The sequence below is a fragment of the Salarias fasciatus genome, chromosome 16 (assembly GCF_902148845.1).
Source record: "Salarias fasciatus chromosome 16, fSalaFa1.1, whole genome shotgun sequence".
NCBI lineage: Eukaryota > Metazoa > Chordata > Actinopteri > Blenniiformes > Blenniidae > Salarias > Salarias fasciatus.
Genome location: NC_043760.1, coordinates 19,216,975 through 19,289,063, shown reverse-complemented (window position 1 = coordinate 19,289,063; position 72,089 = coordinate 19,216,975). Strand labels below are relative to the sequence as shown.

The 72,089-nt window shown below is 41.6% G+C and overlaps 3 protein-coding genes across 3 annotated transcripts; 1 reads left to right on the top strand and 2 right to left on the bottom strand.

Moving 5' to 3' along the window:
• Positions 1–10,765: 10,765 nt before the first annotated feature.
• Positions 10,766–13,512, bottom strand: vgll3 (vestigial-like family member 3). Its single transcript, XM_030111947.1, has 4 exons — positions 13,206–13,512; positions 12,087–12,438; positions 11,447–12,004; positions 10,766–11,337 (listed from the first exon to the last, which is right to left on the bottom strand). Exons 1-4 carry the CDS (start codon positions 13,311–13,313, stop codon positions 11,297–11,299), a joined length of 1,059 nt encoding a protein of 352 aa, XP_029967807.1. The 5' UTR covers positions 13,314–13,512; the 3' UTR covers positions 10,766–11,296.
• Positions 13,513–27,351: 13,839 nt separating this feature from the next.
• chmp2ba (charged multivesicular body protein 2Ba) lies at positions 27,352–37,803 on the top strand. The gene is made up of 6 exons (XM_030111998.1): positions 27,352–27,523; positions 30,024–30,115; positions 33,428–33,622; positions 34,482–34,584; positions 34,804–34,910; positions 36,025–37,803. The coding sequence occupies exons 1-6, from the start codon at positions 27,493–27,495 to the stop codon at positions 36,139–36,141; spliced, it is 645 nt and encodes a 214-aa protein (XP_029967858.1). The 5' UTR covers positions 27,352–27,492; the 3' UTR covers positions 36,142–37,803.
• A 2,945-nt stretch (positions 37,804–40,748) lies between these two features.
• pou1f1 (POU class 1 homeobox 1) lies at positions 40,749–50,224 on the bottom strand. Its single transcript, XM_030111999.1, has 7 exons — positions 50,085–50,224; positions 48,114–48,275; positions 47,302–47,400; positions 41,773–42,033; positions 41,457–41,621; positions 41,151–41,211; positions 40,749–41,061 (listed from the first exon to the last, which is right to left on the bottom strand). Exons 1-7 carry the CDS (start codon positions 50,218–50,220, stop codon positions 40,821–40,823), a joined length of 1,125 nt encoding a protein of 374 aa, XP_029967859.1. The 5' UTR covers positions 50,221–50,224; the 3' UTR covers positions 40,749–40,820.
• Between the last annotated feature and the right edge of the window lie 21,865 nt (positions 50,225–72,089).

The window sequence follows — 72,089 nt, the reverse complement described above, 5'->3', positions numbered from 1 at the left end:
GGGGCTGGGGGTGGGCAGGGGAAGCGCCCTCCCTTCACTCTGGAAGCCGGGGAAGTTAATGACAGCTGACAAACCTAATGGGGGGGCTTGACAGTAAGTGAGCACGAGGGTTGTTCCTGCAAGTGAGAGGGAGGCCGTCTGAGGGTGTGTGACGGTGTGTTCGCCTCTTCCTGTTGCTCCGACAAGCTCCTGACTGCTCCTGCCACCTCCGCCTCCGCCACAAAGGACTCATGGGAAGGTGGACATGACAGGAGGGTGGGACTCCCATATGTCCCGCGTCCGAATTTTGACCGCGGCTCCGAAAACACCTGTCAATCACCGTCAGAGCTTACAGTACAGCCGGAATGCGTTTGTGTGTTTGTGATAGCGGGGTAGAGAAAGCTGGCGGTGATCAGCATTCAGGGGTGTGTGGGAATAGAAGTGTGTGACGTGCCAGAGGGGAATTCGAACCTTGTGTTGAGAACTTTTAATAAAAGGAGCAAAAACAAAACAAAGTGCCACTTTATTGCATTGAGGATTTACAAATCCTGCCTGTTTCTTTCAAGGAAATTCAACCAACTTTTAATTTAAAAGCACTTAAGCCATTAATTAACAAAACCGAACAGCAGTTACAGCCGTGCTGGTATCATCTTGTGTGTTTTTTTTTTTTTTTTTTTTTTTTTTACTCCAGAAAAACCACGAGGAAATGATCACCAACTGCTTCTCAATTAAAGACACAAAGGAGCTTTTAAATCTGACAAAAATCTAATGTGATCACCACTCAGCATTTATTCATATATAGTTCCTAGTGTGTGTGTGTGTGTGTGTGTGTGTGTGTGTGTGTGTGTGTGTGTGTGTGTGTGTGTGGAGCTGATGCTGACAGGTTGGAGTTATTTGGGGCTGGCCCTCCTGTCAGCCATGCAGAGAACCTCCCAGCGTGGGGTTCATCATCATCACAGAGGAAGCTCCTAACTCCACTTCCCCGGTTTTCACCGACAGAGTCTCCGGGATTGAACAAGAGGTCCTGCTGAGGGGCTCTTTGGCCGCAGGGAGCCCGGTCGGATCGGTGGATAAAGACCCAGACAGTACAGGGACGGTGGAGGAACAGAGCGGGGCCGGCGGGGGGCCGGAGAATTACCTGCCAATTAGGCAAAGTTAATGTGAGGAATGATGGGTGTCAACCCGTCAGAACCCGGGGAGGTGAGGGATCAGCTGGATAAGCACCATGTTATCCCTCAGATTACACTGTCTACTGACATGATCACACACTCAGATACGCACACACACACATATACAGACCCACTCAGGCGTACAGTGAAAACAGGCAAGCTGTAAACCACTCCCCGGTACAGTATCTAAATGCCTTACTAAAAATAATAATAAATCATTGAATAAATAGATTATTTGATGGGTATAAATGGGCAAAAATAAAATACCATAGCAGAAATAAAAAAAATAGACAGAAACCTGAACCTGATCAGAGGCTTTTTCTAAGCAAATTTGAAGCAGGCGTCAATTTTGATTCCTCTTGATTACATTTCGTAAAGCCTGTTCTAAAGTAGAAAACATTCAAATCACCTCAATCAATACTGTGGAGCACATGACAGAGGGATCATCTGAGGCGATCCAGAGAAAAGGCAGATGCAGAACAACCGTCCCTTCAACTTAAATGTTCATAATGTGAAACTTCATGGAACCAAATTGTTGACAGTAAATGAAATAAATCAACTTTATTTCGACAAACTGTTGTTCTTTCCCCCCCTGAGCAGAGCTCCCCTCACCCCCAGGTGAAGCTCATCAGGCTTTAAACGATCGGCAGCTCAGACAGAGAGCAGGGCAGCAACACGTACCTCACTGTCACATCAAATTGTTGGTTTCCTGTAAACAAATATCTCAAAAACAAACATACACATATTACAGTGCAGTTCATCTTTCAACCAATTGTTTCAAAATGTTTTCTGTTGATTCGATTAAATGTGTTTACGCCCCAGCACGGTTATTTGCATCAAATGCGAATCTTTGGTAATGTGTTTGTTGAAAATTAGGCCCTCTGGTAGCTTGGATTAAGTTTTTGCAGCCTTCACAGAGATCAGATTGGTTTTTCCTTCGTCAAGATAATAAGAAATGCAAGAGATAAAATGTTTTAGTCATCAAAATGATTGATTATTCTCTACTTTTCACTAAACGCCGACCGAAATATCATCTGATAAGAAAAGATTAAAATCTGAGAGAAGATGCACTGAATACTTTCTGAAGTAGAACAAAGATTCATCAAACAAACCTTCAAACCATCAAAGGTTCGGCTTTTGTTCAGCCCTCCTGTCATGTCTGAAGAAGCTGTGCAGCCGCAGATTGTCATTCCCGAACCGCCTCGGGAAACGGTTCCTTTATTGTCCCGGCCCTCAGTGGAAACCTGCATTCAGAGACAGCTATGAAGTGAAAAAACGATGTGGGTCAATGGAGCAGGAATGCCCCTCCTCGGCTCTGGTATGCGTGGTATGGTCTCTGCGGGCAGCACGGGACAGTGGCAGCAGGTAGGGTCGCATAACACCGCCTGGGATGACTGACAAGCAGGTGGCAGGGCCAGGAATTCCTCTCAGCTTGTTTTTCAAATGATTTAAGGACAGAAATAATTAGAACCTGCGCCTTGATTAGGAAATCTCGCAGCTTTTTCCGTTCTTTTTAATGGTAATTTACACTCTCATCCCTAAATGTTTAATACATAGACTTTCTGGACTTTTTAACTTATATCTTGCATTCTTTTCAATTATGTCTCATCAATCATACATTCAGAGGTCAACATTTTCTAGAAGAAGAAGTTTTGGATGAATATTTAATCATTTTATTTGAATGTTTTTTATTCAGTGTGATCAATTAATATTTGACCTGCAGAAAATGGGAAACTTTACTGGATGTTATCTAACATGAAAGTGAATTATATCTTCCATAAACACATATATGAGCAAGCAGTAATTTTTTTATTTTAAAGGGTAAAAATAAGCTCAGCAGTACAAGCGAAGCAGGAGGACACGATAAGAAGCAAACATGAAACATTGAGGCTCTAAATTCAGCACATTCCCGGCAGACCAGAGCATCACTTCGCGCTCATGGGATTTAGTTTTGATTCATCAACAGGGTGGGAGGGAAACATACTTGTGGACGACGTTGTTTCGTGTAGACTTCTGGGAGAAACGCATCCTGTTTACTGGATGAACGACTTCTTTCTCGAGTCTTATTTTGGAAAAAAAAAAAAAACTGTCAGCTTCAGACTGACCTTCGACCACCGTCTGATGCAACACTGTGAAACCTGTCTGTTGTCAGCTCCTCTCGGATTCTGACAGAACGTGATCCATCATCCACACAGTCATGTAGTGTTACAGTAATACTGCAGTACAGCTATTTTTCTCCAATTGTGAAAGAGGAAGATAATCAAATCAATAAAAAACTTACTTTCACAAGGAAATAATGGGTTTTTTTTGTATTGAATTGCAGTAACTTTGTAGCTTTAATGGAATTGATCAATGGGACAAATTACAGATATTTAGACCCTAGATTAAGCCAAACTCGACATCTTTTGTTGCAGTGCAGCGTGTGATCATGAACCATGAACTGACCATAGACGAGCCGAGCCTCACTAAAGATGTCCTACGGAGTTTTTTTTAAAACATCCTGTAAAAGTTGGATTGCTCTTTGTTGTTGTCACAGTTTGGTTTGGCTTAACTTCTACTGTAAAAATTTGCCACTAAAAATAGTCTCACAGCCACATTCCAGAAATAGCAGCATTGGCTTATAAAAAGTCATCCCGGTTGAAATCCCGCTCCTCCCGACGCGGGCCGGGACGGCGTGGAGCGGCCGGCGGTGGAGAGTGAGCAGGGGAAACAGGTGTTGGTTCCTAAATGTGCTTTCAGCCAGCAGAGGAATGACAGCTATGTACTGGCCTCTGTGGTTACTGGCACATTACCAGGCCAGCGCTGACACACTCACACAAACTAGTTCCTGCTTCTGCTGCTCAGACCTTTATGAATGGTTCCTCTCTCTCTCTCTCTCTCTCTCTCTCTCTCTCTCTCTCTCTCTCTCTCTCTTGCTCTATTAGAGGAATGATTCTGATGAGTGATCTGGCTTCTCAAAAAAAAAAAAAAAAAACCAAGAAAACAAACAAACGGAGAAAAACTCTTTTTATATGGTTGACATTAACTACTACTGAGGTTCTTTTCTTTTTCTCTCACTGTTACAGTTAATAATTTACATTTGACGGGATACAGTGGGAATAGTCTGAGCTGGACTCAATCATTTCTGTTTAAAAATGAATTTCATTTGTGAAATTGCCACCATGATGTACATCGGTGGCTGTGTGTGCGTGTGTGTTTGTGTGGGCAGGCAGAAGAATGCGGCCTGCCTCTGTTAACGGTGGACGTTCCTTACTTTACATTTTAAACAGACGTAAACGTTGATCCAACGCCGCCGTGTAGCTGTGCATTGATCTTTCTTTCAGCAGCCTCCCCTCGGCTGCTGGAGTTCAAACAGACCTCGTGCACACGGCGCCGCGGATCCAGGAGCTGCACACGGACCCCCTCCCTCTTGCTGTAAGATCATGTTCATATAAACACCGGCTCCGCTGAAGCTGCTACAAAGAGCTTTCTTTTTCTGCTTGTTTCCTAATCATCCAGCCTTGAAGTGATAAAAGTGAATCCACGCTCAAGAAAGTAAACACAGATCTAAGAATCGTGTACAAATTCAGCTGATTTGCTCAATGTTTGTGCATGCAAAAACAGGCGCAAACATGATATTCCACACACATGTGGAAGCCGATCTGTAGTTTAAGATTGCATCTGTTTTTAACACGTTGAAAAATGTGGCATAAATCAAGCCTCGGCCTTGAGCAGCCTGCTGCTGTTAGCGTGCTGAGAGGCGTCTCCTCTGCTGGCTCCCCACAACATTTATTTACGACTTTATTATGAGATATTTATGGGGCTGTATCTCATCTTCGATCTTGCAATCTTTTCTGTTGCCCTTCTCTTTTTTTTTTCCCCCTAGCTCAGACTTTGTGACAGCTTGTTTTATTTTTCATAATTATTTTCTATAACGTACCAGTATGAGTGATAACATCCCCAACATCATGGTGCCAGTGTTTTCTGCTGGCAAGCCAATTTGCCTAATGAGAATCGTGAAAATGCAACCAAATGGACACAGAAGCAGTACAGTTTCCGGCAGATCAACGATGTGGAAATTGGATCTCATGCTTGGAAAACACTCATCTGATTTCTCCTGTGAGAGTACAGTTAAGTTCACTTTATGGAGGATTTAATAAATCATACTGAAAGTAACTAAAGCTTGATTCTTCCTTTCTTTTTTCTGGAATGACCTTTTCTGTTCTACATTCTCTGTCTTTCATGTTTAACCAGCTGTTGTTTAAAAACAAAAACTAAGGCAGTGATGAAGAAATCAGACAAAAATTGATTGCAACCAATACTCGCATTTTGACTGCAGAAATTCTGTCTGTCCTTAACAGCATTTGAAGATGATCCAGTTTGATGTAATGCAGTTCCATATAAGAATCTTATCTGAATTAAAGAAGGAAATGCACCATCCAGACTTAACTTGAATTAGCTTTTTGTTCTTCAAGTTGTATTGTTAGGTTTAGTAGTTTGCCTATTGTTCTGCCACCATGTGGTCAATTTTCACAGCATTGACCAACAAACCTCTGGATGTGCAATAGGATTAACAGTGAAGGATAGTGGCAGAATTATTCACTTAGTTAATATATTTGAAATAATTCACCACCAAAAAATCTAAATAAATCCTGTCAGTCTCACCAGCACATGAATATCTGATATTTTTCACCTCAAAATGCATTTTGCAGGCAGTTATTTCCAATAGCGTTAAGAATATATGGCATTAATGTTGTTATCTCTGGAAAATGAAGAGGAGAGCCACAGATGAACCACGGCTATACGTGAAGTGGCACATATTTAAGCTTATTCGTTCCAAATTGAAATAATCTAAACTTTTTCATTACGCTGCCTGACCATCCATTTATTTCCATACCTTCCATAATGGCTCATGTTGTTACATCTGCCTTTTTCAAAATGGATTCGGCCTGACTGTGTTCTCAGATTTATGAGTTTGTGCTGTGACCTTATTTCTTCTTCTTGTCATTATAGCTCAATCCAATCCAAACTGAATTAGATGAAGACGTAATGATCCCATCTAAACTTGATTAGAAATGTTATTGAGTTTTAATGGTTGTCCTGCTGGAATCTCCGTCATGTGTTCTTATGTTCACTGGCCAGATCACATCAATGGAATAATTGGAAGATAATAGAAAGATTACAACAAGTTGTGCTTCATTAATGCAACTATTTATTAGATACCAGTGAGACTTCAGCCCATCCTGACATCAGGGAGGGAGATCTGAGGTTCCGCTGAGCTCTCCTGCTCTTTGGGTGTTCCCGGTCATTTGATCGAGAGGAATCGGGTATCAAACGCCGAGGACTCGGCGAATCAAGTGTAATCAGCAGGACAAGTGTTGTGTGACAGTCCCAGCACGCTTCATTAGGCCGCCCTGTTGACACAAACACAGCGGAGAAAGCTGAGCCTTTCACTAATACCCCTAACACCCTTAATACTTGTACAAGGAGGGCAAATTAGCTCTAATTACCCCGGTGAGTCAAAGGCATTCAGCTGGCTTGAGCAAGCGAGAAAAAGATGTTTGAATGGAAAAGGGGAGTAAAGGGGAGGGATGTGATGAGAGGATGACTGCCTTATGTCTTTTTTTAACTCATCTGTTGTGTTTTTGGTGTCTCCTCTCCATCCTGATCTCTGCTTTCATATAGTTTTGTGTTCGGACAGATGGTGTTGTGTTGCTGATTGTGACACTCACCATTCGCTCAATTACTCTGGAATGTGTCGCTGGGCTGTGTTATGACTGATCAGCCGTCGCTTCGTCTCTCGTTCCATCTCTTTTACTCGACGCAAACTCTCCTCTGAACCAATTTCAATTCAATTTCAGTTGAATTTATTGTATTAACAACGTAGATTATTGTTTAACTGTATGATATGTGTCTAAACAAAAGAAAGAGTTCACAAAATAAGAAACATACCGAGGCTTACAGAGCTGCACTCACAGGAAGCGGCGATTCAAACAGGGCAGGTCAATACAAAATGTGGATTTCCAAAAAGATAAAAGAAAAATGAACATATTTCCTTCTATTTCTTAAAATAAAATGCAATTTTCTGTATCGTGGAAGAGGCACTCAAGGCAATGAAGACATGTGGATCCAGGACTCAGGCTGGCTCTCAGTTTATCCTTTTCTCATTTAATAACAGTGTATCTCTCTCTCTCTCTCTCTCCTGTGTGCGCATGTGTGTTTTTGTGTGTGCGTGTGTGATGTTAACTTTGAACTTAAGCACCTCAAGAATACCAAACAATGTTTAATAATATATCAGAGCTGCTAAACACCTGTAAATCACCTTAATTTCTTTTATGGTTTTTCATTTCATCACAGTCGCTTTAGCTACCGGTTGATTTCATTTACATGCGGATGCAAAACATTTGACATTTCCCAAGTCTCTTTCTGCTTCTGGTCAACTTGTAATCCTTTTTATTCAGTTTAAAACCCCATGTTCCTGTAGCTTCCTCCTTCCTGCAGTGGAAGTGCCCGTGGTGGTTCTGCAGGGCGGCCAGTGGGACGCCTGTTAGCATGTGAGAGCGCGACATGCTGACGCAGAGGATACTCCTGCTCATGTTAATGAGGGGCTGAATGCAAATTACTGGGTTTTATTTGTGCTGCAGAAATGAATCCAGACACTAAAACACAAAGCAATGAGCCAATTACGGTCCGGTTATGAAACAAGTTTTACAGAGATGCCTCATTTGAACGCAGTCAAGTAATTGAAGCTGGAAAGTGACACAGCATGCAGCTTTCTTGCAAAGTTTCATTTGTATCAACACCTGAAAGCCAGTCGCTTCCTGAGGCCAAAAGGGCTGAAGCCGTGAGAAAGCCTGCTTTATTGTGTAAGTTAAATCTCTGCATTTAACCCTTTCTATTTATAGTTAACCTTAACTACATATGCAGGGAGCAGCCAGCTGGTCATGTGCCTGACTCACACACCCACGGCAGTAACCTGTCAGTGGTGGGATTGAACCTCAGAACCTCCAAATGCACTGAATTCTAAGACCGAATCTGTGGTACTGTCGCCGCACTGTTTTCTTTTAATTGAAATGAGGGCATTAATGAGTTGTACATCCAACGCCAAAGTTGAAAACTTGTCTCACACATAGCCTACAGAAAATTGCCAGGAGAAGCCAAGAAATTATGATTCCTTCTTTAGGAATATTGGTCTTCTAAAACATCTATGCACATGAGGTCCAGCATCCACTGTTTTCACAGCAGGCAGTTAAAGAAATTGGTCCAGATTAGCTGAAAAATCTTGACTGTAGGGTCAACAACACATTTAAGAATAACTCTGGATTTCAAGTCGTGAATACAGAATTGACAGCTTAGCTGCTGGGTCATAGCAACGCCAAAAATGTGTGTATTCATGGAAAAACTGAACAAAACAGTTTAAAATAACCCATGGGTTACTTTCACGAATAAATAGTTGCCCTCAATTGTCAATAACTTGTGACATAACTACTTAAAAAAAGAGAAGCAAATACAGATTTTTAGTAGTGAGCATTTTCAAACTAACAGAAGAAAAAAATAACATTATGATTGAACAGATTAGTTGTTTTTGCAGCTTAAAAACATGGAAATAAATATTGTGTGTATCATGTGTGCATGATAGCAGATTTTGGTAAATTGTGCCCCAACAATATTGACAATGAATATCTGCCAAAGGTAAATCTGCACCTTTTTCTAACCTGTCCAGGAGTTGTCATGTTTTCTATGTTTTCTCATTGCATCAATCCAAAAAAACACAGAGGCTGTTTAAACAAATAGACTCTCAGATACTGGGAAAACAAATATTGCCATCTCTGAGAATGAACTTCTTCATTGGGGCTTTTTTTTTTTTTTTTTTACTTCTTCTCAGTGTGTCTTGATTTGTTGATACTTTGGATGGAAGCGCAGCTGCTGCGTTCCAGATTTAAAGTCCTGCTGTTTGGTGGAGATGGAGAATGAGATACGTGGGAGCGCAGGCTGGAATGTCAGTGGGCTGGTACAGCTGATCGTACCACCTGGTCAGACCACTCACCACACAATCATGTTTGCGCCACTTCAGAGGTCCTCACAAAGGCCTACAGACATTTTACTGAGGAGACACAACCTTAACCCAACCTTGAACCGCGTCGTCGCCCTATAAATCTTGTAATTGTATTATGTGTGCTTATTTTTTGTTCCTCTCGGAGAGGCAGATTCCTGCATTGGGATTGTCTGAATACATGTACGCCATGCCACACATAAAATAGTAAGAATATCGTTCATAATATGGATCCTGGCACTTGACTTGTCCTGAAATAATTACAGACATATTTACATTTTTTTTCTTCAGAACTAAATCCATGAGTGAATTCCTACGGGTGAGGAAGAGTCCAAACGTTCATTCAAATGCCAGACTGAATTAGTTTTATCTAAATAAAGCAAATACTCATTCAACTCTACTGTAGTGTGTGTTAACTGTCTTCTTGTGAGCGTGTTTGTGTGTGTGAGCAGTCTCCCACTGTCAGACGAACTTCCCGTCCAGACAGGAAATGCCTTCTTTAGTGTGTCTTTGTGAGTCTGGGAGTGTGTGTGTGTGTGTGTGTGTGTGTGTGTGTGTGTGTGTGTGTGTGTGTGTGTGTGTGTGTGTGTGTGTGTTTGCCTGGAAACAGACAACAGACAATCTACTTCCCTCAGTTCAGCTTCTGGAAACTCTATCGCATAAAAACATGTTTACACCTTCGGCTCTCAAAGTATTGTTGGTATTTCAACAACAGCTCTGGGTTGGATCTATGACTGAGACTGTTGATGTTAACTTTTGTTTTGTTTTTTTTTTTTATAAAAACATTTGCTGTTATGAAGTTAACTATTAACTTAAAATGCAATAATTCTCAAAGACCTCTGATTTGTGCTTCCATAACAGCTTCTGCTTTAACCTGACGTCCTGCTGTTTTGTTTTATCGCGTTCAAGCTTTTGTGATATTTATCATTTGAGAAAAAAGACTTTTCCTCATTTTAAGTGAATCAAGTACCATTTACTTCAGTGCTCATAGAGATATTTACCAATATACGGCCTGTTTGGTGCAGTAATCTGTATCAATGTGCTGCCTTTAGTAAATACATGATCTTAGATTTTAACCTTTTATCAGGTAAGTAACCTTTTCTCTTCCAAACAATAATGACAGCAATTCTCTCCCATAACAATCACAAAAAGACATTAAACATTCGCTGTGCAAAACCTTTAAATAGCTGCTCCCTGTGTAGACTTTTTAGAATCTGTGTCAATAACAACAAAGCTTCAGGTTTGCTGATATAAACACTGATGTGTTTTGTTCTTTTCCCTTCAAATGTCACCTCAAATTCCCACTTAGTCCACGAAATTAAATCACCACTTTGACACATTATGAAATCCCACTGGACCATATTAACTATACGTAAATGTAGAGTAACTGTTCTTTGAGGCTTGAAAAAGTGTCACTTAAACAGAAATTACTCTTTAAATATCCTTTAGGAAGTATTTTAGTTCGCCGTGAATGGTTAAGTGTGTTTCGTAGATTTTGGCGGAAAACAATCTCGTATGCATTGAAAGCAGTTTTTCACCCAGGAAGAGAGTTGATGACAATGATGCCTGAGAAATAACATAATTCGCAAATGTAATTTATTACTTACATACAGAAACAATATTTACACAACAACAAAAAAAAAAAATGGCTATTTAAGCAAGATTTAGCAAAAGGCATCCAGCAAACAACACCTTAGCACGGCAAAACTCTACACAAGACAATTTACATGCATCGACAGACATTTACTGTACAAAACAAAATGTGGATCAAAATCAAGCTCTTGAAACAGAACCACTTGGTCTCACATTGCAGAAAAGTGGGAGAAATATGACGTTTTGCGCTGACAATGAAGCGGCCTTTCATTCTTGAAGCCAGTAGTCCATTTCTATTGCTCTTCAAGGGTTTTGACAACCAAAGCGATCACTGTCCTTCAGGTCCAAGCCTTAAATTTCCATGATGTTTGTGTGGACAGTGCAGGACTCTCAATGCTACAAGTATGTTTTTATATTTACGTTTTATATTCTGGAGCTGGTGCTACAGCCATAGACCGATAAAGCAACAAAACATGTCCTTTTTGGTATGAACTGATAGTCTATCGTTTTGCCCGAGCATCAGTTAAAACCAAGCTGATGTCTTTGCTTTGGTCTGATCAAGAGCTGCAGAGACAGAAACAAAGTGAAATGAAAACGGGGAACTTTTGCCACTTATTGCACATGTGAAGTTTTCACCAAATGCTTTTCAAGGTTGCTCTTCGGTCATAGCTACCTGAATCATACGCCTCCAAAGATCCGTGAGCTGCGGAGGGGGCCCAGGTGACGGACGGGGCCGGCACGGGGCTGCTGCTGCCGCTGGCGTCCATCTCTGTCTTCACCGCCTCGCTGAGCGGGGAGCTCCCCGTGCTGGCGGCCGACTGGCTCTGGCTCCGAACGCCAGGAAGCAGCAGCGGGTTGAATCTGGGATCCAGCGCCGGACTGTGGGCCGGGTATGTGTGGAGCATGGGGTGGTGGTGCCGGGCGTGGATGTGGGGGTGGGAGTGAGAGTGAGGGTGGTAGACATCGTGGACGTTCGGGTAGCCGCTCGTGCTCTGGGAGTTCAGGCTGTAGGTCCAGCTGTCTGAGAGGGCGGCGGCGGTGGGGGGCAGGCTGGTTTGGGAGAGCACGTGGCCGGCCCACAGGGCTCCGTCTGAATGGTTGAAGGACACAGGGCTGGGGGAAAAGTCTGGGTGGACTGAAACTGAGACTGAGGGGAGGCAGGAGCCGCCCTGGGCTGGATACGTGCTGTTCCAAGCTGGGCTGGCCTGACCTTCCGAGAGAGAGCCACCATCTGAAAGAAAGATACCACAAAGTCTTAAACGAACATCCAATATTTTTCATCAAAATCAGCCATCAATAGCTGCTACACTCACCTTTCCAGAGGGAGGAGGCAGAGGCTGACGGCTGGGTCACCCTGATGGGCTTGGCCTCGCTGCTGAAGCTGCTGGACTGGCTGAGAGCCCGGGAGAAGTGCTCGTCCACCACGTCGCCAATCTCGCCTTGGAAGTACGTGAACAGCACACATCGGGAACTCAAGTATTCTGCCTCTGCCGGCTGGGTGCCATCCTTGAGCTCCGAATCAGACGAGGCCCCGCGGCCTGATTCGGTGCCCGGTACTGCGGGGCCCTGCCGGAGGCCCTGATCCCGGGGCAGCATCCCTCTTCCTGCTCCTGGCTGCTGCTGCTCCATACACTCCTGCATTTTGCTGTAAACGCTCAACTTCCTCTGTGGGATGACACAGATCAATTTATTTTTAGACAGATAAATCCAAGTAGGAATGATCAAAACATTAACACTTAAACAACAATACAATACAATCATCATTTAAAAAAAAAATCTTTCCTTATAAAAGACTTTCTACTTGCATTTGGACTTTCTAATTTAGAAGTCGTGAGAAAAGGTGTTTCTTTTTTCCCATGCTGTATTTGTGAGGCTGAACAGCGCCTGATCCACATTCCTGAGTGAGTGACCGGCTGTCATTACATCACTGTTTGACCGCAGGATTAATAGTTCCGTGTCATTACGCCTGACCTGAGACAAATGAGGAGCCTCAGACTGGAATTTCACTTTTCAAATAGGAAATTTAAGATAAGGACCGTATCCTGGATTTGAAAAAAAAAAAAATAAAAAAAAATCTGCCAATCTCTGACAAACTTGCCCTATAATAAAAGACTAAATAAGGATTAAATACAAATATAAAAGGATAAGAACTAGTTTAGTTAGTCCAGTCTTGCAAGTGATTATCTTTTACTGCTGTAATTGTTTTATACCTTCAACAATGTAAAACTTATGCTCATAAAAAAAAGTTCTTTGGATCCGTTTTGCTGTATAAATAAAAGTCACGCGCCATCCAATGTTGCACAAATCCTCATAAAAGTAATCCCTTCTTCACACGAGGAAAAACAAATCCCCGGGCTGGAATCTATCAGTGTCTCTCAGCAGCTGCGAAAGTTTTTCTTTTTTTTTTTTTTTCTTTCCCCGCAGAGTCTCACCTGTTGTTGTTGCTGGTGATGGTGGTTGTAATAGGTCGCCTTGTACGCCGCCGCGGGGAGGTAGTGCGCTCCATAGCCCTGATGGTACATCACATCCAGGCAACTCATAGCGACGGAGCACAGCGGCGGAGAGGGGCAGAAAGTCCGAGGAGGGGAGACGGGCGGAACTCAGCCGAGAGCGACTCTTCTCGGGGCTTCACACGGGCTGTGTCCTCCGAGCCATCGCCGGCTCCATATATGCCCAGGCGCGTACAATAGTCATGCCGTCCGGTTTGCATACGGACAATGCGCCTCCCGCTGCGCGCTCCGCCGGCACCACCCGGGGCCACCAAATGATTCAGAAACGGTATAAGACACAAACTGTATCCGGAATGAAAAAAAAAAAAAAACTCTCCCCTAACAAGTTTTCAGACTGCTTTTGATTGGGTAAGAATTCCGCTCTCCCTTTTCTCTCTTTCTGTTTTGGAGGGGAGTTATATTTAGAGGAGGCTGGGGCCGTTACGCACGCCCACCGGGGAAGGGCCTCTATGGCGCAGTGGAGTTTAGCAAGGCGCTATCACTGCCAAGGCTCCAAGGGCTGTATTCCTATTGTGGGAGATTATTCTGAAAAGTTTATTAGAGGCTTGTACACAACTTTATTGCAGTCATTGTATTCCACTCATAGTGTGACTGGAAGTAGAGCCTGACCTCTGGAGTGCCAAAGAACCAAACTGGGGTAGTGGTGTTTTAAAGGGATATGTGTCCCTAAAAGAAAAAAAAATTCTTGTATTTTGGTATTACAGATGACTATACACTATGATGGTTCACCAAATCCCTTCAACACATCAGTGATATTTTGACAGCAAATGAATACATAAGCATTTTTGGGCAATTGTGCAAATCCGTGGTGCTGCATTGTCCAACATAAACTGGCATTTTGTTATTTTTAGATAGATGGAATGCCCCCTACTATCAACTCCAGTAAGGTTCCATTACTTACCTAAAGGCGCTGGACAAAAGTATAAGTTTGTTACAATAGATAGAAACATCCCAGTACAGGTTGGATGTCACTTTCAAAGACAGGCCACAGGTTACCTAATGATATTATAGTTTTTGGGAAGTCCTCATAACTCATGTCACTTTAATATTTGAATGCTGTTTTAAAGCGAATGTGTAAATCACTGTGCTGTCCTAGCTGAACAACTGTTGAGCTTATAGAGAGGTGCATTATGATTAGTCAAAATGCATTTAATTCCTTTTTTAACATGGACATGAAGGCATTGAAAAGCCCTAAATAAATGACAATGGTTGCTTAAAAGAAGAATACCTGTCATTTAGCTCTGTCTTTGTTTAAAGTGTTGTGGTTGATAATTTCAATGCTTCCCTCCAGAGATTTGAATGGACTGAGCTGTTTGCTGCCACCTGTTGACGAGGCTCCTGACAATACATTCAGTTTTTTCTCATGCTGATTCTCTACATCAGAAATAAAAAGGACCAAGAATCACTGTAATGCATGAAGGTGACTTAATTTAAATATCATTTGTTTTGCTTGCAAACATTCAGATACCTTTTCAGTGGTATAGCTTAGCTCAGTTACAATAAATACAAAGAGTACTAATTTAAAATGTACATTTTGAAACATTTACTTCAAGAAGTCCCCCCACCAAAAAAAGCCCAGTTTCATTTCAGTTATGTGTATAAGTACATTTTTAATGTTAACCTACATTAACATCTAGGGGCAATTTAGATTTATAGTCACTGATTTTGAAGCATGGGAGGAAGCCCGGAGGGAACCCACACACACACACACACACACACACACACACACACACACACACACACACACCAGGAGAACATGCAAACTCCACACAGAAAGGGCCGTGCCGCCTTAACTGAGAGCACCAGGTGACTGTAATCACACTCTCAGGTGAACCACATCATGTCACGCCGACAACGGCTTTCCACACCTGTGATTCCTAAAGTCTTTGAGTGTTCGAGACAAATTAACTCTAGAATATTGAGCCCTATTCCATTGAAGTGGAAACAGTCTGAACAGAGCTGAACACTTTAGAGTTTCGTCAACTGACATTTAACTGTTCCACCTTATTGATTATGACCTAGTATAACTATTGGGGTTTACAGTGTAAATAATGACAGAGTGTTTCATTTTAGTAGTGCGCAGGTTGTATTACATTGATTATACTGACACTCCAGGACTGGCTCACCTCTGGGCCTGTAAAGTACATTAGAAAAAGAAAATGTAAGAAAAACTTGATTACATTGGTTCAGTTGGTGACACCTCAATGAATTAAGCACTGCAGGATTAGATACTCATGACATATTACTGTAAGTTCCAGTTCTTTACACAGCGTTCAGACCATCCTCTGGACTAAAACAGGATTTAACAAGCTAGTGATAAATGGCAGATTGCATATTATTTCCAGCTGTTACCTTCTCTTTATACAAACTATATAAATAAAACGACTATAATAGCATATGGCATTACAAAGTGAAAGTGTGCATACGATTAACAGGTCACATGCACATGCAGTCCATGGTCTTTACCCGTAATGGCCGTCACTCCCACACCCAATTTAGAATCGCCCATGAAGCTGGACTGTTAGGAGACTGAAGAAATCGGAGCCAGCAGGCTGAAACCAGGCACTTTTTTCTTCTAATTTGATTCATTAATTTCATTTATTGCAGACTTATACACCATAGCATGCTATTCAGAAACAGAAATAAAAAATATACACAGTGCATTTGTTTATGCAAGAATACAGAAACATTCTTCACACATATGTATAGAACCCTATAGCTGTGATGCATATATCAAACTACACATTTGCCAGGCTATCTATGATATAATCAGCTCAATTTTATAAACTAGAGAGAGGAAGAGGAAACTGAACAATGTTGAAATGATTAGATGTCCAAACATTTTGGTTAAAAAAAATCTAACTTTATTAATTGTACAAGGGATTTTCCAAGAGTCTTGTGGTCACATAGGCTTTCAGATTACTACCAATCATTCTATCAGTCCATATCCCAAACACAAACTGGCCGATACCTAAAACTTTCACACCAAATATTTTAAATGTACAACCAATGTGGAACATAAGTGAATACATTTAATATTCATAACAATGCAACTAATAAGATAACCATCCAAGAGAATCAATGAGATTGTTAGGAGGTTCTTCAAATCTGAATCACAGACTTATTTTTCTGTTTGCACCTCGTCTGTATCGTCTCATGTTTGCCTTTCTCCAGCGTGGATTTCCCCACCGTGCACTCCAGCCAAAGATAAATGTTTATGAAACACAACAGGAAGATTCATTATTGATTTCTCCCTGCTAGCAGTTGCTGTTGCCACATTGAATGCTTGAGTTGCCAGATCTGATGACACTTGGGGGACTGCGTCATGTGAGGAACTATCTCATCATTTTCACTCATGTCTGATTCACTTTGATGCCACAAAGGAAATCGTGAATTATTCAGGTTCAAGCAGAGGAAGGCAAACTGGGACAGGGCTGTTAAAGAAAATGACTTATACAGGATGCGGAGAAAAAAAAGAGTTCATTTCAAGGGGAGAAAAAAAATCAGCTTTTACGATTAAGATTTATGACGAGAAAAGGTTTGCTGACTAAAATTTAGTGTATAGCTAAATTAGCTAAGAGTGTTGGTGTATGTGTTTTAATTCCACTTGAACTGTGATAAGCAAGTTATCAAACACAGTGACTGAACTCACAAAATGAACAATTAAAAGTTACTGATAAAAGTATGCTTAGTTGCCTTTATCGCACCACAGCAGTTTTCTGCAGAGTCCATATCTATCAGTTGTTCATATTTATCAGTTTAGTCTGTTTCTTCAGCATTTTTGTACATTGGGATGTACATTTTGCAATTAATTTGCTATGAATTCTCTGTCATTCTTTTTTTGGATTATTATTTGTTGCTCTCTCTCCTTGGGAGCACCAAAGAGTCTTGGTAAATATTAAATTTTCTTCACTTTTTTTAGAGGAACTCTTGATCTGTAACGAGTGAAGTTTTTCATTGATTTCTTGAAACGGATTGTTTTTTTTAGAATTTCATTTATGACCCTATAACAGTCGCAGACTATCTAAACTAATAGAAATTGAAAATATCGAAGCAGCTATTAGCAGAAGATGAGTTGTGCTTGTTGTATCTATGGGGGATCATATGAGCTGGAATATTATTTTATCATGTCAAAACAAAAGAAGGCCTGACATTCAGCCCTGTGTGTGTGCGTGTTTGGGAAAACCTTTGATTTGATTGATGTGATCTGTTTTTACTATCACTCACCATAGAAACCTTGTCAGCCATATGACAAAGATAAAGAGGTATAACAGTGACGGTTAAAAATAAGCACCTTTATTTCCGGCTGAACATCCTGACCTGACACATCATTCAAACGATTGATGGTGAAATCGAGCAGAGCTGGCAAAGTTTGTCTGCAACTCCATCTAGTGTTCTCGTTTCATCCCCGGCTGTAGTTTCCTGTTGCAGAAGTGGGGCAGTAGAGCACTGAGAGAGCTGCCCCGAGCCAGCGCAGGAAGCGTCGGGCTCAGCTCTGTACACACACACACACACTCCCACACACACACAGATCATAGAGCACATCACAGCAGACTGAGACACACGAGTTCTCTGACACAGACGCTGGACCTGAGGGGCTTTCCACTAAACATCTGGAGCAGCCCCCGCTCCTTAATGAGGCACAGAGATGATTATTAGCGAATGTTTTAAGGGGGGAAAGTGGAAAGAGGAGAAGAGAAGGGACAGAAATTCAAGTGGTATCAGGGAATTGTTTGCTTTTCTTATCAAAGCACCTACAGTGCTTTAGATCTAAAGAAATTTCACACTCCTAATAAACTTCTACTGTCTCAGATCACAGATGCATCTTGGGGAATGAGAGAGGAGTTAGGCAGAAAACATCTCAGGGAACTTAAATGGAAAGGAGGTCATCGGTGTTGTGTGAAAACAAAAAAAAAAAAAAAACTTTTCTTTAAAAAAATATCTTAGATGAATTCTGTCAAACCCTTTCGCAATAAAAAACGTGCTGCATCTCAACAAATGATCCTCTCTAATTAAATCTCAGGCTGTTTCCGCGCGGCGCCGCGCTCCTGATGATGCAGGTGTGAGATAACGCTGAGTGCTGCCGATGATGATATCTCGCATTAGGCAGACTGCAGCATCATGAGTTTTGCAGTGTGGGATCTGGAGCTCCCCTGCCCCGGAGAGACACTACAGAAATGTACACCTGCCTGGGCCGCCTCGCTGCCTGACCTGTCGACGGAGACGGGGCGAGGACTGCACAGAGCTCGAATAAATGAGGGAAACAAGTGAACCCTTTATGTTATAGTCTGGAGCCTCAATAAATCGTAAGATGTATTTTTTTACTTCTTGTTAATTTATACAGTGTAACATTTAGACGAATGATTAAAAATCAGCCATATAGTCTCAATCCAGTACAAAAAAAAAAAAAGATTATACATGCACTCATGGGTTTTAGTTGGTGATTTGGATGACTTACAGTTCTGGGAGTGTGAATGTGGAAAACCTGCTGGCTTCAAGCCATCGATGGATTACTGAACATGTGTTGTGTTCTGTTTGAAAAATTACCCCACCTGGTGTAATTCCTTTTCAAACAGATGATTTTCATTTTGAGACTTCGGAAACTAACATCCTGTTTGAATGCCGTACTGCTGTGAAACATTAATTGAATCACTGCGATGGACAGTTTCAATTAGAGACACAACAGTTTCACTGCTTAAGGACAGTCGTCCCCGCTGGTCTCACATCAGGTTAAGTCTGGACCTTGAGTATGTATCAATAATAATCTCTATTAACATTTCAGAGGGTCAGTGGGACAGATTTATCTTAGTAGTTGTAGCCTCTGAATGTCAAATGAAGAGCGTTGATCAGCTTAATTCTTTTTCCTCCACACCCTTTGAGTTCATATAACTTCATCTCAATCCAAGAGCCTCACAATGACAGTAAACTTCTCAGTGTAGTTTTGTTGGAGATGATTATGTTTTATATCTATATCTATATCTATATCAATATGCAGCTTCATGAGTTTATCCATGATCACATGACTGAAAATCTGAAATGGATGTAACAAAGAAATGAGAAAAAACAAATGGGTGAATAAAATATTGAAATGACAAAGGAAAAACAAAACTTGGAATGCATAAAATATTAATATTAAATATTTATATCACAAATAACAGATGAATGAAACACTGTAATGACAACATAAAACACAAAAATAACATGAAATAAAATGGAAATGAATAAATTCCGATTGTTAAAAATAATGGCTGTTAAAAAAATGGAGGAATATTTTGAAAGAGTATTCCATTTTAATAAAGAAATATCTTCGGTAATGTTTGAACTGCACTCTATGAGAGAACACTGGAAACAGTGTGTTCGAGGTGGGGGAGGAGTGGGTACTGAGGATAATTAATGCATCTTTAGGCACAGAGTGATGCAATGTAAAGCTGATTTTTATTCATTTTCTTTCATATTCACAAAATAGAAAATTAGATGCTTCCCACTGTATCTAATTTATCTCTAATCAGCCGGAAGTGGATTCTTTACATATTATTTAGCCTGAGTGAGACACAAAGCACCAAGATGAAGTCATTTGCACTGGAGCGCTCCGTCAATGAGTAAAGGATACTCATTTGTAAGTTAATGAAAAGTAAACTTACATAAGAATTCAGATTAAACTCCTCCTGGCTTCTGTGTCACTTGTTTCCCTATTTATTATCCCATTGATTTCATTTATTGCGGTTTTCATTGTTCTTTCCACATTTCTCTTAATGGAAATCAGACTTTTAATTGCAAAAAAGAAAAGTGCTTCCTTCCCAGCGTGTGTGCTCCTTGTGTGCACCCACACAGCTGAAGTGACCGGTGCATGTTGGGTTCAGAGTCAGCATGCTGACCTTGCTTAAAAAGCAGATAATTACTCAGTCCGTTCTCCCAGTTTTAACTCCCATCCTGCACGTGTAAAGATAATGGGAAGTGCCCGGGCTGCCTGGCAGAAGTTAATGAGATGATGGAGGCTCAAAGGCGGGGTCATACTGATGGAGGGGGGACTCCACTTGACAGATGTGGCTCCACTTTCGAAGGTCAATCCGGGCAGGAAAATACCTTTCAAGCAAAATGGACATGGATTTAGGAGTCAAATAGGAAAATCCACAATAAATTGGAAAAACTAATAAAACATAGTTTATGCAAGGGCGTTTGAGTGTACACACTGAATATGTGTGAAATTTAGCACAAAGGTTTGTTTCAATAGCATTTTGCAGTTTTTTTTTCTTGATGTTTTTAAATTATGACGTCTTATTTTAAGGAGTGACAGAATTGATTTTCAGCCGTGACAGGGTAAATTACTGTCCATTAGAGGCTATGTGCGTGACATACTCAACACAAACAGGAAGAAAAGGAAAAAAAATTCTTCTTTTTGCCTAAAACCTTAAGAGAAATGACTTTTTGGAGTCTGCCTAGATATTTTTTTCTGATAACCCCTCATATTTTTTGTTTTTTGAACAGTTACTTTCCAGAGCGTTCTTTCATTGCTTTATTGTTAGATTTTCAGATCTTCTCTGTGACCTCCTTCACACAACTTCTCAATTGTCCTCCGTCTTTTGCAAAGAACTCGTCCTCCATTGCCCTTCCAGCTGTAATGACTCTAATTCCCCCATGCTAATGGTGTGTGAGCCTCAGCCCCCTGCTGGGACCACCAGCCTGCTTCAAGTGGTCACACTCGCCCCGTGGCGAGACAGCCTGTGGGCCGGAGAGACGGGGAAGAGTTAAAGAAAATGGGAGAAAGGGCAAAAGAGGGTTCTGGTTTAATGCGTGCTGTACCCACCCGGAGACGGATTGGCATCCCCAGGCAAGAGGGACCTGTGGATGTGTGTGTGTGTGTGTGTGTGTGTGTGTGTGTGTGTGTGTGTGTGTGTGTGTGTGTGTGTGTGTGTGTGTGTGTGTGTCTCACTGAGTGTGACTTCCTCAATTGGCGCCAGCAGCAGATTTAAACAATAACATCTCGCTGTTTGACCTTACTCAAAACCCAACAAATCTGTACATGTGTGTCTGTAACTCCCCACCTGCATCTCACAACAGTTCCTCTGCACTGTGTGTGTGTGTGTGTGTGTGTGTGTGTGTGTGTGTGTGTGTGTGTGAGAGAGAAACAGACAGAGAGAGAGAGACTTGGGATGCTGGGGGTGAAAATGATGATGAGCAAACACTACAGGGGAAAATAATCTCTCATTACCCATAATTCCCTGATGCAGCACTGCGCCGGCGAGCGCAACTAGATTTGTCCCACGGGCAAAAAAATGAGTGGAGTCACTCACTCGATTTATTAGACCATCCCGGCTCCCGTGCCCTCTTCCTCCCCCGCTGCTCCCACCCTGTTCTGCTGCTTCCCAGCATCCCTCTGTCTCTTCCCACCTGCTGTCTTCCAGATGTCCTCAGTCCTCATCGCGACGCCTACACTTTGTTTGCAAGCTATTCTAAATATCTCATTAATATTTAATGCTAAAAGTTTTCTATAAGTAGAGTGTGCATGTAGAGGTGGATCGAGCTGATCCGCTTCTAGATAACATGATCAATGCCCCTTTTGCCCATCGATGTGAATCAGGATGAAGGATATTGCCTTGGCCTAAAGCAAACAATATGCTCCCACAGCTTGCTGGCTGTAAAGTTACTAGCAAAATGTACAAACACTCGAGTGAAAACAATAAATTGGACATGTTTTTTTTTTTTGTTTTTTTGAAGAGCCATGAGCAAAACTGTTTCACACGTCTGCATCCTGATATTTGTAGGTAGACTAAAACTCACTGCACTCACAACAGCACTAAGTTGTGTTGGGACAAAACTTTAAATGACAAAACAAACAAAAAAAAAATTTCTAACCTTGCTTGAAATTTCAGATTAATGTCAATTTTTTTTTTTTTTTTTTTTTCTCATTTTACTGGGATTTCAGTGAAAGTCTATGGGGCAATTGTTGAACCAGTTTTACACGTTTAGACCATATATATTCGGGGTTTGCCATTGCATTGACAAAGTGGAAAATTATAATGAATCAAGTTTGATCACACAGGCTAAAGAGGGGGGACTCTGTGGGTCCCGCCCCCTGGCTGGGTCCCCCGTCCTCTTCTTTGTCTCTCCCTGTGTTTCAATCCCACCTGTGTTTCAATTATCTCATCTACCTACAGCGTCTTGCCTCTGCCTCTCACCAACCCTGTTTAGTGTTGTCTCTTTCTTTGCCCTGTGCTGGTTCGTCTTTGCTTCCTCGTGCGCGTCCAGTCATTTCATGCAGTCTGCTGTAAAACTGTTTGAGCTTCTACCTCTACAGCAAAGCCATCACCGCTCCGCCCTCTCGTTGTCTGCATTTGGGTCGATCCTCCAGTCTGGACAGACTTGATGTCATCCAGATAGTAGTTCCTAAAACCTGCCACCCAAAAATTGTTAGATTTGTTTTTGCCATTTTCTCCGAATTTAACCTGCAATCCACCGTTCCTGATTTAGCCTGTGGGCAGCAGACAATGTTTTGAGAGTGCCTGAAGCTAGTGGACATACGCATGACTTCTTTGTCTATTTGCATATTGTTTTAAGTCCAATTCTTCACAAAAACAACTCTCTGCTGCTCCAACAGCCCTTTGACAAATCTCGTTCGATATCTGCACTGGGCCAGGTCGGATTCCCAACCTGCTGCAAAGTATCCCACCAGCAAGGCGAGAGAATTAAGACAACAGAAGTGATTTGAAATACGACCCCAGTACACTGCAGGTTACATATTCTGTATTCACTTATGTTCAAAAGCAGATATCTCCTGTGCTTTAAGTCAATGTGGCGCAACGCCAGCTTTAATTGCATCGATAGTTTTCAGTGACAGTTTTTTTTAAACAAGGTCTTCTGTTTGTGTGAGCTGTCCGGCACGAATAGTATCCTAAATAGCAACAGTGGTGTTAACGTCTCACAACATGCAGCAGTCCCTGTGATCCATCTCCTTTGTTTGGCGAATTGATTAATCCCTCTGTCTTTTGCCTTGTATCCTCCTGGCACTCCATGGGTCCTCTCCTGTCTCAGTCTTCCTGTCTCTCCCTCCCTCCATCTGGGCACCAGTAAGGTGTGCATCAATCAGAGTGAGGAAAATCTGCTGAAGTCCCACACCTCCCATCACAGCCCCTTGTCTCCGCGTTTGCATACAAACATATTTCAGCCTGTAGATAGATGCCAGCGGTGAAAAAATATATGCGACACATATTCACATCATGTATCCCATTATTATTATTATTATTCCTGATTTATGCTGCCAGAATAAGGGAACAGGATGCAGACATCGGGGAGGCCTCAGGGAGATTTGTAAAAATTCAACTGCAAATGATAAAGCATAAATAAAATCGTGGAATCTGTGGGTCTGCTGATATACGGGGAAGACAAACATCCTCTACTGTAAAAATGAGACACTACTGTGGCAGGATCGTCTGTCTCAACTTGATGAGTATTGGACCGTTACAGCTGATTTGTAAGGAGACATTCTGATATTTTTTACTGAATTAAACAAACAATAAAACTGATTTGCAATCATATTTATTCAATCAAGTGTCCAACAGACGGATTACAAGAATGAAGTAGGAGGTGGAAACATATCCAGTCCATAGGCGGCTGACAGGACACCCGCAGCTTCATGTTCAGATGTCCGGGAATGGCTTCATCTGTGACGAGAGAGAGAAAACATGGTCGTTACTGGATTGCAACAACTACACAGTCATCCAGTGAGGGGATTTGTGCGATTTGTGTGATGATACCTTAAAGCTGAAAGGCTTGATGTACTTTATGGCTGCGACTCCCACTGATTGTGCAGAGATCTAATTTCACACATGAATGTCTTTCTCTGCTGGATCTGTGTGTGTGTGTGTGTGTGTGTGTGTGTGTGTGTGTGTGTGTGTGTGTGTGTGTGTGTGTGTGTGTGAGTGTGTGTGTGTGTGTGTGTGTGTGTGTGTGTGTGTGTGTGTGTGTGTGTGTGTGTGTGTGTGTGTTTGTGTGTGGTGAGACAGAGTGTGTGTGACCATACACTCTGTAGTTAGTGCTTTCACATCACACGTCTGCTTGCCTGAGGCAAGTTCACCGAGCGAAGGAAAAGAATGGGGTGACCAGATAGGCTTGTGATGAGAAAGTCACAGGAAAAGAGGTGAAAAGAAGAAGTAAAAAATATAGAGAAAATAAGCATTTAATCCCCTTATCTGACTTTATAGAAAAATAAAATGCTTCTTTTTTTAACCTCTAGAAAGGACAGTTCTGAAAATGTGGCCATGCTTTGTGGATATTAATGAGATAAGAAATTAAAACAAACAGTGATGTACAGTAAAACTATTAAATCCCTCCAATTCTGCTTTTCCTGAGTATTGATAATAGATGTGTACTACTGTTTCATCAAAGGCCAATAGATATGTCAAAAATGAAAATCCAAATACGACCATGTATTGATTTACATGCTGACATTCTGTCTCAACGAGGCCGGAGACAGAGAGCGCCTCGGTACCAACAGGCCCTCTGGGTGCTTGGGGCCTGATTTATCACCACTGGGGCTCTCTGATGATGAGGCCGTTTAGAGGGGGTCCCTGTAGTCCTCTGTTGATTAGTGCCAAACATCTTCTCTAATAACCTTAACAAGAACAACGCCTCAGGACGACATGCCGATGCACACGGGCACGCACGCACGCACACACACACACACACACACACGGACTCCTTGGAGATACAAAGGAAAGAGCTAAGAGCAACCCATCCTCCTTTCCTTTTCCTCAAAGTCACCCCTCTCTCCCCCGCTCCAGCCTCAACTTGGCACCTTGTACCATTTGTGGGACGAGATCCCTCCTCTCCCAACATTACATCTTTTCTTTCGCCTCCTCCTACCACCCCCCGCTGCAACCATTCCCACAAAATTGAGTTGGTTATGGTTCAGGAGTCCCACTGCTGCACATAAAGTTGCTCTCAGCATCAATATGAGAAAAGACAATAGGAATATATGAATACAAACTAGAGGGTATGGGATTCCTCTCTTCTGGGGATGTAGAGACAAGGAACAAAATTGAGATGGGAATTTATGATGCTGTGTGAAGCTGTGGGGTGATTTCATAGACACTTAGCACCTCTGTGAAGTGTTTCCTTATGGCACTTCACATATTTGTGTATTGAGACCAGTCGACATGATATAAATATGTCCAGAAGCATAGGACATGTGCAAAATGGAAAGAATAAATTTAAAATCCAAAAACAAACAAACAAACATGGTATCAGTTCTTTAGTTAGGTACAAAAAACAAACTTTAACTGTTCCATGAATCAATCATCATGTATGAACTCACCATCAAGATTTAAAAAGTTACCTTTGCGATGCCTTCAAGTGCTGACATCAAAATATTGTTTCGCCTGTGTCTTTGAATAATTTATTTTAGGTCTGCTGGTCTTGAGAGTATTTCTCACGGCTGCTGTGGCAACTTTTAGCTTTAAACCTTCTTTTTATTCAAATAGATTATACTTAAAGACAGTAGAGCAATAACTGAATGCCTGGCTTGACTGGTTCATCCTTGATGATCGATTTAAGGGCAAAAAATTGACTTCTTAAACCTGTAGACGTATGCCAAAGCTGTTTCTGTCCACTTGATTTGCACATTTGTAAGACTGACTGTCAAATATGGAAATGTTTTCAAAGGGGGATTCTGATACCCCTCTGAGTACTTTGAAATAACCTACTGCACTGGGTACATGAGATTGAAAAATAGACACCTACTCTAAAATTATCAGTTATATAGAATACCAAAAATATTTTTGCAATGATGGAGATGGGAACTTAGAGGATTCAGTTTCCCAGTTTGCCTCCTGACGAGTTTTTCCCACAAAAACATAAATGACAACATTGTCTCATATGTACCTATATTTAAAATTACTCTTGTAAAACCACTCATTTTAATAGACCCCACTAAATCTGCTGGCAATCTATATCTTTTAATCTAAATGAAGTGTGGCTGTTTTCACTTTAACTGCAACAAAGACTTATTTAGTATAGATAGATAGATAGATAGATAGACAACTATTAAGGAATGTTATTTGCTGTTTAATGCACATATTATATCACAATGAGTAATGTGGGAAGATGCCAGTTGGACAGCACTCAGATCTATTTCATGTGTTTCCCAGTTACTCATGAAACTAACTATTTGATTAGTTGTATTTTGATTTGAGCATTCATTTTTTTATTCACTCATTTGATAAAAACCAGGCAGGCACACTAAGGTGACCAAAAGCCTTACTGAACAGACATCTGAGTAGTATTTCTAATCCTCACTCAAATTGTATGATACAATTTAATTCAAGCTCCTATTAATCATTTATCTCAGTGATGAAACAGTAATAGATATTTTTTAACATAGATTTTGTAAAATATAATGGATTTTCATTATAAATGAAATCACATTAATAAAGACTGATTGTTGTATGTTTCTAGTGTGCTTTTTTTTTCAATAAATGTAACTGTTTGCACTCTTTTAAACTTTCTATATAATATGTATATGTAAGAAAATAATATGTAGCTTCGTGAAAAATATGCATTTTGATGTCTTTACAAGAAGGGCATCATCGCTGATCTTCATTTAATTTATAAGTATTTCTATGTACCATATATTACTTTCCAGAACAAAATGTGAATAACTTCTGAGAAACTAAATCTAAATTTGTGTTTTTAGATATACATATTTTTTAATATTTTTAACTATATCACTGAATTTTCCATTGGAATATGATTGCAAAACTCAAACGACAGTAACAAATCATCGAAATGAAAAAAAAAGTAATTTCGTGATGCATTTCGGTGCTTTTTAATGAAATGTATTTTTTCACCGAAAAATACTGCATGCTGTTTTTATCCGCCTTCTCGACTCTCATAAAGCTTTTTTACACTGGTTAACAGGTTTTTGTCCGAAATTAAGGGTAGATGACGGAAAACATTTGATTCATCATGTCCCATGTTTGCGTTTTTTTATTTTCTATTTTAAACGCTTTTCATGCTCCTGTTTTTTACGAGATACAAGTGAAAGCAGCACGAGTCCCGACGTGACGTCACGCGGCGGGCGAGGGAGGAACTGTGGCTCCAGAAAGTGAACCAGGAAACAGTAAAGTGAGCCAGCGTCCCTCCTAACGCCAGGAAACCAAGCGCTCCCGCAGCTCAGGACTCCTATCCGCTGTCTAAATCCACACAAAACACCGTCATGGACCTCTTCAAGAAGAAGACTGTCGATGGTAAGTTTACTGTGCGTTAGAAGCTGTTTATATAACGCTATATATGTGCCTGTGTGTGTGTGTTTGTGCTGTAGCCGGGGCAAACAACCGGCTGTGTTGTCCCCGGCTTTAAAATTAGCTTTCCACACGGAACTAGTTTTACCTGTTCTGCCTCAGCTGAAGTCACCAGTCACGGTTTCTGACAGGAGGACAGCCATTAAGAACAGTCACACTGAATGGCAGATTACACGAACGAGCTAATTCCTGTATGTAGCTAGATTACAGTGTAACCCAGAACAACAAAACACGACGTTTCATGTTCCAGTGTAGCTTCGTTTCAGACGTCCCAAACCAAACCTGGAGGAAGTTTCCACTGACTGGCTTTGTTTTACGATGGCCGAACAGAAACTCACAACAAAATGGCCCACTTTAAATGTTGGGAATGTGACGTCCAGTATAATTGACCACTTCCTAAAGTACAATTTCAGATAACATTCAAGCGTTATTTATTAAATAATAAACTAAAATATTAAATATAAATGTGTTTACATGATTACCAGTTTGTGATTCACTCATTCTCAACTGTTGACAATTTTTTTCCACTCTGTAATAAAATTGTGCAATCTGAGAAAAGGTCGTTAAGCATGATGTCATTGTCACGCTGTCCATGTTGTCAGATTTGCCTGCTGAACTAATGTTACAGGCTTAGAAATTCAAAAACAGCCCCCCAATCTACCTGGTTAAGTGTTTTTCTTCAGGCGAAAAGGGAATCAGTCTCACAAGGTCAAAATGGAAAGCCAGTTCTCTATTCCATCAGAATTAATGAATCAATTATTTTGTTAATAATAGTGACTATAATGACTCCTGAGGCTGGATTTTCTGACTGAACTCTGCCTTTTCTTGATCTGAAACTACATTAAAAAAAAAAAAAAACATAAAAAGAAAACTTAGTCTTTGTTGGTTTTAAGCCATTGTGAGTTTAAAAGCTTTCTCAGCGCTGCTTGCTTACTCCTCCCATCATTGGCATCCCAGTTTCACCCACACCGATCATCTGCATACTGTACTTACTGGGCTGCGTAGCTTCCACTCCTCGCCAAACCACTGCCAGGAGTCTTCAGCTGTCACGATCCCCATCTCACGGCCTGGATTTCTCTCATCCCTCATGTTGTGTGGATGCAGTATCTTCCTTGATGCCCTGGGTCGGGACAGTTGAAGTGGATTCTGGTTATTTGGCAAATTATGGCGGTTGGGGGGGTTTTGATGCTGCGTATTTGTAGGACGATAACCCACCCACTTGGAGACGTTGGCGTCACGTCACCTCATACGCACGCATGCGTCGTTCCCACAAGTGGTCCAGTGCACCTAGGTGTCTTCACCAAGTTCAAGGATGCTGAACTTTTCAGAAGGAATAAGCTTTATTTATTTTATTTCACTTTTTTTCCATAAAAAGTTCCTTTTTGTATCATATAATGACTTCTATACTTGTTATGAGATTTCTATTTTTAGGATCCTTGTTAAAACAATGTGCCCTATTTCTTCTTAAGTGCCAGAAACATGAATTCAGTTCAGAATGATCTCCCTTTTCCTGCTCTTTGAGCAGTGTTCTTTGTGTTAAAAGGGATTTTGAGAGAGATTAAGGAAGAAGTCTATATTCTGTGGGTCACACCCTAAAGCATTTTCAGGAGCATGTCAATTAAGGTTATGAGTGGTATTTTTTTCCAGTGTTTTAATCAGTTTTTAGACAATTTTAAATTTTGCTAGTCTGCATTTAGCATTAATCTTTGCAACCCTCATTTTTTTCAGTTGAGATGCTGCTGAAAGGTTGTCACTTATAAAGCAGTTGATTATTTGAGAGAAATGTTAAAGTGGTGTTCAGGTCTTGCAGGTGTTTGCAGAACACTGACTCTTTGCTCGTCTCTCATTGAGATGCTGTGGATGGAGTTGTGACTTCAGGGTCAGACACTCTCACATGATGCCACTTTTGATGTCTTTATTTGTGATTCGGAGTCGAGTCGCAATTTGTTTGGACTGTAGGAAGTATTTCTACATTCAAATTTCATGTGCATGTGGGCATGCGGTTACACATGCTCGATCTTTAAGATTCCTCCTAAAGCCATGCAACTGACAGACTGTGCACTTTTTAATGAGACCAGAAAAAACAGCAGAGTCCAGTGGAATAACTTAATCAGCTTTAAACATTCTTCAGTTTTTAACTCTGTGCCTGAAGCATGCTGGGATGAAGAGAAAGGGAGGCAACACAGTAGTGTGTGTGCTCCACTACTAAATCAAAGAAGGGAATAAAAAGCTGGTTCTCTACATCCATGCTGCCTCTTTTATGTGTACTTCTTGCTTCTGCACATACTTAAGGTTGCTCATCATCCCCTCGGGGAGTCTTCATACCCACTTTTGGCAATTTTGGTGTTTCATGAGTGCTGCGGGGCGTCGGAGAAATGAACACGTACAGATATCTGTTACATTTATGAACTAATCTCTCTCCCTTGTCATGTCACTCTCTCCACAGACAGAATCAGGGAACAGTCGAAGCAGCTGCGCGTCACTCAGAGAGGGATCGCCAGAGACAGAACAGCGCTGGAGAAGGAGGAGAAACAAATTGTACGTACACACACGTGAATCACCTTCAAACAGGATCTGCAGTCCTTTGTGAAAGCGACAACCCCTAATGGACCAACAGTGACTAAATAATACAAGTAAAGGAAGGGAGTGTGCACAGATACATGAATTATCCAGTAAGCACACATCTTCAATGCCACCTTACGCTTGCTTGGTGGTAAACAGATTTCACCAAAGATAGTACCATTTTTTTGTTGGTTATTGTGTCAACAGGCCCTCAGTCTAAGAGGAAAAGGAGGGGAAAAAAAGTGTCAACAACCTCTAAATTTTATCAAAGGATCCCAAGTTTTCTTCCGTGGTGTTTATAATAAGAGACATCTACTAGATTTTGACCTGAAAATAAATCCAAATGGTTGTAATTCATTCCCACAGAGACTCAATCAAATGATCTTGTTTTGTACTCCTGTCCACCTGCAGGACATCTTTAGATTTCTGCGCGCTGCATCAAAGATATCACAACACACACATACGCACACAATCGCAGCCTCAGACGCGTTTTACAGCCGCCTCCTTCCATCTGAGGTGCAGCCCGATTGGCTAATGGCCCAAATGAAAAGACATGAAAAATCTGGTGTAGTGGCTTTGCTTGGGGCAAGTCGACTCCTCTCAAACACAGACGTAAAGACTCGACGAGGCTGCGCTGGCAGCCCGCACTTAACACCTCCTCTGCAAGATAAAAGAAGCTGAGTGCGTCCTCTTCCTTCAGTCGTGCTAAGTAAATATCATACAGGACATAATTACCTCCCTGGGGGAATCGCAATTTTATTCTTCATTAATGCTTTCCGCTAATTAGTCCAGTTTTTTTAAGCTTTGTTGTACATTCTGAATAAAAGATACTTTGTATTTAAAAAAAAAAAAAAAATGCAAATGACCTACATTTGCAGTTTAGCACAATCTGATCCGTCTGTTGCCCCCCCCCCCCCCCCCCCCCCCCCCCCCCCCCCACCCACCCACAATGCACCATTTCAGTCTGTACCCTCTTGCAAATGCGGCTCGTACATTAAAGTGTCTGAGCGCGGAGGCTATTCCTCCAAGATCAGAGGGGCTTTTAAAGTCAAGCTGTTTTATTGCTGAATCTATTACATTTCAAGCTAAAAACATGCATGGCCTTTTTTGAGTGTCTCTGTTTTTAATTGCGGTTATGTTTGATGCTTTTGACTTTTTGTGATAAAGCTCCAGACGACTCGGCACACTGTCCACAGCTTCTTTAGAAGAAGTGACTTTTCTGACCCTGAGATTCCCTTTTTTAATGGCATACGGATCCCAGCTACCTCGCAGTTGTTTGCTGCATTGTTTCAAGTGTAGGACAGGCGCTCCCGAACCGTCGCAGCCCCCCGTCTCCTCCCTCCTCCGCTGACAGGCCAGTAAATAAGACATCATAAGCTTCCTGTCTGCAGCAGTCCCGCCGCTCTCATTTCTGTCTGTTCCCGCCTAATACATCCTTAGTTCTTCAGACAACACTGCAGTTGACATTATTATTGTCACCATGTGCCTTCTGTCCCTGGGAGTTCCTTCAGAACAATGATTTGATTTTTTTTTTCCTCTTTCTTTCTTTCCTCAAGCAAGCAAATACAGACTGAACACAATTTGTGAGTGTATCAGACAGAGTTGGATAGCCCTGCTGCTTTTTGCACCGTCAAACATGAATAATTGATTGTCACTTTCTGAAAGCAACGCTTCTCAGTAAACGAGCGATAAACAAGCGATGCGGGCGCCGTCGAGGTTGCACCCGCCAGGCCTGGCTAGCTTACCGTAACCTGGAGCTGCGCTCTCGTCTCTCGGGATGCTCGCGTAGACTCGTGCACTCACTCCGGATCCCTGCGGGCGGCAGCGTGTTTTCTGATGTTTACCAAAGCTAAAAGCATGTATTTGCTTGCCAGAGTAACATTTGATCTCACTGTTTACATTGTTTATATTTAGAAACTACTATTGTTTCTCTGGGGCTCACTGGAGAGGTCTGCTCAGCAATGCGTTGTATCTGCGGATTAAAATGGCAGATGGACTGTGCTTATTTTGCTCATTTTACTGATTCAGCAGTGTCGACATGCTTTGTGCCGTCAATCACATTCTCACACACTAGTGGTGACGGCTGCAGTACGGCGCTGCAGCTTCTATATGAAATTAGAGGTCGATCTGAAATATAGCAGAGTATGGTACGATCATGACCAAAACCTGAATTATTGAGGAGGGCCTGTGTTCAAATCCTGGTTCCAGTTGGATCGGCGTACGGTGTCAAAACTAGCCAAGTATGTAGGATCAGTGGCTGATGAGTAGCTTTGGAGACCCCTCGGGAAAAGATGCAGGCTGCTTTATTGTAATAGTGTTGAAGTCTGGATTTCTTTTTCTTTTTTAAACACTTTTTTATCCAAAATTTTTTCAAACAGTTTGGAGCATTTAAGCTAAACTTTTATAATACAGTGGTTTTAAGGTTTTCTCTTTGTGAAGTATGATGAAGTGTTGCATTTTAACTTTCATTCAAGCCAAATTATTTTCACATTTCTCTGGCACAAAATGGTACATACAGTTTCATCTTGAAACCCCAAACAAGATTAAGTGGAAAAAGGGATCAGCTGAGTACCGTCAATATTTACAGCGTGCTCATCTAAATGCTGGTGTTAATGACAGGCTGCACCTGTAAGACTGTATTTGTTGAGTAAGCTAAAAAAATATATTGCTCCATGAGGGATATTTTAGAAAAGTAGAGTGTGCATTCTGAATGAGCTGAAAATGATAACGATTCAAATTCTAAGTCTGTCTAGAGAAGACGTGTGTGGTCCCTTTTCCATGTTGATTTTCCTCTGTTGGAGCCAGTTTTGGCTCTTTCTGACTTTTTTTCATGACTTTATATTTGAGCCCCTTGAGTGCTTGGTATTTTATAAAGAGCTCATCTTGTAACACTTATCTTTTTTAATTTATATGCGTTTTTGTGGATATTGCCTGTAAATTTATTGCGTGTTTACTTCGTGAGGCCTGTTATACTCAGAATGATGGATACGATGCTTCTCAGTCAAGTCAAGTGTGAGGAATTGTTCCAGAAATCTGGACTGTGACTGAATGCGATTGTTCCAGACTGTGACTGGAGCAGCCATTCTCACTCCATTAATGTCAATACTGTTAGAAAATGGGACATGTAATTGTGCATGACATTCTTTATCTACAATACTCTTCCCCACTTGCTCAAACTGCATTGACAGAGCATGTATGTATTTACACTTTGCTACTATTGTTTTGACAAAGAATTATCCAGACTCGGATGGAATAGTGGACTTTCATTCCCCTTCTGTCTTCCTCCAGGAAGCAGAAATCAAGAAAATGGCAAAGAGTGGCAACCGGGAGGCATGCAGGATTCTCGCCAAGCAGCTGGTCCAGCTGAGGAAGCAGAGGAACCGCACGTACGCCGCCAGCTCCAAGCTCACCTCCATGTCCACGCAAACAAAGGTCATGAACTCCCAGATGAAGATGGCCGGCGCCATGTCTACCACAGCCAAGGTAAGCTCCACCCGCTCTGTCTGTCATTTCAAACTCCCGCTTTGAGGATTTGTACGCTTCTCTTCAGGACATAAACCACTTTAGGTGCTCAGACAAATCAGTGGTGTGATATTGCAGTTGAAGTATTAACGGACGATCTGTTCCTGTTTCCAAACCCAGCCTGCTGGCGTCGTCGTTAATGAAGTATGAGAGGTGGTAACTGGCCAGGAGCAATGCGCTGTACAGTCAGACTGAGCAAACATCGACAGGTCAAATATAATTAGACTTCAGATTAATGGAGTGTGGCGGTGTCTACATGAGGCGAAATGTGTGAAGAGTAAAAAAGCCAAATTGTTTGCCACGTGGGAATGTGTGTGTGGAAACAAACTTACAGATTTCTCCCACATTACTCAGAAAAATTGTGCAACAATTCTGTTACGCCAAGCTTTGGTTGATTAAACCTTGATGGGTTTGTTAGTGAAAGGAAGACAAGGATGTGTTTTTTCCTCCACTGTGTTTTGCTCAGCTGTGAAATTAGGCCAGTTTTATGCTGATCTTTCACAGCAAAGGAGGGAGATGCCTAATTGGTAAGTTGGGGTTTTTGGTGCCACTGTTACCCTGAAGTCCTCTTGAGCTTTGTTTCAACCTAAATGAGACGGAAGTACAACAGTGATTCGGGGAAAAAAATAGATTTTGATGTCTGATTTTTTCTTCTGTCTTCATTTATGTCAGAGTTGTGAAAAAAGGAGCATATTTTTTTTGCCCTCAAAATCTTTTTTTTTTTTTTCTTAACACAGTCCCAGCATGGTTTTATGTTTTGTCTTCTGCAGCTTCTTAAAATGTCAAGAATAAAAGTCTGATCATGTTTTCATATGTGCAGACAATGCAAGCAGTGAACAAGAAGATGGATCCACAGAAGACACTGAAGACTATGCAGGACTTCCAGAAGGAGAACATGAAGATGGGCATGACTGAGGACATGAGTAAGGAAATCTAATGTTTCACTTACAGGCAGTTTAAGCAGTGCCTATGTTGGAGGGGACTGAATGTACTTAGAAGAAGCACACATTTGAATGCAAAACAATGTTTGTTTGTTTGTTTTTCCAATACCGCATTTTTCTGGCTTCTTTTCATTTCTAAAGTTCAGACTTGTGACTAAGAATCAATTCATCCACGCTTCCCATGCTCCTTTATCTTTCCAGTCAATGACACTTTGGATGAGATCTTCGACGAGTCTGGGGATGAGGAGGAGTGCGAGGACATCGTCACCCAGGTCCTGGACGAGATTGGCATCGAGATCTCAGGAAAGGTATGAAATCTATCAACTGATCATATTCATTTAACCTGCTGTTAGACTCTACTTTATACTTTAAGCATTTATTCAATGCTTCTACTTTAAAAAAAAAAAAAAAAGCCCATCTTTCGTTGGGACTGAATGTGTAGTTTTATCTCACAGTTTACAGACATACTTAATCTTAATGGAGCCAACAGCCACGAGCCTGATGAGCAGTGCGTGCTCCACATGCTTCATATTCAGCTGTTCAGATGCATTCCAGCTGCCACATGGTGGGGCTCGCCCTCAGCACTTGCTGCTTGCTCTGTGTCTTCTCCCTTCAACTGCCAGGCGGTCGTCTGCTGAGTGTCTGGCTCCCCCTGGGGGGCTCCACGAGTTATTACTTCTGACAACACAAGACACAAACCGTCCAATAAACTAGTCCACAGCTGGAGAGAACAAATGGGCAGCGTCATAAAAAAACAGCACAACTGTCTTTGATTTCAAGGAGGGTTATTATTTCCTGCAAAGTCTTAGTGAAAGATTGAACACATAATCCTCTTAATGCTGTCTCATCATGCAAGATTCTTGGAACTGCAGGATAATAAAAGCTTTTCAATCAAACCTAAAGCTGGGAGAAAGTTACAGGACTCATTAAGGGGATGTGATTTTGGGACACCCTGCATGAGACAATTGGCATGCATATGTTTTGCATCCCTGAGTTGTTAGTGCCATCAAAGTGTGTGTAGAATTGCCAGTCCCCCCCCACGAAGAGACACACACCTTTGGCTGATGATTCAAAGCATGATGCAACATTTCTGAAACACCAGACTGCGATCCGGTAATAATCACCCAGCAGGTCTGAAAGCCTGAAATGCAAATGAAAGATTAAAGAGGGTCTGAAAATGAAAACTTTCACTCGCCACTGATTCCATGAAGGAAGTGTTATTGATTGTGATAGTGAGCCTGTTTTACTGAGTCCACATTAAAAATCAGGGTCTGCGACCCAGTTTGGGTCTTGACCCATATTTTGGGAAACCCTGGAATAGCAGGATGCTGCTGTCCATTGCTGCGTATGTGTGTGTGCGCGCGCAGAGATCCGAGTGGGTGTGTCTGCTAATGGGATTTCTCTGCCCATGTGTGTTTCCAGATGGTGAGAGCTCCAGCTGCAGGAAAGAGCGTCCCCGGTGCCGCCGCCGCTTCCAAAAAAGCCACCATCTCCGACGATGAGATCGAGAGACAGCTCAAGGCTCTGGGAATTGACTAGTTGTCCTTCTTTCCTCACATTATGAACGAGTGCAACATTAATAATGATTGACACAGACTGGAGATACACTGGTCATTTTCATGGTTCATATGCTACAGGTTTCACTAACACACACACACACACACACACACACACACACACACACACACACACACACACACGGAAAGGCATGCAGGCAGACAGGTGCATATTAAAATAAAGATATTGTCACGTCCTTCTGCAGGTTGCCTTACCAATCGTCAAGGCAGAACATCTCATGTATTTACGCGAAAAGAATATTTATTACCAGATTGGAGAGAGGTCACAACGTGACCGTGCCAACAGTGATGCTTGAGATTAACTGTTTACCACCCGTCTGTCTTAACAAGGGCTACAAGTCTGTATGTAATTCTGGAACCGGCTCCTTCCTTTCTGATGTTTTGGGCAATCTCGATGCAATCTTATGATCGATCAGCTTCTATGCGACTAAAGATGAATGATCCTCCTCTGGCAGGTTTTAATGAATAAAACATGGTAATTGAAAATAGCTTGGGGGTTGTCAGTAAGCAGACGGCGCTTGTATTTTTTTCTTTTCCCCTTATCCATCCTATTTATCTTCTACAATTATCTCGGTTCCAGAACCTTTGGTTGGGCTGTCCATGTTTAGCTACTTTGGGAAATAATCGCAATATTTTGTGGGTAAAAAGCATCAATATGGTGGTTTTGAGTATCGCAGTTTCAGCACTCGCTGTTCTTCATGCCAATGAGGCTGACTGCTGTTGACGACGGGGTTCATTAACACGTTTTAAGATCTTGAGGTTTTCTTTCTGCTGCTGATGCCGAGGACTGACGTATGCATGTTAAACACAGATGATGGCCTTCTCTTCTCCTGCATGAGATGATGAGACGGATTGATCCGATGGAGCTTTTAATTAGCGCCGCTGAAGCTGGCACTGCTGTACGGTTCCGTGTGACATAACTTCATCGAAGACCAATTAGGACTAATGAAAGGACTGGCATATCAAAGAGTTTTTTTTTTTTCAATCGATTGTCTGACGCTACTAACTAATCAAATGAGTTTTATGGCTTCTTGGTTGACGTGTGATTTACTCAGTGATAGTGGGACAGTACCGGTCCTGCAGTCACACTTCCTTTTCGGCTGCTGTGCAGTTACTGTCATTTATTTGAAGCTGCCTCACTCACAAAAATAATACTCTCGCGCTACAGCAACAACACGATGGAAGCGTTTGCTGAAGTGACACTGTGATTTAAGAGGGGTTTCCTCTCCTCCAGAGCCGACGCGGACTCTTCCGTGCGGCGATTTGTTAATGTCAGCCGGTTTCAGGCTTCATGGAAGTGACATCTGCTCACAGTTATGTCGCCTTTTTCCCGGCTTCTCGTTTGATTTCGGTGTCCATTGCTGTTGCCAAAACAAACTGGTAATGTTTCGTACTTGCATGTGTTCAACATGTACAGTTCATGAATTCTGTGCGAATCATCCATTTCTCCTCTGTCCAGTTTGTTGTGATTGTGAGCAGAATCATTCTTTTAACAGACCTGTTCGAGTGCAGTTTCATGGTTAGGCTTGTATGTATACTCATTTTTATTTCCTGCTCGGTCATTGTGAAGTGACTGCAAGGTTCTGGCTTTTATAAGGAATAAAGTTTCTTCAGGTACACTTTACTCGGCCTCATATGACTTCTTTTTTTTTTTTATTATTTTTCTACATTTTGTAGATCTTGCATGTCAGCAGAAAATCTAAAGTAGATGTGAAGTTTCTATTTGCATTTCAGAAAGTCTCTGGTTCAGATTTTTTTCCATGAAAGTCTCACTTCTGAAACTGTGAGAAGATTGTGTGATCAGACCTTCCGCTTGCAGTAATTGTATTTCAAAGCGGTGTCGTCACTGCAGCGCAAAGGAATTTTCAAACTTCAATAGCAGCATTGAGAGTCCAACAATAGATGTGAGTATGATAAAGAATTAAAGGGGAAGTCAATTAAATTCTTCAGGAACCATCCAAAGTACACCACTGAACATGTGACTTTATCAAACGATGGCAGAACAAACACCCAGATGCATTCACTTTTACATTTTTCCTTTTTCAGACGAGGTTATTTGTGCCGTCTTGGTGAAATTAATTAAATGTCTTTGAGCACATTAAGTGCAGAAAAATACAAAGACTTGAGTTTAAATTTGGGTATCTGTAAAAGCATTAAGGATGAGCTTCATTGTTTGGGCTTAAGAAGCTCTTTGGTAGCAGTATCTTAAGTACCCTCTGTCTTCCATTCCATTGTTTGTCCTGAAACGTGTGGGAGCGCGGAGTGACACTGCTGCGTTTATTTCCCACGAGAGCTCTCCAGTTACACAACTGCACAACAGTCAGAGAGGATAACTCCACAGCTTCTGAATTCAAGTGTCATGTGGCTTCACGAGTGTCCGCTGATAGCCTGGCGAATCGCACGGTTTGAGCTGGAGCGGATTCCCTGTCCTCATATCGGAACAAATAATCCATGAAAAGCCTAAACAGGAGACAGTTGTTCAGTTCTTTCACTTTATTAAGACATTTCACATCCGTCATCCCAACCAGGGCAGAGTCCTGAATGTCTGAGGTCGTCACTTTGTCAGTGAAACATCCACAAATATGGAAAATCAAATCTGTGATCCATCAGGGGAACCGCAGAGCACAGGCCCATCTGCTGTCGAAAACTTTCACATATCCCCGACTTCACATCATTAATCAAGGAGGCTGTACACAACAAAACAGGGCAGCACAATATATTAACTCTGAAATAAATAGGTTGTTGTGAAACTTGGGACTATTTCACCGCTTTGGCAGAAGCTGCGTTCTAATAAATAAAGAGACATTAAACAGGACAATGTCAGGTGATGAAAAAAAGAGGACACAGATGCTCAAATCACAACACAGAAGCACAAACTCAACTAGAATTACACAATTAAGACTGCTGTTCAAGGCAACAGTAAAACTTCTCATTTCGCCAGTGATAAAGTTTCTCCTTTTGTCACAGGAATAAAATGAGAGGACAAAGTCATGGACGTCTGGTTTGGTTTTTGTTTTTTTCCCAGAAAGGTGCAGAGCTACTTTTATGAGCAGCCTTCTGCACTCTGCTGATGGATTAAATTTGTGTTTGGTCTCGCTGCGGCTCATGTACTTTCAGCAGTCGTCCACCAATCGGGGCGCATCTGAAAATCAGCGCATTTAAATGTCAGCAGAGGCAGCAGTTCATGCGCTGCTAATGAAAACCTTTTATCTTCATAGTTTCAGCCTCAAACAGGAACAAATAGAAGCTGAATTGCTCTTTGACGTGCTATTTTTTCCTGGGACATGGGAATGAAATCATACGAGCTAAAGAGAAATATTTGTTTTCAAGTGTAAATGATAAAAACAGAAACAACAACGAGGTGGAATTGTTGACAGTGGTGAGTGTTTTACAGCATAATTGTGAAAGAGCGGCTTTAAATGGACTGCATAACAAATAAATACATACAGTACATGCAAGTAGTAATGTGCATTAACACTCGATTTCACTCTGATCTGACAACAAGTTCCGTGCAAAGCTGGTATTGCAGACACCAGTGCTTTGCTTTGCTGAGGTAAAAAGCAGATGGGTTCAGATTTGTAACGATGAAATGACACTGAAACACTGACTCTTCCTTCCTAATCCCTTTTTCCACATACTCCATAAATAGTGTTGTTATTTTTTTTTTTTTTACCGAGGAGAAAAAGCTCCACTTATGAGATCTCAGAATAAATCACAGCCTCTGACTTGATCTCAGTGTGCCTGCCTGAGGCGCTCACACACACAGCTGCAGCTCACATTACTGCACTTCTACATTAATGACAGTGCAGCGCTGGCGTGCAACTTTAATGGTCGTTCCTGCTATTTTATGAGGAAAATTGGATTCTTGGTTGTATGCAGACAAATCTTAAGTTATTGTGAAACTATTGCCGTGCTTTAGCGGTGGCAGTATTTGTGTTGGCGGAGACAAAACACACTCCCAAAGTAATTTCTTTGTTTTTATTTCATTCACCTGAACAATTGCTATTTATTATATTACTATTCCTGCTTCGCGCAGTTAGCAGCTACACAGGCTGAATGTTAACTGTAATCAAAACCTGTGGGGTAGCCTTGGAGGGGAATATTATTCACTTGAAAAAATTGTTCTTTTTATAAGTTAATGAGACAAGTTTAATAAAACACTTTGTTAAAATACTTTGCTCCTCATGTTACTAACGTTTCACATTTAAAAAAGTCCATTACATTTGACAACTTACCTATTTTTCCCCACATTCTGAATTATAAACACTGTTTTTTTTTTAAAACAATGACTAATATGTGTAATAATTTATGCTTTAGTGGCTTCAAAAGTTTAATTTCAAGCCTCGTCATCTTTCATAGACCCAAAGGATTTGGTTTCATTTTGTTATTTCTGCTTCAAACATTCACACACACCACACACACACCCGTCACGTGCACTCCGCTGACTGGAGACCTGGAAAGAGGGACGATCTCGCCATGAGGTGAACGTCTTAACCACTACGACACTCTGGAGCCTCTCTCATCTTAAAGTGTTGTGAAATTGATTCAGAGCACCAATTCTTAAAAATGAATTGATTAGCATGTTTATTATTGCTATGATCATAAAAAAAATAACCTGCCAGAGAACTAATCAGATGGACTCTAAGTCATTGGTCGTTGTGTTTTGCTCATCTGTGCTATGCAGTTTGGACTGAGTTTGGTCAGACAGGAGCTGAGGTTGAGGCTCGTTTTGACTCGTTTCTCTCTTTGGCGTCGGTTACAGAACCAGACTCGGACCACCTCCTTCTCCAGGTGAAGGCCTTTGGCTATCCGGGCGATCTCCTGAGACGACGGCTTGCTCTTCTCCACAAAGCTGCGCTCCAGGGCTTCTTTGGCTCCAAGGCTGCGGCGGGTGAGAGAAGAGGAAGCACCAGTGTCAAGATAAGCTAAATAAAATGTACATTTTGTGGGTTTCTTCATTCCGATACACACCTGATCGTTGTTCTTCTTTTTCTTTTCCGCTCATTCATTCCTAACTTATCATTATATAACGCTGCAGGGAATCAAAATATAGTTACTTTAGCACAGCTGTAGCTTTTCAATAAGAGCACAGAATGACACGGCTGACTCAGTCTTAGCAGAGAAACTTGCTCTGAGACAGATCAACACTTTTCTGAAAGAAACTGTCACATCAAATCACAATCACTGGATTCACCCTCTTGAGAACAGATAAAGACGACATTTAAATAAACCCAGTAAACTGTTGTTGGTGGAGCGAAGTTGGGTCGTGTGACTCACCGCCGGCCAGCTCGGCCTCGTCGAGCCATTTCGCCAGAATGGCCTTGAGTTTGCAGGCGTTCTTGAAGCTCAGCTGCAAGTTTTCAAAGCGACAGATGGTGGTCTGGCTGAACTCTGAGCCGTGCACGGCGGCGAGAGCCTCTCCCACATTAGTCTGAGTGTAGCCTGAGGGTCGGAACAGAGCGGAATCACTCAACAAAATACCCACAAAACAGACAGATGCCACGGTGCGTGGAACCTCAAACATGAATGGGAACGTATCTCATCGCCGTCGTGAAACGCAGAAACAACTTCAAACAGTTTTAAAAATATTCACCCAGTTTGATCCTTCGTATTTTGAAGTCATTGGCAAACATTTCCAGCTCTCGAATTTGCGGGGAATCCATAGCCGGGGCGTCTTCGGGGTCTCGCATGCTCTTTCTTTGAACGTCAGTTTTTATCTCTCCACCGGGGCCCCCGGGGGCCTCGTCAGTTGAGAGGAGGGCCGAGGGCAGTGAGGAGAAACCGTGGCTTAATGCACAAGAACCGCTACTTAGGCTGTGATCTGGAAACTTGTACAAGCAAGGCGTAAGAGACCCTGGAGAGAGAGAGAGCGAGGGGGAGCAGAGAAAGAGGGAGAAATTGATGGTGGAAAACTCCAGGACGGCCCTCGGACCATTGAATAGGTTTTAAAAGCTGTGTGGCCGCTATTCCCACGTGTATATTTAGAGCCTTCGTTCTGACACAGAAACGGTTTCCAGCTGCTCCTGGGAGACACGCCAAACTATCACGGATGAGGACGGCCGATTGGTTTCCTCAATCAGTCAACATGTTGTAATTTTCACCCGAAAAACAACAAAGTTGAAGCTTCTAAGTATTGAAGTTCAAATTAAACAAATTAAAATACTTTTTCTGTCTTGTGGATGATTTTCGTGGATGACCCTTTCCTTTTTAAGACGAGTTTGGCAACTTAAAAGATTTCAATGCGTTTGCAGTGGCTTGGTAAATTCTTCTTCTTTTTCCATGTCTAAGACAGTATATGCCAGTTTACCCACAATTCAACAGGCTGTTTCAGCAGGCCGTGCTCATCCTTGGCTTTACCGCATCTGCACAAAGCTGAGCACACTTCTGATTCTTTTTTTTTAAAGAGTAACCATTCAGGTGAAATAAAGGCTGCACAACGATTTGAAAAAGTGTTGGTTTTGTAACATATGAGACGCTGCGACCTTGGTGAATATTCATCTTTTCTACAGGTTGCGGCTCATGTTGAATGGAGCAGTGAAGCTGCTGGCTTTTGCTTCTGAAGACAGAAATGATGGATGAGTGCCAGGGCGCCATATGGGTGGATGGCTAATTGTGGTTTGGAATGCAGTGCGACCCTTTGCACCGTCGTTCTGCACAACTGGTGTGGAAATAAGTGATAAACTGTACCAAAAATGTCATATTCAGTTGTTCACAGCCATATTGTAGAATTGCTTTAATTTGATGATATTTCTAAAGAAAAAAAAACCCCAACAGGTTGAGATTTTCCAGTCAATGTTGCGGGAAAGGTTTCAATAATGCACTATGCAACACTCCCCTCTTGTGTTGGGCGGATTGCAGTACAAACTGAATTACTCTAGAAATTGCGAGCTAATGGCCTCAATGAGACAGGGTTGAGTTCGCATCCTTTATTTTTTCTCTATCTGTACTTTGTACATTTTTTACAGATAACGGAGCCATAGTAGCAATCATATGATCATTTTATAGTTAAATGCATTAATTGCAGCTTTTTTTTTTTTACATTTTGAAGATGATGTTTTTGTACTGCTAACATCTTTTCCCATGGCTGCGTGGCCATGTGGTGATTAACTTGCTCCACTGTGAGTAGACTGTTGCTCACTACTGAGCGTCTGGGCTCTTGGCCTTTCTTTGTGGAGTTTGCATGTTCTCCATGTGTGAGTGATCAGGCTGTTTAGATTGACTGATCATTTAAAGTTTTAGATTTGTGCCTGCATGTGCAGATCTCTGCAGAAACATATTTATGTTTATATATAGATATTTAAAAGTCAAATATATGAGTTGGATTCCAGATGTTTTGATGTTTTCTCCATGCCAGTTAACTGAAAGATTGATGCAGATTTTTGATTTAATTTATTCCTGTTCAGAGAATTGGATGTTAAAAGCTGCTTTCACATAGACCTGGAAACTCAGTAATCCCCAGCCCCTTTGGGGTTTGTGGGTTAGCGTGAATATACTTAATTAGCATATGAGGCGGGTCAGCTGACCTGTTTACCTTCTCAGTCACATTGTGTAAACATTATAATGTGTTTTCAACCACTGTCGATATCAGCATGAGATCCTGTGACTCGACCGTTTCTGACCCAGCTGTGTTTTGTGGTTTTTGGTTTTGATGCCGCCAGTGAGGTAACACACCAAACTCTGCATCAGAGGGAGTGAAGATGAAATATAGTCTTTTTGTTTAAATCCAGAATTACCATCAGTGTGAATTTTGCCAAATTCTCATGGATCACAATGTTGGACGTGAAAAACTGGCCACTTTCAGCGAGAGAATGACAAGAATGTCAAAGCGTCACACGACGTTTATCCCACACTCCAGTTTGAAAAGTGTGTGTGTAGCACTTAGCGACACTGTTTCGACTGAACCTGAGAGAACACTGAAACAAAAGCTTTTAGGGAGACTCTGACCTGACTAAACATTGCCTGACAGCGGTGATGTCGGAGCCGTTTTGGACTGCGGAGCTGCGGCGAGAATATATCGACAAAAATACTGAACGCGGTAGCAGCTGTCACGAGCTCCCTGAAACGGGTGGGCTTCCAGCAGCAGAGAGCAGGGAGAGGGATGCCATCGTTGACCTGTTTCATTGTTGAGCTGGATCTCTATACCAGCCGGAGCGCTGTGTGGCAGGTTCTACACCAAGACTGCACGCTTGAGTGATTTTCTCTTGTACTGAATCTGTCAGGGAGAGGTTGGTGTCTTCCCCCATTTGAAATCGCTTCTATTATCTGCATGTCCAGTGCAGCCTGCTTTTCAGGGGAATAACCTTTGGTTTTCAAAGTGCTGTTCAAAGAGCCTAATTAGTCAATGTGGCTGAAATCGCTGTTGGAGGAACAGTTAAAATTAAAGCACAAATGCTTGATCACTGTGTGGAAGAAGAGCTTCCAGGTGTCTGTACTTGAATATTTATATATGGATTATACCTTAGTGTGTTTGTGTGCATTAGACCGAAGCAAGACATGGCAAGAAACTGGCATGGACAAAGAGTGTGTTGGTTATAACAGTCAGCATGAACCAGATCACCTTAATGATAAATCAGAGGCAGAGCAATTAAACATTTCTCTCGCAGAGAAATAAGCTATTCTGACAATATTTACATGATTGTTTTCCCTTTAAGCTGTTTCATCATGCTATTTCTGTTTTTTTCTGCTGAGGAAAACACTGTTTACTTTTACTACTCCCAATGCAAACTAAGAGCTCACGCTTAAAATCAGCACCGCTAAAGTATGAGCGCGTTGTGCACAGGAGCATCTTGCAGCTGTTTCTTATTGATGAGAAGGGATTTTGGGTAAAACTCTTTACCCCCTGAGAACAACAACAAGCTCTTGGATGTTTCAGCTGGAGGCATCCTGCTGCTGGTGAGAAAGAGAAGACCTTTCCTTGTCTCTACCTGATGCCTGTGCTGGGGCTCCCTCGGGGGGCCGACGCAGAGCTACGCTGCGGTAAACAGAGCGATTGTTTGTGTGCTGCGGAGACAGACTGGGCAGCCGGCCCTGCTAACAACACATGTGGGCTTACCGGCTTTGCAAAAACACCTTTCAAGCCTTTGTGGACATGGACATGGACCTTCCGGCTACAGTACATGTGCGCCATCCAGGTGTTTACCAGCCTTAAGCCGAGCAGACAAACGATAAACCTGCTGACTGAATGCTGCAGTGAAAGCCGCATGAATATAGTTTCGACCACAAACAAGCCTGAATAGAATTGATTTTATTCCAAACAAATTTAATCAGTTAAACTATGTACAAAATGGAAGGGAATTTGTGTCTGGTAGACTATTTCTTCTTTGTAACATTGCTTCTTGGCAATAAATCCTAAACCACTGGTTTTCTTATATAATAGGGCTCGGCCTCCGAAAGGTCAGGGACCCTACTGTATCTAAAGGAATTATGATTTTCTTAACAAATTGCCTTTTTGGGGGCTTGAGTACATTTAAAAACTCACTAAATTTGGCACAATCACTAAGCCTTGGGAAAATTTTAAATATTCCATTGGCTTCAGACACGACTAGGGCAAAATGGCTAGGGGGAAAAAAAAACGGGTTTTATCAGAGACGACCTCTGGAATTCAGCAGTGTAGAGGACGGAATGGCCTGCCAGTGATCCTGATCCCACTGAACACTGGAGGGATCAACTTGGGCTGCTTGTGACACAACAGTCACTGTGTTTTGTTTCTTCAGGCCTAAATCATCAAATGGTGTTCTAAAACGTCCAACAAAAGTTTACAGTAAATAAATGTATGGCATTAGCAGAGAATCATTTTGTCCATTCAGCTTCATGCACGGTTCCAAGCTGTGTCAGTGTGTTGCTGTTGGGAAACACATGCACTGAAAGTAAAAGTGAGTGGAATCACTGAACCGCCGATTAAATGTGCATTTGCAAGTTGATATCTTCAACATTTAATCCGGTCTAAAATACTTTTTAGTGCTGTTTTGATAAAGGAAAATGTCTTTCTTCTCTGACTCCAACTGTTATAAACAGTGTTCTGTTTAGTAATACCAACTCTTTCTCTGCCATATAGCTTCAGATATTCTGATCTATTAGATAAACTCACTGCTATCAAGCAGAGGTGTTTTCCAACTCAGACACATTTTATGTGTCTTGGTCATGATATTAATTCAACACACCAGAATTCATTGCAATATGACATGGAATAGATAAACTCTTGAAACTATAATGGCACTTGTTCCTACAAATAACTTTTTCTTGTTTTTATGGTTTGTGCTCTTATCCCAGCTGTTAAATTATCGGCCTATGGTGGATTATAATTACAAGAGTCCATTAGCAGATCACCAAAAATGACTAATTTCTGCTCTGGCCTGGGTGTGGTCGGCATGCTTGATTCACACAGCCGGAGCAAAGTCTGCATGTTGTCCCTGTGCTCATGTGGGTTTCTTCCCCCAGGTTCTTTGACTCGTTTCCACAATTGTAGAACATGGTTTAAGTTCATTCTTGATTGCTGAGCTTCAATATGTCACAGGGGAGAACATTTATCAGCCTGTTTATCTGCGTTAGCCATTTGTTGGATTAACAACCTGTCTAGAATTTGTCCAACCAATCCATCAGTGTCACTCTTACCTGACCCTCACTTGAAATAAGTGGGGATAGAAAATTAATGAATGGTGGAGCATATTAACCTTAGCATGCATACCTTTTAACGAAGAAAGGCTTTATAATAAATAAACTTTTTTTCAAACTGCAGCCATCAATTTCATCCAAAATTTGGCTTATCTGGAATTTTGACCATCAAAACTTTTTAGCAATAGATATAGACTGGATCAAATGGCGTGCGACAGTGCCACCGTCATTCCTCCCGACAGTTTACAGCCTCCACTTTTCACAGGAACCCAAGGAAGTGGCAAAGACATCTTTGACAGTTTTATTTAGCAAGTAAGCAGGAGCTCAAGAGAGTGCCTTAAAGAGTCCAGCCATGGTAATCAAGGTTGGAATTGATTTGGACAGGTGGAAGATGTGAAATTAAATGGAAACTTCACACATTTTCTGCTCAATTTGATGGATTTACAGCTGGCCAAAGAAGAGAACTGTGCATGTGTGTGTGTGTGTGTGCGTGAGTGATTCTGATCTTTACCTTGCAATGGGTTTGCACCACTCACCATGTTAGGGTGAGGGACGCCGCAGGTTTGCAGGATGCGAGTCTGAGAAATGCTGGCAGAGAGCATCTCCTGTGCTGCAGACAGAGTGAGAGCGAAAGCCATCCGTTATTGAAGTCGCCGTTGTTGCTACTGCACAACGTAATTGCCACTGCCTGCACAGAAATCCCAAACAAAGCCTGTGTGATAGCCATCAGTATTAGCTTGGTATTGTAATAAGGGCTTTGCTACTATCAGCACGAGTTACACATTTCAGTGTGACTCTCCAATGAGACATCTAATTAGTTGCCTCATAACCAAACAGGAATCCGGCTCGACTGATGTATTCAAACATGACCCCTCTGCTCTTCAGTGAACCAGACCTGTCTCTTCTTCATGCTGAATTGATGAAATTACTTTTGGTATGCAGATTGCAGCCACTTAATGCCTACACATGACTGGAACTGAATCATTCAGTAATTCTTTGCCACCTGAGATTTGGAGGCTGGATCTCAGTGCTTTCAGCAGCTGCCATAGTTCAGACACCGTCATTGTCCAATTTATTGAGTATACAATTATCAGATCAGAACTATTACTTTCCACATGAGTCACCGTTGTTATTCAATGCCTGCATTTCACTGGCTGTACGGTAACAGTCTGTACTATTTGTAATATTTGTAGTATTTTAGTATTATAATAACTGTAGTTATGCATGCTAAATAAAGAAATAAGTTTATAATAGCAGTCAAAATTAGATTTTTTTCCTCAGATAGAGAGAAAATACCATTACCCCCCTTCTTCCACCGCTCACCTGCCATCATGCCATAGGTGGCCTGCTGGTTGCTGTAGTGACAGGGTGTGACTGGATAATGTAGGCTCGGGGGGCTGTTGCCAAGAGCGTTGCCAAGGGAGGAGGTGGACAAGTGCATGTGGGAGCGCTTGGCGGCCTGACCCAGGGACAGCCCGGACGACACTGAGGAAGACACACGGGGTTACGGTGTGAACAGAGAGGCTGCAGAAATGCACAGATGACATTCTGATAAATACAGAGTTTCACAAACAGTTGCTACACGTTGAAGAAGATGCAAGAGCTTTAGAATTTGACGTTCTTTTGTGCAGAATTCCTAAATGACCACAAATACCAGGAGGTTGCATGTTTTTACAACAAACATCTATAGTTTAAAATTTCTGATTATTAATGATTTTGTACAGGGTGTTAGTGTCTGAGGAGTTTTGTCACCGCAGGCAAAACACATCATTCTAATTTTTCTTGGAAAGTACCTCTGCGTTTTTAAATGATTCAAACATATCGTCCCTGGCTAATATCATAATTATTCATGTATTCATCTTTTTATGCAGTTTGGTGTTCCATCCCAGCCCTAATGAACACTTACTTACTGGAATTGCTGCCCTCTTGAGAAGGTTCACTGCCACTGACATTTCAGCGAAAGGATCTGAGAAAGATTTATTCTGCGATCTCGAACATTCAGTTTGGCCATATTGGTTTTTAAATCAATTTAATAGGGATTGGATTTGCTTTACCTTACTGCATATTGTTTAATTCATTAAGTCGCTTGAAGAAAAGCCAGATAAAATGCTGTAGTTACACTTTAGGAGGCTCCTGAAATACAGTGTAGTCATCTAGTTTTAAAAGTTAAGCCCAATATAAATAATGTTCTGCATGAACTAATCTCGCCTGTTCTAAATTATTGCAATCATCAGCCGCTAAAACTCCTTGGACGTTTTTTTCTTGACGATGCTCCATCGCGGGAAAGACCCTCGGGAGTTTGTCGTCCTGATAACATATCCTTAAAGCAATTATCCACCGAGTGGAGACAGCTGCCCCAAACTAGCTGATTACATACTTTTACAGAATTTGGAATGGATTCAAATACTGTTTTCGAATCAGTTCATCCTTCTTGTTGCATAAAACTATAACTGTTCCTAGAAAAACATCATCTCAGTGCAGAGACCCAGCATGCCTGGAATATCCGAGTCAATAGTAGCTGTGTTTATACGTGTACTATTAAGAGTAAGCGAATCCCTCCTGAATAGGTCGAGGTACGGTGTCGAAGCAGAGAATGGCACGTTGCCAATATCTTGAACTGAAGTAAATGATGAAAGTGATTGATGAGAATCTCCACCTTACTGCTGTAATTCAGCAACATGGCAGCATTTTCTGGATTGTGTCTCATAATAGTAAGACACCATGACCCTCTCATATACCGTTTCTTCAAGAATGTTCTTGCAGGCCAAAGTGGTTTGTTTGACTGTTTTATTAACATTATATAAAACAATGGGTACATTAAATTCAGTGAAAAGTAGTAGAAATAAGTAAAAAAATGATTAAATTTTGCCCGATCAAGTCAATCTGTTTGCAGCCTGGATTTTTCTTTTACAATCAATCACATACTCACAAATTGAAATAACCACTAAACAAACTAAAATAGCAATCAACAAATAGATAAATTGGCAAACAGAATCTAAGACCACCTAGTGCATGCTACACCCTTCTTCTTCCCTGTACCGTGTGTTTGTATATCTGTTTGAACTGAACTGATCAGTGAATTTGATTGTTTTTGATTTTAAGAATAGTGAATTTGTGTGATCTGTGTTGTGAATGATTCTTATTTCTCTTCTTCTTCTACTTCTTTCTTCGCAGCACAGACCTTGAATGTAGAGTACATTCTCTATATGTGAGGCAGTATAAACAATAAGTAAAAATAAAAGAGGAAATCTTTTTAACATTCCAGATCAGAAGAATATTGTGCGTGCAGCTTACCTGCAGAGACCATGCTGTGAGCGTGGGCCGTGGTTGGCAAGCAGTCGCCGGTGGAGCCATGGTGCATGAGGATTGGCAAGGGGGAGTCTCCTGCCAGCGCGTTGAAAGAGTCGGCGCCAAATGTCTGACAGGCCATTTCTGTCTGGATTTATTTATAACTCAAAGGATATACTGAAGTTTGATGTCCTTTTCCGGGTTTCTCGTCCTGATCTTCTGTTGTGTTGTGTGTTTTTTTTTTTTTTTTTTTTTTTTATCAAGGTTCGTCTGCCATCCTCACTTCGATGTTTAGTCAAAGTTGGTTTCCTTACCTTCCTTTCTTGACAGCTAAGATAGCGAGTTCTACTTGGTCTGGACTCTTATCTTGAATCTTGTCTTCTCCAGGCTCTGTCTCGTCTCGTGCAAGGTTGCGATATGCTCTGGTCTCACCTTGGATTTCGATTTCTCCTGTCGCGGTCTGTCTGGTTCAGTCGAGCGTTCCTCTCCCTTCAGCCACTCGGGAACACGCAGTCAGAAAACTGTGAGGAATAACTTCTTTTCCTCAAAGGGAAATAGATGTCAGCACCTCTGCCAGAACTCTCAGCAGTTTTAGGCACAGATCTGCCCACAGCCAAACCTCTTGGAGATAGACAGTGAGGAGCTTCAGGTTCAAGGCAGACTCACAGACATAGCTGCTGAAATTTGCTTCTCAGATGCAGAAAATGTCTCTCATTAGGGCCTGCTCATCGCAGCCTCTGTCGGTCTTTCTCGCTCTTTTACTGTCGCAGGTGAGAGGCCGTCTGACACACCCTGAGCATTTCTCTGCCGGCGTCTACTGCAGGTATTTATATCCCACCCACCAAAAAACTAACCACCCGCCCTCTGAACCTGAGATTCCCCTATTTTCTATCCGGCTACTCGCCGACCTGACCCGTCAATGCCGTAATTGCGTGTTCGTACTTACGTGTGTTCTTCTCATCCCGTTCACAAATCCTGGATTAGGGTACAGAGCGGTTAGAAACCCGATCCCCGCGTCTGGCTCGCTCTGTCTCTCTCTCCCTCCATGATTGGAGGATTTTGTAGTGGTGATAGAAAAGTAAAGCACATCCATGAAATTATCATTAAAATACCAAATTTCATTGAAGAATTTTCATTTTCTTTTGCACAAATGAACCATTTGAAGAGGAACCTTTAAAGAGGAAACTTTAAAGAAAAAAAAAACCTATTGTTTTACTGCAGATGCTGGATTGTTTAGTTGAAGCTTTCAACCACAAATTGAGTGTTTTTAGTGGGGATTGACCTATTGCGACCTGGAGATCATTAGCGCCACTTCCACCTGATTTTCCGATCTCTCAGATCCGGAAACGAAAATCATGCAGCATTACCTCAGAGTGAGCGCCGTGAAAGGTTTGCATTGTTTCAACGTGGTGTCCGTCATCGTGCGCTGGCGGCTGAGCGCTCCAGGTTAAGACATCAGCCTCAGCAGGACGGATGAAGGTTAATCTGCAGAGTGTGGCCACCATGTGCACTTTGTTGTGTCTGCTTGTTTTTGTGTTTATCCTCAGCTCTGCTTGACTATTGTTAAAGTAGGTGGGCAGCAGGTGGAAAATAGCTGGTGGGAGGCAGGCACGACTCAGCATGCTCGGGCACTGTGTAAATTTGGCTGAATGCGCTCTTCAAATCCTCAGAATTCATTTTTCAACATTTTTTTTTCAGAGTCCACCCTTTCTGTTATTAGTTACAGAAATTCACATGTGAATTGAATAATTTAGTTGATTTGGTCTCGTACTGATTGCCATTTGGTCTGTGACGTATTTGACAAAAGAGAAAATTAAAAAAAAAAAGTTATTTACCTGTGAAATGTTTATTTGATGAGTCAATACAATTTTAAAATTAATCAAAATTCTTATGGAATGAAACCCCACGAGACAAGTGTTGGACGTCTGTGGTTTGATTTGATGAAAAACACGAGCGAGTCTTCATTATGAATGTATTTGTGAGAAATAGCCTGGCAAATTAAAATGGACTCTGGCGAACGGCGTTTCACTGGTTCGGGTCTGAAATAAACAGAATGGAAATTCACAAAATTACAAAGACAATCAAAAGAAAATTTGTGTGACAAATTAAAATAAAAACAAAGAGAGGTCTGTATTTTATGTGAAATACTCATCTCTCTTTTTTTTATAAGCGACTCCCACTCAGGCTGAAGACCATCTTCCCAGCTGACAAATCCGAGCTATTTTTGCTCACAGAGACAGAAGAACTGATTTAATTTCTGTCTGTACGCTCCATATAAAACATATTCATCCTCGTACAGCTGAGACTTTTCAGAAAACCATCAGTCCAATAGGTTTCACTCACTTGCTGAATCAGTAATAACAGTCAACATAAGTGATTTTTGCTTTCGTGCCATACGTGCTGGCTGTGGTCTTGAAACTGCAGTTGACTTTTGTCAAACAAAGACCAAACATTTAATGTATTTTCTGTTTTTTTTTTTACATCTGATCGTGCAATCTTGGCTTTCTTTCACAAAAGTAAACTTATTTGAATTTAGGAAGGAACAAATAATTGTTCCCCCTCAATGGAAATACAACAAAACCTGATATATTCTGATGATAACTAACCAAAAATAAATAGCTTTTGAGATCTTTGGCTGAACCAATTGTTTTTTTTAATTTATTTAAAGGAAAAAAAAAAGCAGAAAAAGGTAAACTTTCCCATGGCTACACACACGCACGCACACACACGCACACACACAATAAGCAAATTTAATTATTGAAGAGACCATGAGTCAAAGGGGTTCTCTGAATGCACCTGTCCTACATTCACCTCCCATTTTCTCAGCTGAACACACACACACACGCACACGCACAAACATATGCACACAACACACACTCATGCACGTGCACACGTGCGCAAAAGTAAATTCACAATTAGTTTGAGCTCATACAAAATCTAAATACTCTGTTGCAACAGATATAGGGGACACATTTTCCACTGTGCACACTCACACACGCATTCACACACACAAACACACGCACACACACACACACACACACACACACCCCACTGATCCCCCCCGTGATGCAGTGGGAACAGGGAAAGGTGACACATTCTCACAGGTATCAGATCCATCCTGACATACAGTGTACCAGGTGCGTTTGCCTGAGTCCGTGTGCATGAGAACCGCGCAGCATGTTTCATTTGCACATCGTCTTGCGCAGTGAACCCAGCCATGTGTGCATGTGTGTGGGTGTGTGTTCGTATGTGCGTATGTATGATTTTTCTCTGTTTTAGGAATATTTCCTGACCCTTCACGCTGCGCAGAAAAACTGTATTGAACCAAGCTTGATGACACATTGTGTTCATTTAATTACTTCCTCAGAAGTATAAAGGATTGCCTTTACTATCCCATTAAGAGGTAGCTATTATTTCTTTATTAAAAAGAGTATTTAGTGTATTGTCATGGCAATGTGACAAAAGTCAAAAACTGAGCAAGAAAGCAGGATTCAGATATTTTTAATGAAGTTTTGGTCGAACAGAGAAGCAAAAACACAAAGAAGCTGGGAGGATGTGAGATCCAAGATGCTGTGCTGTAACACCAGCTGGTAATCAATCAGGACGGCAGCGAAAAACACAAAGAAGTCAAAGTTCAGGAGACATCTATGATCACAATTAGGATGAGAGAGCTGCAATCGACATGGGAGGTCAGGGGTCAGGGCACCTAAAGGAGGAGGAACACAAACACAACGTTTTCATGTAATAATAGTAAAATAATCATTTATATTGTCAGTGCTGGAATACAGATCGCACTGTTACTTAAGCTGCTTTTGTTACACATTTTTATTCTGTTCAGATTTGTTTCAGTTTGATTCTTACATGTTGTCTCTGCTCCACGTGTCTTGACCTGTGTTCTGCTGCTGCGCTCATTACAGCTTCTCTCATTGATCGTCGACACTCATGTCTCTTTAATTTGTTTTTCCTCGAGCTGCTTGGTTTGATACTTTTACATGCTGTCACATGTAATGGACTCAAGTCTTGAGCCCTTCACCAGGTTTTGACCACATTTTCAACATCAAATGTTGCTTTTGCACAAACCTTTCCCACCTTTCTGTCAAGTCTTCATGTCCCTATATTTGCCTGAGCTGCACTTTTGTAAAATCTGTCAGCCTTTGAACTTTAACATCGTGTCTGAGTGCTGTTCGCTGCTCCGATGTGTTTCACCTGTGGCTGAGTGTGTGATTGTTTTCAGCTGGAGGCTTCGGTATATATTGGGTGTTTTCGACATGTTCTGTTTGTCCATCCATCTGATTTTTGTGCGGCTAGAGTCTCTCTGTATTCCCCCTGTGTTCTCTAGGCTTTTGTTTTTGGTCTTTTAGATTCTTTTCTGTGTTTTTCATTTGGATTAGATATGATCTCCGGTGACTTTAACGACTGTGTGTGGCGTGTGGAGTCGTCTCCTGAGCCAAACCTAACATCATTTTCAAGTCAACATTGTCTAAAGCCCTCATCTGAATGCTCTTGCTTGTGCAGAAAGTCACTCATTGTGTTATTCTTCATTGAAAATCACAGTCAAACTGAAAATATAATCTACAGTATTTGCCTGAGCTACAGTTTCATATGCTTTATGCTTTCACTCAGTGGCATCTATTCCTGGAAACATGTGAGAGCGGTGGTCCATGGTTTCTGTTATGTGTGACCAATCACAGGGCAGTGTTCATTTAGCCCTGTGGTCTTAATTGCAGAGTTGACATATAAATAAATTGGAGATATTTATGTTCTATATTCTTCCCAACTTTCTCCACGCTGAGATCTGTCTAACTTTCTGATAATTTGAGATCTGACCTTCAGGCCAGCAGCTCCACTCGTTCAGCTGTCGGCAGCAGTTTAACCATCTCCTCCGAGCTCCGATAAGAACATGTGGATCAGACACAGCTGTTAAAGTATCGAGAGAAATGTGATGTCAGATTTGTGTTTCATAAATGAAAGTTGTCTACAGTTCTGAGTGGCACAAACACAAGTATCACCATAGCCAGTGAAAGCAGAAGCGCAGAATCCTCTTTCTGTGATGCCGCTCACATTTAATTCAGTTCAGCTCATTTTATATTTCTGTAACTACAACACAATCATTTCAAGGCACTTTCACAGAGAAAAATCCTACAATTGCACATAAGCAAACACACATGGTGGAAAGGATAAACTCTATAGAAAAAGAGAAAAGGATCAGACCGATAGGAAGGGAATCAAACCATGGTTTGGAAAGTGGTTGAGATTCTCTATTTGGTCTACTTTCGTGTCAATAATCTGGACTGGATTCACCGCTTCACTGTCCACTGTTTCCTTTTTGCTTTTATAAATCTACGTATATTTTGGGTGGAAGATGGAAAATGCCTACTTTTTTGGATGGATGTTTAAAAATTAAATCATCTGTCTGCTCAGTGTTGTATTTCATAGGTTTCTTTGACAAGTAAAGTGTAATTTTGGCACCAACTTGAAAAGTGCGATCATTAACCAATTAATCAATATTAGGGACATACTAAAATCACTCTCTTAAAGGATGAGTACATGAACTGACCTTGAGCTACTTGTCGATGCTGAGTACCGATACGAGCTTTTATTTAATGGCATAAAGCCGAAGTCATACTCCATATGCAAACAATCTGCCAAAGCTGCGCGTTGCTGTGAGCCACCTCCACAGCCTCAGCGGCTCGTCCATGTGGGCTGTCGACCAGGGGACCGAGCTCACACACGGTAACGAGTGCATCAGTCATACTTTAATCATGTTTAGCATGAAGCCTCGGTGGCGTGGGAGTCCCTGAACTCTTTAGCATGTAGCGTGTAGCATGTAGCACGGCAGGAATTGAAATCCTCCTGGTTCCACTGAACACAGACGCCAACGAGCGGCAAATGTCGCTGCTGATCAAATCGCTGCTGTTGTCCGAACTGCCTTTCGCAGATTATGGTTTACCATTGTCGTTCTCATTAATATGAAATAATCTCCAAATCGCTCGTGCAAATTCTGGACTGTGCTTTGATATTTGGCATCTGATACAGGAGAAGCTCAACATGCTTTCTGATGTCGGAGATTATTCTCCCCGCAACAAATCAGATCTGACTGTCTTTGTATTCATTTTCTGAGGTTTATGCAAGAGAAAATATCTGATGGTTGAGTGTGGGTGTGTGCCCTTTCTTTTAATAATACATGTTGAGCTTTGTTGACTGACCCCGCACCACATTTTTCAAATTAACATGAGCGCCGGGATGACTATTCTCCAATACGGCATAAACATTAAAACATTTGCCGAAAACACCCCGTTGTAACCCAGCAGAGCCACGACAAAAAGGTGACACGGGTCGAAAACGTCTTGTTGTTGAGTTGCCGTAACCATTCATTATGCAGCGGATGTGTACTGAGTGAGGTACGTCGTCTGGTTGAATACATCATGACAGGGGTCGGCTCTCCTGATGAATATCAAGCGGAACGCGGGGCCCCACTCCGACCGCCATCTGCCCCGAGCGGTACCCGTCTCACAAAACCAGCACAAAAACACCGGCCGCACGCATCCGACAGGGCTAATTTCATCAACATATTCAGCAAACCCCATTCGAGCGGCAAAGGTTAACTGTTCTCAGGACGAAACAAGAGCGGGCGCCGAATCTGCCCTCCTCGTCTTCAGCAGATTACTATCTCTCTCTTCATTAAGCAAATGTCAGTGCCAAATATTTGCCAGTTAAATTACAATTTGCCCACCTTTATGCACATCGCTCTCTTTTATGGTCAAAAGACACTTTACTTCATTGTCTTTTTTTCTGTAAAACCATCACCAAATTAACCCTGTGCCTGTTTTTCTAGAAGGAGACTGCAGGATTCCTCTATCTTGACTTGTTTTAACTGCAGCAAGAACTTATCTCTCAAGTGTTTCCTGCATAAAAAAGTGTATTGAAAGTTTTTAGGCGCGCTTGCGAGCAGCAAAACTAAATGCATGTATTAATAGCATATTTTAGCTGAGGGGGTGAAGAATGAGAGCAGTGCTGTGAAATAAAGAAGTCAGGACAAAAACCTACTGTTCGATTCCAGCTGGGGAACTGTCCTCCACTTCCCATCAACCGAAAAGCTGCATTACATCTAATGAGCCTCAGCCAGGAGCACACTCTGTATTCCTTTCCACAAACATTATTGAACTTGCTGAATGTATTTATTCCACCGAATACTGAATGTTTAAAGGGATTTAAACCTTTTTTTTTTTTACAGTCCATAAACTGGACAAGTTTCCCCCTCAGTTTTTAAATAATCAACAAGTCTTCTGCTGCTGCAGCTCGCCGCTCTTTGTGAGTCTCTTCCTGTCATTCCTTCGCTGCACTTTGCAACACTCACAGTTTGAAGGACGAATCAACTGAATAACGGAACGCTGCCGGGAGGGATAAGTGCATCTGAAAGATAGATGACTTTGTTGAGAATCTCTGACAGGAATGAAGAAAAGCGGAGCCGTGACACAGTGATGGACCAGATGATAGAGCAAAAATAAATAAAAACAATAGTGACAGCTGCATGGCGGCGACGCTGCTTTTGTTTGGGGAAACATTTGTCGGTATCGACCTGCCAGTGGAGAAGCTGGATTTAAATTCCCATGAAATCTCTCTGGAAAAATATGCACACTGGGAGGAAACTGTCTGGGCTCATAAAGTTCAACATCATTAGCGTCTCGTCCTTTCAAAGTTCGCCTGTTTCTGATGTGCGCCGCCTCTTGTCCTGCAGTGGCGTTCCTCAAACGAACAGGCTGCAATTAATCAGGCGTTTTTGTTTTTTTTGTGAAGAAGCGAGACGTTCAACATGTGCAAGATAGTGACTTTCCACAAGAGCCAGGCTCGGGGACCCTGTCCTCAAACTTGCAATGCACAACTTTTGCATAAATGCACGATAAGGAGGGATTTACACAGAGGATGGTGATAAGGCTACTGCCTGGAGGGCTGCGGAACAGATGAACGGTGAAGACTTTAAGGACATGCGGCGCACATGCTGCATATCTGCATGCGGCGCAATCAGCCTCACGCTCGTCATGTTTCTGTACCGGCAACGAGAAAGAGGGAAAAGAAAGGAAAGAATAAAATTCACACAGAGTGGATAGGTGGTAGCTAGGCAACAGGCACCAATGCAGGGCAGTTTACTCATGTGCCCCGTAAGTCTACAAGCCTTATGAGTTTCCATTTATTGCTTTATTTGAAGAAAAAGGCTGTGCCCTGTAGATGTTGACAAATGAAAGCTGTTAGGGAGGTAACACATTTCCATCTGCGTGCCACAGTACTGTTTATTTTTTACCCGATAAGGTAGAGTAAATGTGCCTGCTGTCATGGGTGTTGACACTTGGCACTGAACATACTTAAATTGAGCATCTATTGAGCAAAATGCACCTCAGTAGCTGTTTGAACTGATTTTTGAGCTGTATTTTGAAAACCTATGTTTAAAGATATGGAGACAACTTAGCGGAGGTCTTTAATGCTCCTTTTAAAATTGCACACCATCTGCTTCTCTGAAGTTTTTGCTGGACCTGACCACCAGGAGGCTACAACTAACAGGAGAATCACAAAAGAGAGACTGCAGAGGGGAGATAGAGGGAGGCATTCCTACCTCTCAAACCCTCACCTCACCTCTGAGTCTTCTCCCTTCAGCTTTATCTAATGTCTTTTTTTTTTTTTTTTACTAATGCAAATGTGCAAATACAGCAGGGATACCTCTCTCCATGTTGAATTCTCATTTGCATGCAGTTTATTACACACAGAAATTAGAGTTGATGTTTAAGGGGGGGAAAAAAATTATTAGACAGGACCAGGGTGTTTGATGTTGGCAAGCTCAGGCGAGGAGTGTTTAAAATGATGACAGGCTCCCGACAGTCTGAGAGATAAGCCAGTTAATGTCATTTGAGGTTATTTATTTATCTGGAACCGCAGGCTTGTAATTTACTAACAGCTGTTCGCATGCAGTAAAGAATGATGTGATACATGCAGGTACTAACATTTATGCTGAAGTGTAGGAATAGGACTTAAGGGTTGAACCCCGGCAGACGGTTCATACAATAGTGTCTAAAACTGCTGCAAAGACCTTTTACTTGTCTTTCCTTTTGCTATTCAGTCGAGCTACGAAATACGGTGATAGCTTCTTAATGCAAGAATAAAAGTAACATGTTCACTCTGATTGATCACTTTGAAAATATTGGCTGGTGATGATTGTTTTGTGAAGTTACATTGTCTTCATTATTATTGCCACTCTCAATAGGAAGTCAGTGAAGTACTCACAGAGAATGTGTATTACTTTCTCCTCTACCGAGAGCAAAGCTTCATTGACTTTACTGTCATTTTGATCCACTGTCCAAAGCTCATCGCTTCTAGAAAATATTTAGGAGGCATTGGACTACAGCTGATGGAGGACGACCAAAGGAAAATGAACGCTATACATAATTCTACCGCTTAAAAAAGTATGTGATGATACCCGCGACCCTTAACCGGAGAAGTGATTCAAAAAATGGATGAATCGATGAAAGAGTAACCAGCAGGCCACTGCACCAGTGCTCCAGTGAGAGCTACAAGTGACACAAAGGGACGGTAAATGTGCATTAACTGGTGAACAAATACGACAGCTGCTTGGCCATAAGGCACATCTTGTGTTTCGGCGTGGAACTGCTGAGTGAGCAGAGAGGAGTTGGTCCTAAAGACGGCCTCAGCCAGTTCGCTTCACACCCCCACCTCTTGACCATGAGCCAGAGGAAAAAAGATCACAGTAACAAGAGGGGGGAATGTTGTTGAGTGTAACCTCTGAAGATCCACTGCAGCGTCCTCACCACTCTCCTGATACATTTGACCCTTTAAAGGAAGATTTTCCCTTCTTCTTCAGGGCAGAAGTCAATGTCGGCAGCCGGATTAACTTTCATTTAGTTCCTCGGCAGATGTTGAAACTAAATACAGAGCTCGGTTTGTGATTCAACACCGTGGGATTTATTTCCTTTGAATCTACAGCTGAAACTGTAAATGTACTCTTACTCTTAGTTCTTTATTAAGTGAGTGGTTATTCAGATGGATTCTGCCCCACAGAACCACATTTCCAATAAAAGCCACACTCTTCTTATCTCTGGGAATCGCATGAACCACTTTCCCTGTTGCCTTCTAATGGGAAATTACAGGCAGAAGAAGCACAGTGGGGTATTATAGCCCCTTGACATTTTCTCCATGACAGATGGAGAGCAAAACTGCAGGGAGCATTTATATCATAAGTGCTTCATATCTGATTGTCTGGGAATGCACCAAAATCCTAAACTAATGGTTCCATCTCATCGTGCTGATGGCACAAACATTTAGGATTCATAAGATAATGTAACAGCAGGTGTTGTTTGCTCTTGTGGAGGAAGTTTCTCATTGTAAGATCCACAAGCTGAGCGAAGGTTTTAAGTCCATGTCCGAACTCCCAAAGAAGTCTGGCTTTCAATTAGAAAGAAATAATCATTGTCAATTTAGAATATCATTTTCTAAGTTGTAATACAGCAGTAGTGCAATTCATTTATTTATGTCTGGGTTATCTGTTTTTATTTTTGTATGTGTCTGTACTTCAAATCAATCACAGGTTTATATTTGAGAAATGAAATTCAATCAAGTAGCAATTTTAAACGAAGAGCTTAAGAGACGAGTGAGAAATGAGAGTAGCCACAAAGACAGAAACAGTGATAGATTAATATCAAAATATCAATTTTCCTTACAATACTTTTTCTTTCTATCAGCTACTTTTGCAAAAACTGTCTCTTAACTTACTGTGTTTGATCCACTACAGAAATAGAGTTGGCTCTTTACTTCAACTTAAGCCTTCTGAAATCTCCCTGAACCGATGCAGAATCTCTAATTCAAAAGTTAATCCTCACCAATATAACTGTTTAAAGAATATGTAACGGACAGCTTCAATAAAAAAAAAAAAAGAAAAAGAAAAAACGGCAAAGGATTGAAAGGAAACGGCCAATAATTGAAGCAATGGGCCCTCGGTCCTCTTAAATCCCTGGCTTTCTTTGATGGTGCCATTGGGGCAAATTAAATATGAAAGGATGACTCAGGCAGGCCCAGGATCTGGCGCTGGTACACTGATGAGCACCAGACTACCCGGCGTTGTAGGACAGATTTGAGTGTAATATGCAGGCCAGGTCTTTTCTGGAGAGACAAGGAGACATAATGCAACAATACAACAATACATTCCAGGACCTGTGGCTCTTTTTCACCTCGGTCCAAAGAGGTATTTTATATTTGTATTTTATTTATTTGAAAAGGGACAATGCATTTTAAAATTAAAGCAAGTGTACAATATTATGGTCAGACTTTACAAAACACAGGATTGTAGCCATGGCTAATTTCCATCCTCTGTCCCCCGTTGGGTCAAACCCAACCATCCACACACCACATTCATTCAGCAACACAACACTCTCCATCCCTTGTTAAAATATAGCAAATCCAATTTAAAATCGTTTGCATATCTAGCAATAAATAAATAACCTAAAATACCTCCCTCTCCCACACCCTCCAATTAAACCTCCCACCCTTGTCCACCCACCCTCGTCTCTGCTGAACCACCTATCTTTTACCCACATTTTTCCATCCTCTCCCTTCCCTTGACCCCAAGCCCACTGTCTTCCTCCCTCACCCTTCTCCTCCCCCCATTCTTCCTCCCTCACCCTTCCCCTAACCCCACTTTTCCTCCCTCACCCTTCTCACACCCGACTACACGCTGTCATTCCACCCTTACCCACTTTCTAAACCAACCCCCCTCCCTTCTTCCCATCTTAATATTTACGTTTTCACACAATATTCCCCACTATGCAATATTTAAAAAGAGACTACTTTAAGCCTCAGGGCCATTAAAACCACAGCAATAGAGAAAAAACAAAAAAACAAAGCAAAACAAAACAACAATAAAACCTTGTGTTGCTTATTATCTTGTCTGTTCATGCCAGCTCATGTGGGCATTTCTGACTGTCGAAAAGCCATAACTTTAGCTGTTTGCTGAATGACTTGAGTGTTGGGAGCTCTCTTATAGTCTTTGGTATTGCATTCCAAGTCTGAGAGGCACGATGTGAAAATACAGCCTGTCCATAGGAGCTTTTCCTTGATGGAATGGGCTCTATGCGCAACTCAACCACTTCCTGAACTTCAGGAGGCTCCTTGTTTCCTGTCTTTCATGATAGGACGAGTTGATTACTGCAGGTGTGTCCGGCCATTTACTGAGGCTAGACACACCTGGATTAATCAGTTCATCCTATCATGAAAGACAGGAAACAAGGAGCCTCCTGAAGTTCAGGAAGTGGTGAAGGTGTGCATAGAGTCCATCTTACAGTCACCTCTGGTACTTGCTCTTGTTAATCCGTTTTCATTTTTTTGGACAAATTCTTTTAGAGATGGAGGGGCTAATCCATGGAAAATTTTACAGACGAGGATAGATTTATTATATTGTCCCAACTCAATATTTTGTGTCTTTTTAAAATTTTACAATAGTGATGGGCCTTTGCCTTTCTGTCTAAGATTTTTTAACCCTTGCTTGTATGCAAGGCAGTGTGATAGAAGTGGAAGAAACAAGTACAATAAATGTTGTAATAATTAGACAAATATTTGGATGAAAACTGGTGGTGTAGTGAGAATGGAAAACAATATGTTTGTTTTTCTTCCCCTTGCTTTTCCAGCGTACGCCTGCATGGTAAAGACCGGAGCTCAGAGGCTGGATCAAACGGCCGTGGTGATGAAAAGAGCAGGTCTCTGGAGCTGATGGAGAGGAACGGATGAGAAATGGAGATCAGAGAGAAGGAACAAATAGAGGCTAATTTGCCCCGATAATGCAGATTGTAACTGAAAAGCTTCAAAGAGTGGCAACATGAACTTAAGATCATGGATCAGATTGTTTGATTGTTTGAGGGTCATATCGGTACAACACAGACCGGACCGTACGGGAAAAAAAAAAAAGAATCTCATTTCCACTCAGCTTGGCTTTGAAGACATATTTTGCTTTGTGTCAGGGTCTCACATTCTCCAGTTCACCGTCACCTTGAACACACACTCCACAAAACTGTTTGAAAGAGACTTAGCTGATTGGCTGGATTGCCACGGACGCAGCAACGTGACTAATGTGTTGAGAAATTATCAATGCTGCGTCAAAACATGACATGTAAAATTAATGAATAGCCTCAGAGTTTGGAATAACATAATAGCCATTTAACCCTACCGGCCTCTCAAGGCATTACAATGCTGAAAAAAGAAAATCATATAGAAAAATGTACATATGCTCCTCAGAGTTGTTGATGTTGGAAAATTAAAACCTCATGATTTATAAGATCTGAGAAACACTTGTACTAAGTTTAAATTAAAATAAAGATGCTCGAAACTTCTGAGTCTCAGCACAGATTCTTTTATTCAATTGATGAAGATGATCAGACAGAGGAGAAGGCCAATGCTAGCAATATAATCAAAGATACAGGACGTCCCGGTCCATTGCCCTGCGAGATCCGACCTCAGTCAGAACCTCCGGCAAATGGCCCCGATCTCTGACAGAGAGGGGACTTGATACTACGCTTTTGCATAATTAGGGAGATGACACGTTTCGTCACATCACTTTTTGGAATTTAAACAGTTCCAGACATTCTTCCTGTTTCATTGGGGCACTTTTACAACGGCCCAGCTTACCTCAACAAGCCACGTAAACAACAGCTTGATGTATGGCACGCTGTCATACCATATAAGGCAGGTTGAAGCATAGGTGAACTGTCTCGTGGCCTTCTGACAGAGGTGTCAAGAAAGTACTTTGCCATGCCATGTTTTCCATGTACCCAGTCAGTTCTCGAAGAGCTGGGCTGATTGTGATCACCTGGGCCCAGAACTGTTTGTTGCAGGTGATTCAAATCAGCCCAGCCCTTTGTTAACTGACTGGGCACAACAAAAACATGGCATGGGAAAGTACTTTCTTGACACCTCTGCCTTCTGACCGAGTGTCAGTTCCCTTTTCTGACTGGTGTTGACCGGATCTCTTCAGGCTGTGATTTCACAATTATAACATAAGTAGTTTCAGCTTTCTAAGAGTAAGTTATACTCAGGTGACTTTCTTTCTATATGCAAGTCACATGACATTGCAACAGAAGAACAGCAGAATTTCAATACAATCATAAGAGTGGAGATGGAAATATACAACAGGGTGCACCGCTTGAAGTTGGGTGATTTTTGACATTCAGCACTTGCTTCAGCAATATATTTCTCGAAGTTTGGGAGCATATACAGTAAACCAAAGGTGCATTTCAAACTCTGCAGAATCATGGACTCAGAAAATAAATTCTGCACAGACTGTCCCCATCTGCTGTTTTCCTTCATGTATTAATCTTTTTTTTTTTTTTTAGATAAGCAATGTAAATTATCGACTTTATTAATAAGACTCTGCTAACAACAACTAACGGCAAACACAATCCTTCCTACGCACGTTTGTGCTCTGCATGCCAGTAACACAACAATAACAGTTTTTTGGCGGACGCTAAATAAATCATGAACAACATTCTTGTCTAATTCCTACATCTTATCAGTGAATATTTCTTTGTCTTCTCAGAATTAAAAAAAAATGAAATGTATATTAATTAGCATGTAAACTCAATATACCACACAATTATTGAAAGATAATATAACAGAATATATAGTTGTCATGACAGATGGTTGGAGTGGAGAACTCAAAGAGAATTGGCACTCATCTTTGCACCATTATATTTTTATTTTTACTTTTGTTTTCTGAGCTAATGAATCACAGTACCTGGTGCCTTGTCCAGCGCGAACCTTTCCTCCGGTCCAACTACATTACTTTCATATCTTAGTGAAACGGTTTATTTTGTAGAGACCAAAAAGAAAGCGCTTTGAAAAAGAAGAGAAGTTTCTTCTTTGTCTTCTTCACTGTATTGTTTGTGTTTCAATCAAAGGCAGTTTTCCAAAAGAAAAAAGAAAGCACAGATGGAGCTTCAGAAGAATATGCTCTGAACGCTGAAAGCTGTTTCTACACAATTTAAGAGGAGGCGCTGATTGAACCTCCGCAGTCATGAAGTCTTCATCAGCTGGAGACATCGACCAAATGAGCAGGAAGAGGAAGAACCGCCCCACGGTCCTGCATTGCTCATGGGACTATGGAAATTGTTTAGCATGCCTGGCACGTTTTGTGCCCTCTGGCGCCAGTGCTTTCACACCACATGAAAAAAAACTGGTTTGGTGTATTTGTCTTTGGCAAGCACCAGATTGCGAGTGTCGTACTCGCAGCTACGCTCGGTCTGAAATCTCAGCCTAAATATGGCAGGTCTGAATGCACCCTAAGCGACCAATTCAAATCACATTTATTGAACAGGACTGGCAATGTTTGAATTGAGTTATGCCTCCTACACTACTGCTGTGTTTGTGTCTTTTTGTTCAGACTCTGCAGCATGCGTGTGTGCGTGCACTTTTATGTAAACTGTCACTTTTTACTTTTTCATCTTAAATCACTGGAGAAAAAAAAAGAAGAAGAGAAGAAGATGAAATGTGTGTAGGAGAGCGGAAGGCAAACCCCGGCATCACGTGCCGTGGTCACACTCCTCCTGAGCAGCGTTTTACCTCGACCTCCTCTTCAAAATGCTAACGGTAAAAGGTCACTTGTCAGGAAAACACATATTTAAGGTATTTAGCCTTTGAGCGCAGAGCATGTAGAGACTTGGCTCTCTCGCTAAGAGTCACCTGGGATGTTTGTAGTTCCAACATGCATGCCTAATAGCCGGCTGGTTTTGATCCGCAGCTCCTCGTGTGCCGTCACACCTCTGTGTAAGTGCTGCCCTGATGTCTCATAGCATTTGCCACATTTACTAATAAAATGCTTCACTGGGGTGAAAAAAGACTTGCTTGCTTTGAGGGGGGAAAAAAAAAGGAAACAAACAAAAACACTGAATTAATAGACCAAGCCTATGTTACTGCGTCGCCATGGTAACAACAGATGGCACTGAGGCAGATTACTTGTCAATCAAATCATCTCAAGGAGAGAGGGGCTTTTAGATCTCAGGGAGAGAAAAAAATTAGACCGATTCACATGGAAGATGAAGACACTCTGCAATTACTTGCCTATAGTATTAGAAACACATAAATATACTTATCTTAGCACAGTTTAACTTACTGTTGCTCAATAATTGTATGAAAACCAATTTAGCTGTTGGTGAATGTTCCTCCGAAGCTGCAGTCGAAGACGGCGAAGACGTGACCTGTAAGGGACTGAATGACCTGAGCTGCACTCGCTGCTGGCCTCAGGGAAGACCTCAGCCCACAAGGTTAGAGCAGTCTCTGTTTATTATCCTGATTATTATTCAGCTAACAAACAGAAACTTCGGCACAATCGCACAGGAACAGTGAGTGCATTCTCTTCCGCTCTTATAGGCATACCTGTTCTGTTTCTTTCATCCAGGTCACCCGGGCTTGGAGCTTAGATTATCTGACTCTGGGCAAGTGGCAGGGTGCATGCTGGATCCACTGCCAGTCCGTGAGAATAATTTAGAATCGTCAATCTGTAGCACCTATAAAAACCCACACACGGAAAGGAAAAAAAACTTGAAAATGCAAACTACTCAAGGCCTCAAGCCCAGAATATAACCAGCATCTTCTTGTTGTGAGGCAGGGTTGCTTACCACGACACTTTCAAGAAGCCCACGTGAGTTTTCCATCTATCCATCTTCCATTCCGTTTTATGACGCACATTCACATTTATGAGCTATTTTGGGTCAAAGGTTACCTCACCTGTAAGTAACTGGAGCATATTACACACAGGACGGACATTTCTGGTGAAACACTGAAGTGCTAACCACTGTTCGCCCAGATTAGTTTTTAAATATAAATATGTTACTTTTTTAAAAAAAAGGCTCTAGTTTCATGAGGTAGCTATGTCTTTATGGATTATGACTTTACAGCCTTCTCCATCGCTCCTGGATGCTGCAGTTTCATCTCTGCTTGCCATTTAACTGACCCCTCTTTGAACTATTGCTTGAAAATGGCATGTAAACAATAAGATGCAGCGATTTGTATCTCAAAACAGCAGCAACAGGTCATGCAAAGCAATTCTGCTTTTAATCAAGCTACAGACGAGCAATGCTCCCAGGCCTTCTGTTTTTGGCTTCTGCCACCTGACGCCACTGTTCTACACCAAATAGAAAATCATAGCCTATGGGAAACCTCTATCCTGATAAGAACACATTCTGTCGGAGGGGAGGGAATGTCTCCACCAAACCCTAAACAATCTATGATAATGATCACTGGAAGACCGAAGAAGACTGAGCCATTTCCAGACTTAATTAGGAAGGTTGTCCTCTGGTAAATGGGGATTTTAATGAACGAGTCAGAGAGATGTTCGTCAGTGAAGACAACTCCAAATGTTAATGCAAACTGATGAGCTCCGCCTTCCTGGTCGCATGTTTCCCGAAAAAGAGACCATTAACCCTTTAGGAAAACTGCACTCTGGTTACTTGCTTCCCTTCAAGTAACAACCAGAACTGAACCAAAATGATTTGACCAGCGTTAAAGTCTTTCTGGTACTGTCATAGATTATTTGCAGCATTACTTCACTCTGTCCAGAGAGGTGTTTTTCATACTGAATACAGCATCGGACCTATTAGAACTGCTGGAAACATTCAGGCCATGAGCTGCAGGTCTGGAACCAGGCTGGATTACCTTTTACTGCGCTTCAATGTTTTTTTTTTTACCTCATGCCTGCCAATAAATTTTACACGGGCCTGAATGTGTCTGAATTGACCATTTGTAGAGTGGATAGAGTCATTTCATAGCCAGGAGGTTGTGAAGTGATGCTGCCATCCGGCACTGCTGCTTCTGTGCCATGTTGGCGTGTTCTTCCCGGGCTGTAGGAGTTTTCTCCAGCTGCTCCGTCATCTTGCCACAGCTTGTACGCGTACGCGCATGTTGGGATAACTTAGCCGATGATCCGAAGGTGTGATCATCATCTGGTGAGTCAGCAGTGCAGCCACATTCAAGAGATAAATAAATGAATAAAATGCTATAAAGGAAGAATATGTTATATGGGGAAAATGTAATTTGAGGCTGATTGAAGAAATGATTTGATCCAATTTTCTGACTTGTTTCAGATATGAATGAAATCTGTCAAAGCGATTTGGTGAACCTGACTGTTTCACTGTTGATAAATGTGAAGGCAGTCACGGTGGATGTTTGAGCTTTCCGCAGGATTTATTAAGGGCTGTGTGATGTGATTCAGTGCCTCGTTAACAGCCTGCTTTGGAAACAAATGTGCAAAAACAGGTGCATTAAAAAAGATGATTGTAGTGGGGAAGACGCTTTAATTAAGAGGAAAGAAATCTCAAACACTACTTATCTGAGGAACTGCAGCGAGTGGGGGAAAAAAAATGGCATGAATTAGGCTCAGTATCTGACTGGAAGCAGACAAAGAGAGAAGCTGCGGCGTTGTTCTCATTAAAATAATTTTGATGTTCAGAGTACTGCGGTTTTACTATAACCCAGCACCTGCTTGCTTTTGATAAAACATTATCACCACCACAGTTCCGGTTGGATCTTTGGATTGTGTTTACAATGAGATTACAGATATCGCCTTCTAATATTATATACTTTGAAAGTCTTGAAACATTTTTGTCCCAGTAATGAGACTGGAGTCAATGGGAGAACATCAGAGGGAACAAAGGGCAGGAAAACTTGAGGGCATTTGATTTACAAAGTGAGAGGAAGCCCGTGGTTCGGAGTGCGGCAGACTTTGAAGAGTGAGCTGGGACTGGAGAACGAAGAGGAGAGCGTTTTTTTTTTTTCAGCCGTGCACATTTGGAGAAGAAAAAGACGCGAAGAGGTGACACTGATGTAATGCTGCCAGGAAGTGAGCCAGCAAACGGATTGCAGAGCGGATAATGAGAACAATGAACTGATGAAAGTGGAAGAGGGAATGTCACTGGGACAACGCAATTTATGCTGATGTCTTTTGGCGAAAAGAGAAAGTGTCTAATATATCACCGTCCCAGTGAAAGATTTCTACTGACGTGTCCACTGGAAACTGGAAAGACAAATAAATGGAAGAGTCGCCTTTTAATTACCCATTCCAAGGACCATATTCATTTGAAAGCAGTCACCATGGTAGACAACTGAAGATAATCCCATCAGCATGTAAATGGTAATTTTACTTTTGTCTTTAAACGATGGTGAAAATTCTTTAAGTGTGGGTTATATCTGAATATAACTGTAACTGCTTGTTTTCCCACCTCGAGTCTTTATTGACTTCCAACAGTTTGGTTTTCGGGCCAGTTGGTAAGAAATGAGAATGGAAACTGTGAAACACAATGATCCAAATCTTGGCTTCGTTACGAACCTCTGCAACACACATTCGTATGAGCAGGATGTTTTACGGGATTTTAACATTTCAGAGCAGTCACACTCTGCTCGCTTCACTCAGATGGATTAACACGGTAATTACAGGGTCTGCACAGGGTTACCCATAAACTGGGGGGGTGATAAAAATTAATACCGCCACAGATGTCTCTAATTGATGCATATTTAGAAGAGAGGAGACCAAATATCATGAAAAATATGCCAGTGTTTTTCTCAAAACAAAGAAAATGTCAAAGACCCTCAGTGTGCAAAGATTCTGACTCGGACATGAACAGTTAAATAATAAAGTGCACATCCGTAGCATATTTTATTGCTTTGAGCATCTCGGTCTGCCACATTCGCTCACTGACTCACACTCCATCAGTGATGGCTGCCATGTGATGCATTCACAAACCTGTGGCAGCACAAGTTTGATTTTACAGCATCATTCAAACACAAGGCAATTCAAAGGCAAAGAAATGCATAAAATTACAATAAAACCAAGAAACAATACAAGATATCAAGAAAATAAGAGCATCTAAAAGACAAAAAGGCATTTAAAACAGGAGAATAAATACTTAACATATTTAAAATGAAGCTCATAAAAAATGCATTGGGAATGGTATACCTTGTAGTTTTTCTATATTGTTATTTGACGTCCCAAATCATCACAAACGTTAAGTCCTCTCGTTAGAGAAGCCCACAATGCAGGCACCCAGCATGGAAATGATACATTTCTGGATGAGTGGAGGAAACGCTTCACTGCATCACTTCAGAAGTGAATCCACGATTAATTTGGTTTGCAAAGATGTGAGAAGAAGAATTGAATCATGACCCTGGGATAACAACCTGCAGACAACTTTCCAGCAGATCTTTTTCTTATTCACATTCACGTTATTGTTCATAAATGTAGTACTTCTACAACTGACCTACAGGTTTGAGTTTTATTATCATTCAAAGAATGACAGGTGACATAATAATTAACATGACAATGAGCAAGTTAAGTGTTCCAACCATAGTAACTGGTTTAATTCCTTTATCAATCAATCAATCAATTTATTTTTGTATAGCCCAGTATCACAACAACAGTTGCCTCAGAGGGCTTCAAGATGTTACATTGGTCGGTAAAAGTAAAAACAGTGAATAAGCATAATGGTAATATGTCAATATTTACAGTAACGAGACAGAACGAAGCAACCACCGCCTTCGACCCTCACATCCGGCAAGAAAAAACTCCAAAAACCCAGTGGGAAAAGAAGAAATCTTGGGGAGAACCACACAGTATGGAGGGATCCCTCTCCCAGGGACGGACAGCTTTGGCAACAGCTAGCATGAGACAATAAGAAGTAAAGCCTAGGACAATGTTGAGGACAGTCCGTTGGACGGTCCAGCACAAGAACCACGGATCCCAGCAGTAGAACCGAAGCCAGTCCACGGGCAGGACCGACAGGAGTGTCCTCCCGGTCCGGACGGAGCTTGTTCGTAGGCCTTCGTAATAGTGGAGTCAGCAACTGAAACTGGAGAAGACTCCCCCTCGAAGGGGGGGACAACAGGTGAAAAGCAATGAACGGACTATAGGGAATAACATTCAGACATTAGAGGACAGGGCTCAGTGCACCGTACTTCCCACAGCATTCTAGCTCCTGGGGCAGCTTTGTGGATACTTAACTGTTTAAACTAGTATTTAGTTAGTATAGTTTAGTTTAGTTTAATTTAGTTTGGTTTAGTTTAATTTTGTGGGACGTCCTTTATGGGATGTTAGTACTTTTTTTTTTTTAAATTTAACATTGATTGTTCTTTGGCTTGAAATACTCATCCAGACCCAAACAACGGGGCTAAGGAGGGCTGGATTCTTATCGCTTCAGCACTTTGTCTCTGTGTCATCACCTGAATTCAGTTTGCATCATAGTCGCCAGGATCAGCCATCCTTGTAAGCAGAACACACACCTCGCATCAACTGTCACTTTGGATCGAGCGGCCTCATTTCATCAACAAACGTGAACGCAAATGGTGCTCTGCTTCATGGCATCTGACAACTGGCATTAATACCAACAAACGCTGAGTCTAGACAGATGGGTTTGTGTGTATCGTTGTGTTTATCTGGTGTTGAGTATGAGCAGTGTCCAATCGAAAGATTTTACAAGATCAAATGTGCTTTTCAGGCTACAACTGCGGAGGATGACTCGGTTCTTGCAGGAGCGACTCAAACTGACCATATTAACACCACGACACAAATGTTTAATGTCTGACACACTGTGTGCACATTTTTAAAACAAGATACACTGAGAGACTGTGGTTAAAAAGAACACAGGAGTTATTTAACCAATTAAATACTTCCTCTATGTGTATGCAAAGTAGTGTCAGGGTGATTTTATCCAGGGGGTCTCATCGTTTTCTTTTGCTTGGGGCCTCAAAATGCCACCAAACCCACCCACACAAATAGTGCAGGGACACACAAACAAAATGAGAAATGCAATGGGAAAGTGGAGAGCTACAAACTGATGAATACTGTGCACACTTGCAATTGAAAATACATTCTTTGAGACTTTTTGGAAATACTGTTGCTGCTGGTGTGCAAAACGAACTGTTCAAAAGCAGATTATTTGTTTTGACTGTTGGTAAACCAAATAGCATTGGACTTTTGTT

Bases quoted from the DNA above. Each gene is read 5' to 3' on its own strand.
- pou1f1 (XM_030111999.1), bottom strand. From the start codon at position 50,220: ATGGCCTGTCAGACATTTGGCGCCGACTCTTTCAACGCGCTGGCAGGA. The intron at 48,276-50,084 runs GTAAGCTGCACG...TGTCTTCCTCAG, and splicing joins TCACAGCATGGTCTCTGCAG to TGTCGTCCGGGCTGTCCCTG. The intron at 42,034-47,301 runs GTAAAGATCAGA...CTCTCTCTCCAG, and splicing joins TGGTGCAAACCCATTGCAAG to GGTCTCTTACGCCTTGCTTG.
- chmp2ba (XM_030111998.1), top strand. From the start codon at position 27,493: ATGGACCTCTTCAAGAAGAAGACTGTCGATG. The intron at 33,623-34,481 runs GTAAGCTCCACC...TCATATGTGCAG, and splicing joins CCATGTCTACCACAGCCAAG to ACAATGCAAGCAGTGAACAA. The intron at 34,585-34,803 runs GTAAGGAAATCT...TTATCTTTCCAG, and splicing joins GGGCATGACTGAGGACATGA to TCAATGACACTTTGGATGAG.
- vgll3 (XM_030111947.1), bottom strand. From the start codon at position 13,313: ATGAGTTGCCTGGATGTGATGTACCATCAGGGCTATGGAGCGCACTAC. The intron at 12,439-13,205 runs GTGAGACTCTGC...GTCATCCCACAG, and splicing joins ATCACCAGCAACAACAACAG to AGGAAGTTGAGCGTTTACAG. The intron at 11,338-11,446 runs GTAGCTATGACC...CTGTCTCTGCAG, and splicing joins TTTGGAGGCGTATGATTCAG to CTCTTGATCAGACCAAAGCA.